Source organism: Hippoglossus hippoglossus, chromosome 5 (assembly GCF_009819705.1).
Source record: "Hippoglossus hippoglossus isolate fHipHip1 chromosome 5, fHipHip1.pri, whole genome shotgun sequence".
NCBI lineage: Eukaryota > Metazoa > Chordata > Actinopteri > Pleuronectiformes > Pleuronectidae > Hippoglossus > Hippoglossus hippoglossus.
The window spans coordinates 24,686,515-24,758,603 of record NC_047155.1 but is presented as its reverse complement, the minus strand read 5'-3'; the positions used below and the strand labels follow the sequence as shown (position 1 = coordinate 24,758,603).

The 72,089-nt window shown below is 42.1% G+C and overlaps 2 protein-coding genes and 1 non-coding gene across 3 annotated transcripts in view; 1 reads left to right on the top strand and 2 right to left on the bottom strand.

Moving 5' to 3' along the window:
* Positions 1-12,216, bottom strand: part of gxylt2 (glucoside xylosyltransferase 2) — an 18,293-nt gene extending 6,077 nt beyond the window's left edge. The window contains exons 1-3 of the mRNA XM_034585346.1: positions 11,756-12,216; positions 3,826-4,024; positions 2,201-2,332 (exon numbers count right to left, since the gene is read on the bottom strand). Of these exons, the coding sequence (XP_034441237.1) occupies positions 2,201-2,332; positions 3,826-4,024; positions 11,756-12,042 (618 nt within the window). The 5' untranslated portion in view covers positions 12,043-12,216. The remainder of the gene's footprint in view (positions 1-2,200; positions 2,333-3,825; positions 4,025-11,755) is intronic.
* A 2,159-nt stretch (positions 12,217-14,375) lies between these two features.
* Positions 14,376-14,447, bottom strand: trnae-cuc. Its single transcript has one exon. It is a non-coding gene; the product is annotated as a tRNA-Glu (tRNA).
* Positions 14,448-15,771: 1,324 nt separating this feature from the next.
* Positions 15,772-55,754, top strand: shq1 (SHQ1, H/ACA ribonucleoprotein assembly factor). The gene is made up of 12 exons (XM_034585345.1): positions 15,772-15,844; positions 16,801-16,967; positions 17,165-17,229; positions 22,192-22,320; positions 22,457-22,626; positions 22,714-22,826; positions 22,923-23,020; positions 29,496-29,653; positions 30,198-30,251; positions 36,929-37,052; positions 42,521-42,641; positions 52,901-55,754. Exons 2-12 carry the CDS (start codon positions 16,825-16,827, stop codon positions 53,565-53,567), a joined length of 1,842 nt encoding a protein of 613 aa, XP_034441236.1. The 5' UTR covers positions 15,772-15,844; positions 16,801-16,824; the 3' UTR covers positions 53,568-55,754.
* The last annotated feature ends 16,335 nt before the right edge of the window (positions 55,755-72,089 follow it).

Here is a 72,089-nt window from a genome sequence, read left to right as displayed (position 1 = left end):
AGTGTACCACTCACAATGCACCATTTAGAATACACAGCACAGACAGAGCTTCAGGCAGCCTCTGTGGCCGAGTTGGTGCAATTGTAACTCGGTCGATAAAGTCTGATGTGCACAGTTCATACAGACAGAACCACTGGGAGCACTGGACTCAGAGATAGTATTTGTGCTCTAGCTGCTCACTAATGCCAAAAGACACCATGTGGCTATGCTGCAGGCGGCTTGACCTTGTATTATGTTGCTGAAAGCAGCTATGAGCTGCTACTACTAATCCCAACAAGTCCAAACAGAGCAGCAGACCAGTGTTTCAACAACCTTAATGTATGTGTGCATGTCCACAGCTGTGTAATAACAGGTAATGAGGACTCTCTGTGTAAAGGAACACAGATTTCTCTGTCAGTAGAAATGGTGCTTGGCAAATGGTGTGGTTACACTAATGGATTGTAAACCACAAAACAGACCGGACGTCCACATAATTAGCATCAAAGTTCCCTCTTAAAGCTCTTAACCTTTACACTAACTGTGGTGAAACGGACCACAGATAGAGCTTGATCTTTATGAATCGATCCCCACGGTTCAGAACACGTGTGTACTGCGGATTAATTGCAAAGTTTACATATTATTGTCACCGTTTTTGTGTCGCTGTCTTAAAAGTAAAAATTAGCATATATTTCAATCCAGATATGCAGTTGAATCAAGCTGTTCTGTGTCCACGTGAACTGCACATGTTAAAATCAGTTAACGACATGGCTACTGGAGGAGCAGAAGAATTGGAGAAGATTCCGGCATCATTTAAATCATATATGGGGACATTTTGGCTTCTTTGTAAAAATATACAGATTATGAAATGAGGGTTATGGACAAAACTGTGGCAGTATGTAGTCACTGTGCCACAAGAAAGCTATGTGACAATGGCGGTACATCTAGCAGGGCCACACATTTGAAGCAACACCACCTTAATTTGTTTGTGGCGTGACACATAGGACCAGTGATTCTCACAGAATTTTTAACCTTGAAAACCTGGAATGTTGCAAAAGTTCCTTGTTATAAAAGAGATGAAGATGAAGACACAAGGCCATTGAGAAATATAATTAGACAAGGAATGTGCAACCCATCACAAACGATCTACAGTTTACACTGATGGATAAATAATAAATCAGCAAAAAAAGAAGTTTGTAATCAGAATATCAGATGTGTTGACTTAACATTTCATTGCAGTAGCAGGTTTAACACGTCCTCGTCTTGTATTATTGATTATCATGTTTCCCACTGTTGCATTACTTCCGAACAGAAGAGTATCTTCCACTTGAAGATATTTACATTTAAAGATATAATATGTAACAAAAACGACTATGCTATGTTTTGTTGAGTTGTGTACTTACATTATCCAAAAGGTTTCCAACAAGGTTCAAACCCTTTGTTCAAGGTAACGGGACATTTAATTTTGGTCGCCTATTAATTGCGTCATATCCGTTTTACCGGTGGCTTTGCCCGTCTCTGATATAACTTCAGGGAGAAACGATGTATTACGAAGAAAAAACACACTGCTAGCCAGTTAGCCACTTAGCCAGTCGGTCACGATTATTTATCGCCGTTTGCTGCGTAACGTGAATAAAACTTTAATACATTAACTCATTCTTAAACATGATTTGAGTCACATTAGATTTTTGTTGGCAATGATGGTAAAAACAACGACTTCCATGATCCCACACTGCTTCACCATATCATATCCAGTCCACTCTTTACAGAATTTAATATAGAGATAAAAAGACTAGGTGTTTCTAATTAAGTGAATGGAGAATGTCCATTGATTGCCTTGCAGCAAGGGAAAAAAAACTATGGATCTATTTGACCTGCAATATGTTCATTAAATGCAAAGTAAGCTAAGTGCTATTTCAATGAACCCATAAAAGAAAAAGAAAATCAATAGCCAGGCACAACCTGCACTTGATGAAATTACTGGATTACGTCCCTGGAGACGGCTTATTTGTTAAGTAAATGCTGCAGAAAAGGTGTGAAATTATCACTCAACACGCCTTAACACGGTACTTAATTAGAACCATACGCCAGTAAAATAAAGGGTAGGAAAATGCTGTTTGAGTAGAAATTAAATAGATTAATGACATTTTTTTTCTGAACCCAAGCTAATCACGTTATGCATGGTGACAGAGGATGTGAGAGGAGATAAAAGCTGCAGCCTTACGGGGAGGAAGAGTCTCTGAGCAGCGCAGGGCTTAAAGAGCTTCTTCCACTCGTCGGCGTTCCCCACGGAGAAGGTGATGGGGTAGATGGTGTACTGGAACCTGGCTGAGATGGAGCGGGGCCACTGGTTCAGCTGGAAGTAAAGCAGCACATCACACTTTATAAAGAGGCAACGTCTAATGAAATTCTTCCAATGTAAACAATCATTATTCTGAAAGCTAATCTCTCTCTCCTTTCACAGAATTATCAACATAAACTAGAGCATAAATCCGGCCATTTAAAAAAATGAAGTCATGTCCTGTGGGGATGTGCGGCTCTGTGTTGAGCCCATGCAGCTGCCAGCTGTTGTTTTATTTAAAAAACAACAGTCTAAACAGGGGGAGACACCCTCTTAGGCTACATCCACACTAAACTACATTTTCCTTTGAAAATTCATCATCTCTGCTACGGATATGTCTGGTGTACAAACTTCTTAGAGTTTGAAAAAGCTGCTGGCTGCATTTTAGTTTGAAACTCCAAAGCTGCGTTTTTGGTCTGGATGGGCAGGAAATGAGACGCAGACGCTCACAACCACTTGCTTATTGGCTCTTTAAGGTCATGACGTAGCTTTTGCTGATTCGTCAGGCTCCTATCACATGAGCCCCTTCCAGAAGACAACAACCAGCATTAGTTAAGTGTTGAAAGCATCGATAATCAATTACAAGCATTGCTGACCCTGTTGTCTCTACTAACAGCTGTTGTGCAGTAAAATTCTACATTTGAAAATGATAAAACTGTCTTTTATTCAAGCAATCTTTGTAGACGGTGTAAGGGCGGAGATTAAAACTGATTCGGAGCCAAATCACTTGTGTGGACAGAGATCATTTTAGTTTGAAAATGCGGTCTGCAGAGTATCACTAATAGATGCTGAATCCCTGCGAAATCAACAGTTCACCCGTTTGGTCCTGAAAAGAGTGAGAGTGCTGCGAGCGCTTGGTGAGGTTACTGCTGACAAGGACGAGAGATCAAAAGAGATTGCGACCAACCTTTTCTAAAACACACATCACGTCTCTTCACACTGCCTCTCTACATTAGCTCCTTGCTGCACGTGCTCTGTGTTATCTGGGCCTTGACTACCACAAGTCCCCCGTCTTCCACGGGGGGGGGGGGGATTTTTCCACACATGGAAATAATTCACGTGCGCTTGACAGTAAGTTCACAGGTTCAGGGTTTGGATTCAAAGCAATTTAAGGTGCCGTTTGAGGTCCATTAATTGGAGTCATTTTAACACACTGTTAGTTACCGTATCAGTGGAACTAATCAAAAACATGCCCGGCACCTCGGTAAAGGTGACTTTGAAGTGCACGGAGAAATTGCGGGGTGTCTTGGTGATATATTACGCCCCAGCCTTGAGCTAAAAACATTATGTGGCTGTACTGGGAAGAGTCGTGGAGGCAAAGTTAAAAGTGCTCTGATCCTGATGTCATGTATTGCAATGAGAGAGGAAGCGTTTTACATGTGCTGCATTAAATCACAAATCAGAGCGTCCTCTAAAGAAGGGTACACTGAAAGTCGGTGCTGCATTTAATCAAGGACTCTCATTGATTTGAAATTAATTCAGGCTTTAGTCTACTGAAGTCTTCTCACCCTTTCTTCAAACTGTGGGGCCAAGGGGTCCTCTGCAAAAATGTGAAACTTGATCTTCTTGAGGCTGAACAGGAGGGCTGATTTGACCATGGTCATGGTCTCATCCAGACGACTCCCACAAGCCACCACAGCCAAGTGCATGAACTCCTCAGCCCGAGTGCGCCTCATCACAGGTCGGGCCACGGCACTCTGTTGTTTACTAGAAGAGACATAAGCAAATAGAGATGTAAAGTGCAGTTAAGCACAAAGGAAAGAAGGAAATGTACAGTAAAGTAATAAACTGTACACTTTTACATTGGTATGTCTTCTTTTCAATTCTTTGTAACAACAAGGGCATAGGGATACAAAATTTGCTCCATTTATCGGACAAATCATGTGCAGGATGTGCAGTTTTCTCCACCCAAAAGTGCTGTCAGTTCTAAATGGGCCAAGGCCATGTGTGGGGGGGTATGGAGGGGGGTCGGATCTGCTGACAATCACTTATTCCACAAACCTTGTTTCCATCACTCATCGCTTGTAAATTGGCTGCGCAGCTTGTGAAGAGCAATTTGTACTTGGCACAACAGATGTACTGGACTTTACTAGAGTCAAAACATACAGAATGAAAGTACTGAAGGATGAATGTAATCTGAAACCTACATGGACAACAAATTCTGATATTTTATGGCAATATAAAACGCATTTACTCGTACTTTTTTATACAATATACCTAAAACTACACAGCAAGTCAGCAAGTTCAATCCTAAGCCGTACTGACACAGTGGTGAAAAAGCCTATAAAACAGCACTTGAACACGATGGGATACTAAAACCCTCCACTGAAACTGCAGAAGGTTATTAACGTCTTGCATGTGTTCGCTTTGAATCTTACAAACTTACAAAAGCCTTTCATTTATCCGCCTCATTGCAGAGATGTGTCATGCTTGTACTTAAGATCACATTCAAACCCAAGACACCATTTGTTCTGGTTGCATGATTCAAGTGGAAAATAATTTGTTGTGCACCACTCGTACTTAAATGACAATAATAATAATGATAAACTCTATTTGTATAGCCCCTTTCATACAAGAAATGCAGGTCAAAGTGCTTAACATACAATACAGATATAAATACAAAGTTAGCATCCTAACAAGGTGACTACTGACGACTGACAATTTCAATAAAGTGTTTCAACAAAGATCAGCTGCTCCCCAACATGCATTTCCGTGGTAGAATTAGGAGTAGGTCTGAGCTATCCGGGCAATAATAACAATTTATCAGTCCCTATTTATATTGATTTTAGATTTTTCTTTTAAATACTTCAAATTATACAGTTGCTTTTTTCCTCCATAACAATTTAAAGTAATTTTATATAGACATTCTATAGAAAAAAAGAATCAGTTTAGTTCACATTTATTGTAGTAAGGTATTACATTTATAGGCCTATTTATTGGTAATTGGATTAGCTTGAGCTAACGTCCCAAATCAGAGATATTACAAGGTTAAGCTTTAAATAGTGATATTATGTGCCTTAACTGGAGAGTTTAATACCAACTACTGTTCACTAGGGTAAATGGTCTGTTTTTATATATCCACTAGCTGGCACATATTAATGAGTGTTAATATGTAGTAAAAGTCGCAAAAGTACGTATGTAATATTCAATGAATGTAGGTAATAATGAAATGTTTTTAATACTGTAAGATAGCTTCTGCCGCATTTACAATATATTCATACCAGTCGTAATAAATGCTAAAACAACAACAATGTAGCACTGATATGATGCCTGCTAAAGTTGGCTAATATTGGTCACCATAAAATGCTGTTCATACCAGAATAAATAAGGCTTTAACAGCAATAGTTCTAGAGTGTATTGATGTGAACAAGGGTGTGTTTTGTTACTTGTGAATTCCACGTTTCATTGGTAAGAGAAGAGATGATTTTCCCACTTAAATGTCTGTGCCTTTTAGTTCAGAATTTGACCAGAATCCTAATGAATCCAGGTTGAGGGCTCTCCATAGACGCATCGTTGAATGAATAAATAGAAACCCTGTATTTATCCAATCAGAACACAGATTGGGTGATATAGCAAAAATATACTTCTATCCAAAGGCATCGAGTATCAGAGCATAGCAGCACACCTGCCACCATGTCACTGTTGTAGAGTAATGGCATGTCACTTCATGAGCATGTCAGCAGTGAAGACATTCATTTTGGACTTTATGAGACAAGGGACACATTCAAGAACATAGCCCATTCCCCACATTCATCCTGCTGTTAGATAGATCAGGTGCAAAGTCAAGGACGTCTCAGAAAGACCTGACAGCCTTCGCACATTGTTCAACACTATACATCTACACTACCACACACACAAAACCAATTCTTCTTCTATTCTACGTCACTGTGCAAGTTCCCACCAGACTTTGTTCTTCCGTGCTCAAAGGCAGAGCGGCCATTAATGTGATGTAAAAACGTGCTCTCTGTGCAGCGATAGTGCTGCTGTTGAGTTAAAATACAGTCAGTGGTGCAGAATATCTCCCACTACGATAACACACATACAATAGCAGAGCCTCGAACTTGGGACAATATTATCTTCTTGTCCTCCACACACGTACACACACTACATGAAGCTGGCTGTAATAACAACATGTTCAACATAAATATTTTCATAGCCTTAGGGAGAGAAGACAAAAAAGAACAGAGAGCCTTTTGTTTCAGCGTGTAGCGTTTACTGGGAGAACAGTGGGAAGGCAAATGGTTTTACGTCTAAAGACCGCGCCATTCCTAAAGAAAATGGATTTCCTCTGAGCCTGGAGGAAGCGAAGAGTCAACCATAAAATGGATGGGAAGAGAGAAAAGTGAAATTTGACAGGTGGGTTGCAGGGCAGTCTCCAAGCGTGACACTTCGTTTTCTGCATGGCTAGGGGACAATGATGAACCGCAGATTAGGATGAATGAGAAGGTGCTGAGAAATCTGTCCGCCATGCTTCAAAGGCCGATGCGCTGTCAAGGTTGTTGAACGCACATTCCTATTTTCCCCTCCACAGAAAATGCAATCCATATCTCCCACACAAATGTAATTATATTGCATTTAGTCATGCAAAATAAATGCCCTGGAAATGATTTCGCCATAAAATTGGATGACAAAACAAAAAAAAAAGAAGGAGAAATTCCTTTGTTGCATGAAGCATGGGCGGCACACATGATGTTCTGTGTCATGGCAGTGCTCCCCACATCTGGAAGCAGTCAGAAAAAGCACAGAAGAGGTACAAAAGGATTGAATCCATTACTGGCTGCAGAGTAAGCAAAAGAGAGGCCCACAAAGCAGCAAGGCCGAGCCTTTCACATGATAGCAGGAAAGAAAAAAGACAAATGTACATGTACATGAGAAAAGAGCAAAAGAGAACATTGGAGGTATCATATAACAGGTAACATATACAAGTCTGTCATTTGGTGGACTTGTATCAAACTTGTACTGGTTTGAAAGAATGGATATCAAAGCTGAGAATTGAATAAGCTGCCGTCGTACCCTTCCTCTTTGGGTAAAGATTCTCTATTTCGTAACAAGCTGACAAACCTTCAGATATTTCTCCAGACTGACCCCAGATCTCACGTGACTGGTCATGAACATTTGATGACGTGGCCACAACCAGATGACTAAGACTGCAGACAATCTGTTTTTCATTTGCGTTACCCTGCTCAGTGATTTGCAATCATCAGGATGTCCAGCTGAATCACCTCAACCAAAAATGCCATATGAGTCCAATTCATAATTCAGCCAAGATGGGCTTTTTGGTTGAAAATTTGTAGGCACGTTTTAAAAGAGAGTTACTTTCATTTGACTGAATTGTGTACCAAACAAATCTGATCTACGGTTCAATATCCAATTTTCTTTGGCTGATTACGCCCCGTGAACAAAATAATTACTGTTGAATTACGAAAATAAACTCTAAGGGCCGATGCTGCATGGTTCTCGGCTTGCACTATGCAAACACGTGCAAACCTGCAAGCCTTTGCAGCTGTGTAGCATGTGGAAACAGCACATGCCTCCCAAATTCAAATCATGCGATCTGCCAACACTGGCCGATCATTGTAAAAGATTGATTCATTGGTCAATTATCAATTACTGAGCAATTACTTCCTCTTCTTTGTCCTTCTAAAACACAGATTATTAGACAACCAACATATTTATACTTACAAGAAGAACAAGGACACAAGCAGAAAAAGTAAAAGTCTGAACCAAAATGGTCACGTTCTGCTTTTCCTGCTTTCTTCTTGTACAGCAGCCTTCCCACGTTGCAGTAAATCTATAAGTCAAAACCACAAGGGAAAGCTTTTGCAGTGGCACAGTTGTTTTCTGTTAGCTACACTCTGCTAGACGGCCCCTAGACGTATGGCTTATAAAATGAGTACTGTCAGTGTGGCAGATGCAAAAATGAAATCGTATATAGTTTTTAATGGACAAAACACACTGGTGTTGTCTCGACACCATCAAAGTGTAAATATACACCACCGTCTCGTTTACTCGGGTCCACAGAAGTCACCAGGACACCAATGATTTTTCAAATTTGCTCAGACTGGAAAATCCCAGCTACTGTAGCATAAGTGATTCATTGTCTCCAGGGCAACTAAGGTGTATGCTATGGTTGTCAAAACATACACTGAATGCTATGTGAAATAAATGTGTTACACTTTAGATCTATCCTTAATAGACTTTGTTTCTTTCCCAAGTAGGATACCCATCACTGAACAAGCAGTGGAGTATCAGATGAACACTGTGTCTCAACACCGTAAAACCGAAGTTGGATATATCCCAAGAAACATGACCAATCGAGTGTGCTAGACCATTTTGCAAGGTCGTCAACGAAACACATCCTCTACAAGGCCTGAGCCTCCCTTTAGTGTTCTCTCATCTTTGCATCCGTGAGTCAGTTCAGGATAAACAAGAATAAGCTCCAAATGTCCAAACACTGACATCAGACTAAACTGTGAACTACAAAGCAACAGCACCACCAGGTCTATGGTCTGTGACTTTTTAAATAGCAATTAATCACCTACTATGTTTCCATTCAATGAATTTCTTTAATCTATACATGTCAGAGATTAGTTGCAAATCATCATCACTATCAATTGTCTTCTCCTTGTTTTGTTCCAAACCCCAAAATATGAAGTTTCCAAAAATATCTTAATAGAGAAACCCAAATACAAAGGCTAATGTTGGGCATTTTGCTAGATAAATGACTTTAAGTGATCATACAAGTTGTAACTGAATTAGTTTCAGTTGATCAGCTCATCAAGCGTTTGCTGGATCACTTACTGTTAACAGGAACTGTTATTTTCGTCCTTCCAGGGAAACATTTTGGCATGGTTGGTCACTTTCTAAGCTTTGAGCTTCAAATCCTGCTTTTCAGCCATGTTGGCTTTTACCCAAAAGCAGACTCTCGGTCTTTCTAGACTCTCCTTCCACATTATCCATGACTCATCCACCACTAACTTAAAAATGAGTTAGCCAAGATAAGACATAGACGTGCCGCTGATGAGGCTCACACGAGCAGCCTCTCTGGCCAGGTTACACAGGCGAGCAAGGAGATTTCATGCAGCGCGCCGAGAGAGTGTTCAGTCATGTACGATGGCATTTTTACAGGTATGCATAATGCCACTGTGAGAGAGAGAGAGACTCTTTTACTGAGAGGAATAACTATATACGAAGTGACAGGGCAGGGGATTTGTTTCAACACAAAGTATCAACAGTCATCTAATCCTGCAGATGCAGACGGTAATTCCAAGTAACAAAGCAGACAGAGGGCTTACGTCTGTATTACTCTGCATCGGATACATGCTGACAGTAATGAAGGGATCACAGTGAAGGAATGTGTATCCTGCACGTACAGACTGCCGGATTGTAAATCACGGTTTTATATCATTTTCCAATGTATTTATCAGCAGTCAATATTACATACATTTGACCAACATTGTCAATTAATATGTTGATATTTTTGATCAACTGATGATTCGTTCAGCACATGAGCCTGGATTTATCTGTTGGCAGATAGAAAAAAATCGGCTGATAAGAGCCTTTCCTGTTTATGTTTGCTGATTTGACAACAATGATAACAATGCAGAAAGGATGCGATTATATTTTATATTTAAAATTTTGTTTACTTTCTTAATTCACGTTCTTTCAGGATTCGTAATTCCAAATCATGGTTTTAAAACATTTAAATTCTATACCTTAGGTTCTATTTATAATCTGCAAAAGCTCACATTTTAGATTCTGAAACCTGAAAAGGTTTTGGCATAGTACTTGATAAATGACAATTAATTAATACTTTAAATTGTTTCAGATGGCTTGTGTTTGATTTGTTATTGATTAGAAGACTAATCATTTGTCTGGTAGCCGGAGCTCTTCCTTCTATTTTTGGACACAGGAAGTAGTGTGAAGTGTCAAGAGGAAATGATATGATTAGGAAAGGGAGGGATGTTTGGCCATTAAGCACGCCGCACAGGAAATCTGTCCGGTGCTCTGATTTGCAGATGTCCATAGTGTGTGTCCACAGATATGAGAGACAAAATTAAAATGCTTTCCCCAAAGTCACAGTTTAGCTCCCTATTTATATCCATCCCCGTGATGAATATTAGTATCACCCAATTTGCCAAGGCTTGTACGTCTCCAACCTGAAAACTACATCCTATTGTTCAGATTCCTCTGGTTTTTATTATAGGAAACTAGAAAAAATTCTCAGATTATCTCGGGCAGAATGTTCTTGGAGGCTCTAGCCACATGCGTGTTTCCACTAATTGCAGCAGTCAGTCTTGAGCGTTTCCCAAAGCGGTTAAGTGTTTTCTTTCTTTTCTTTTCTTTTATAGCTACAGCCACTGGTGACCCCTTCCACTCCATTTCTCTTATCAGCGCTTAGCACACACGGGGGATTGTGGTTTCTGAGAGGACGTAAAGGTCCTTCCTCAATGTAACGCCTTGATGGCCGTTATCTACCCAACAGTGTCCCCATCCTCCCCAGCCGGGCTCTGGAGCAGAATACATATTACCGGCTGCCAGTGGAGAAGGTATCTCCGGCAACCACACTGTGGCTGCTGTGGCATGGCTGGCATTCGACCCAGGAGGAAACGCAGAAGGGATGTGTGAGGCTGAAATTAGAAAAGCGGCGAGACACAACAGAATGCTTCTATCCTTGGACAGAAATAGCACCTGACATTTGAGGAGACTGAGACAAAACGGTGTCTTCATCAGATCATCTGTCACAGAGCAGCTTCACTTTTAAACTAAAAAAGGAGAATCACACCTGACAAGCTTCTCACTCCACCACAGACATGTTTTGGCAGACTTTGACGAGAGAACAGGATGGGTTTCCTGTTTGTGTCACTTCCAATACCTCACAGATGCTACAGTGAAACTATTCAGTGCATATTGGCATCTATATTAAACATCCATTTATGTCTTTCAAGGTGACCTTTGCCCCTTTAGAAGACAAAGTGGGGGTCAGAAAATAGAGGCCTGAAACACCAGGGGTCAAATGATCCAGATTTAGAGGTCAGGTGATGATTTATCATTCTGCTGTGCTGCTGTGAGAATGGTGCCAACATTTCCACCTAATCACATTAGTCATGCTCCCTACTCACATCTCTGCCACGTATTTAAGCAGCCCCCTGATTATAATGATTCACGGGGCAATAAACCAGAGGAAAGCCAGTGGGTATAAAACGCAGCTGAGCAGATGCACGTATGCAGGAGGTGAAGTCTATCTGTTGACAGACGAGGCTTTTGTGAGGCCAGTGCCCAGATGTGTGCAGTTTGGTGGAGGGAGCACGAGACACTGACACTAACACTAACTAGAGGAAAGAAGCAAAGAGGAGTAGTAGATGTGTTGTGTAATTTGGCAGAGGCGTGTAGGAAAAGACCACGACAGACAGAGAGAGAGAAACTAACTCCGCTCACCTCTTCACATGCACGCTGCCGCCTCCGACCAGCGCCTTCGCCTCCTTCCGTCCCCCGGGTGGATCCTCCGAGCGCACGGCGACTCGCGCGGAAGCTTTCCCGGCAAACTTCGCCGAGACATCGCGTCCGGGCCGGGCGGGCGACGGGGAAGTCCTGCGGTCCTCCTCCTTCTCCTGCACAACTTCTTTCAGCAGCGGATCGACCGCGGCGTTGCCCCCCAAAAAGTACAAAAGTAGGAAAACTCCGAAGCACACGGCGATCACAACTACTTTGCAGTGGATCCGCATGGTGAGAGCGACTTGTTGCGGGCCGAGGAGGCAGACGGGGGCCCGCTCATGTCTGCGGGAGAGGGGGAGCAGCCCGGGTTGACATTTTCTTCCCGACCATCGCTCGCATTTTCCCGCAGATGATGATGGAGAGGAGCTGCTCACCGTCCATGGAGGATTACACAGGGGAGGCGTGGCCTCTGCTGCTTCACCGTAATGACGGGACTGTTAACGCACGACTATATTGTTATAACTACAGGGAGATTGTCTGCTTAATTACATTTTTCTTATATTTTTGTACCTACTTAATTTTTGTCTATGGTATACCTATAAAATTACAAGGGCTGCCGTGATGTCTTCATTAAAATGATATCTTATATAATACTTTACTCATCAATTTCTCACAAAGAGTCGTATTTCCTCTGTCCACAAGGTCATCATAAGTATATTACAATCTGCTTTCAGACATGCACTGAACTCTGGAGATTCTCTGGAGATTCTGTAAGTGAGAACACAAATGTCTGAGTGAGAGGCTCCGCACTTTCTATGGAGTTTCTCCTGCCAGCTCCCTAGTAAGAACTCCTGCTGCATTGTTCATGTGGGAAAAGCAACCTCCGCAGAAAGTCCGGAGGGAATTATGCTGACATCCTCCGCAGGTCACGTCTTAAAAGCAAACAAATGGCATAGTGAATAGGAATGTTGGATGCAGCCAGTAGCTGGGTGTCAGCAGATATTATTAAGAGTTCAAAGTAGTGAACAACAACCTCCAACTAGCAAGATACTTACCTGAACTAATTCCCTGAAGATGGTGATAAGTTGTAAATACTTCAATTAATGATTTTGTCTATGGAGGGCTAAATGTGTTCACTGTTAGCAGGTATTCTAGCGTCGCTGCGGTATTTCTCTGTACTGACTTTTGAGAAGGTTATTAAAACAGTGACTTCTTACAGGTGACCATTCTCTCCCCATTCAGCTCACACACCATCTCAGGGACATATTCCTTGTTTTGGAAGGCCCCTGGTCAGGAATTTCTGGCATTTAAAGGGAACAGGAGTTGAAGTACCACCAACTACTTCTAGTGGTGGTGGTAGTGCACAGAAACAAAGTTTGTGTTCCTGTGAAATTATGAATGGAAGAACATAGTTGTAATTAGATGACACTCATCTCAATTTTAAGTTGATCTGATGAAAGCCTTGGGACAAGTTCGTCAAAGTAAAAATGTGAAAAATGTGAAAAATGGCCACTAAATGCAAAATGGCGGGCTTCCTGTTGCGTTTTTCAAATTGCACCTATAGACTTTTTTGTTTGTCTGGTCATGATACACCTGTGTATCGATTTTTGTGAAGATCGGTCAATGTGAACTCAGGGGCTGCGTTCCAGGGGGCGCTGTTGAGCCTTTGAACTTTGGTAACGATTTGAGCATGTTAAAGCCCTCAAAAAGCCAATTCATTTGCCTGAAAAAAAAAGAAAAAAATTATTATAATAATAATAATAATAATAATAATAATAATAATAATAATAATAATCCTTACAATTTCAATAGGGCCTCCCACTGTTCAGAGCTCGGGCCCTAATTATGAGCTTTCTAATAGGTTTCCACCACTGGCAGACATTTTTCCTCCATCTGAGTCTATTACTCAAACTTTTCACTTTGTACTACGAGTTGTACAAAAGAACTGTGCAAACATTCATGTTTCTGCACACGTTGTAACTTCTGCAGGGTTTGATCTGTGGAAGCTGTCAAATGACCCCATGGACACTCTGTAATTCACTTACTACTTGTTTCAATGCTGAGACATCACACATACTAAAAGGTCTTACATAGTCTTTTAGCTAAGAAAATGGCATGGTGAATAGGAACTTTGGATGCAGCCAGTGGCTGGGTGACAGATGATATCAGTAAAAGTTAAAAGCAGTGAAAAAGGCAACAATCCCAAATAGAAAGATACTGACCTGATCTAATGACTTCAAGAAGTACTTACAAGAAGACAGAGGGTTTGAAGCAGGGAGTGAAAGAGGCCATCTTTGTCGACCTGATATAACCATCATGTAAAAGAGGAGGCTGTTTAAGACATCGACTTTCAGCAAGCTACAATGCACTGTCTAGTTCTCTCCCCATTCAGCTCACAAACCATCTACACCCCAACTTCCGTGGATTTAATATCTCAGACAATAGCAGGATGGGTCTATGACTTACAGGAATCATGAGTCATTCACACCTTGACTCAGTTGACCCCAATGACCTGCCTACTTAACATTACTGATATGGACTGTGCAATATTCTCCATCTGATTCATTCTCAACATGATGCTCTTCTATGGAGGCAATTGTACTCAAAGTATTCAATAGAGTAGTTCCCTGACCGGGAATCGAACCCGGGCCACGGCGGTGAGAGCGCCGGATCCTAACCACTAGACCATCAGGGACAGCTGTCATGCTCTTGAAGGCAGCTGGTCAGGAATTTCTGGCCTTTAAAAGGAGCAGGAGTTGAAGTGCAACCAACTACTTCTAGCGGTGGTGGCAGTGTGCAGAAACACTGCTCGTGTTCCTGTGAAACTATGAATGGAAGACCGGATGGGCTGTGTGTGAGAACACAAATATTCGAGGGAGAGGCTCAGGACTTTCTCTGGAGTTTCTCCTGCCAGCCCCAAGTAAAAACGTATGATATTGTCAGAATGAGCCAATGTGAGAAAAAAGCAGGAAATCCTACACACAATTCATCACAAGCAAGAGGGCATGTTGATGATGTTTCTAACATGCGACAGACGCAAAATAGAAAAAAACTAAAAGAATACAAATATCTCAGGAGGGGTCACAAGTGCAGAAGACAGTGACAAAGATGTCAAGAGAGCTCTTAGTGATAAGGACGGACACTGGAGTTGATGTGAAAAACACGTAATCTCTGCAGAAGAACTTATACATTATGTCCTGACTCCTGTTTGCTGCGCCAGCCATCACCTGATGGTGATCTTACCAAGATTTATGTGTGGGTGTGTATGCATCTGAGTGGAGAATCTCCTGCTGCGTTGTTCATACGTGAGGGGCAAACTCTGGAAAAAAATACGGACCCAATAGTCCAGACATCCTCCGGAGTTCAAGTCTAAAAGCGGCTTTAGAGGATAAATTGGCTTAAAAAGCACCATAATGGCCTCTCTATTATACTTCCTATGTGACTTTTAGGCCTCTGTTTTTAAATTTTTATTACGGTTTACTCATACACTTTTTGCACCTAGAAATTATAACGCGTGCGTCTCTCTTTGTGGATCTTGCTTTATTACCTTATATTGCACTTCTCTCTTTAATGTATTCCTTTTTTAGTGCTCACAGGATGGATACTCTTTGTTGGGGTCAATATGGCTGAGAATGGGTTAATTTTCCCATATTTGTTCCATATAAGCTTACAAGTCGCATTTTTTTTAAATTAAATTTATTTGGAGTTGAAATCAGATCTTCAATTAATTCTTCTTCTCAGTGGAGAAAAAAGAAACTGTAATTATTTTATTACTTGATTGATCAGTTAAGTCATTAGACAATTGGAGACATCATATCAAATAATGTCATGTCATATGTCATGTCATATATCACATCATAGAATTTCATATATCACAAATCATGTCATGTGATATAATATATCACACCATATCATCACATATGATATCATGTCATGTTGTACATCTCAAATCATGTCATGTCATATATCATATCATATATCACAAATCAGAACATTAAACTGCCTGTTTTCACAGTGTAGTCCGGTAAAACATGGCCGCCGCCCCACTGTGGAGCTGACTGTGGTTAGTGAGAAGAACTGAGTGTTTCTGAGGTGAGCGACTGTTTATTCCTGTGAACTGTGTTTACTCGTATTGTGCTGAGTTGTGTTGACCTCCGCCGATGTGATTCAGACAGACGGGTGCTTCTGCCTGCGGAGAAAAGAGGCTTGTTTCAGTAGCGCTATGTTAGGATCACTTAGCTAACACTGCTGCTGTGCTGCTAGCTGACACACACGAGGAGACCTGTCATGTGTTAGCTTAGCAGGCTAGGAGCGAGCTAGCCCTGAAACTTTATTGCTCCGTTAAGTTTGTGTGTGTTTTATCCTCAAATGTGTTCGACTCACAGATCCCCGCATCATGTCGTGTGATTGTGAGGCTGTGGTTTAACTCTGGATCATTGTAAGACAACACACAAACCTGATTTCCACTAAATGTATCATTTGAGAGGTTATATATTCGCTCAGTCCATACATTCATGGAAATAATCACACAAGCTTGCAGTAGATTGATGCTGCTTGAAGGAATTAATTTCCTCTTAAGATACTGATTATGCCGGAGATAATCACAGGCCTTTAGAATTAATAAAACGGGCTCCGTGAGGGTTTGAGGCTTACACACTTTTGTCAATGTGCGATAACTATATTATATTATAAATACCTCAGATTCCCACTTAAGTCTGGTATGAAACAATACAGAACGGCGGGACTGTTCCCAGCTGATTGAAACCTAAAACAAATACACAGTTAGTAACTTGCTGCAGTGGGAAACCTGTCGTTACGTGTGACACAGGGTTTGTTTACAGTTGTCACCATCTGTGTGGCACATGTGGGCTGCTGCTGCTTCTGGACACGTGATCACCTACAACAACATGTAATAGAGTCAGCCACCAGGTGGCGTGCTGTAGCCAGGTGGGTCATGATTCATGATCCAGCCTGGCTAACTGCTGTGAAATGTGATTCCCATTCAGACTAAGTGGATTTTAACATTATCCCCCTCATTGACTCCACAGGTCTGTTTTACACCCGCATTCACAATGATAACTCCTGCGTTTGACCTGAGCCAAGACCCTGAGTACTTGATCCTCAGCATCCGTGTGCCCTACACTAGAACATCGGAGTTTGACCTTTACGTCGACGGATCAGACTTCAAGTTCTATGCCAAGCCTTACTTTCTAAGGTGAGTTACCCATAAGCATACACTGATGTAGCTTTATATCTGTGTTTAAGCTTAGGTTGGATGAAAGGGGAGCAGCACCAGCTGACTTTAATATACAGGCATTTACTCTATCTGTAGTAAAATGACAAGTGAATAGGACGTTTGTCTTTGGTTTTATTAGTTATCACCATTTATGTATATATATATGTTCTTTCCAGATTAACTCTTCCTGGAAGAATTGTGGAGGATGGGAGAGAAAAGGCCAAGTTTGACATTGATAAAGGTAGGTTCACATTATTATATCATGACAATATGCACAATGGCTATAAAACCGCATGACTCATCACAGTAGTTTCATGAGGATATTACAAAGCAAAATGTCAGTTGACATATTTCACTAAAGGTACTAAAAGCTGCGGGAGTAAAGGGAGACAGATACTTGCAGTCTTGCAGCTCCCGTTTAACAATCTGAGCATGTTCACAGTTTGAAATGGCCAAAGTTTACTTTTTACCCACAAATAAACAACATGATTTACCAGAGATTCTGTGAGGAGGAAAGTAAGCAACTTAAGAGTTCTGTTGGAGGATGAAATACCTTCCAGCAGTTTGCTTATTTTGTATTAAACTACATACTGACACAGTGGTTTCCTGGTTAGATCTGTTCCTTCCCAAATCCTTTGTCAGAATGTGCTGTGATGTCCTTCAACAGGGAAAAAAATTCAGATTTTGAAGTTCTTTAGAAATGCAGTGTCAGTTTGAAAAGATGGTCACTCGGTGTGGATGGGGGAACCAGATATACCATATGTTACCAGTGTGTAATGTTGAAGGTTAATTAAGGTTCAGATTTGTAAATCTGCTCCATATAGTTTAGACCAAGAACTGGACTTTTACTGAGGCTGTTGACTCAAATAGCAGTCTTAACGTTGGCCCTATTATAAGACACTTCATTCAGGTAGTGACTACTTAGCCTAATACTAGCTGCACTTTACAAAATATAATTGAAATCTGGCAACACTGACATGATTATACCCTCGCAGCATTGTTGCTGTGTGAAGCTCTGCTGTTGTTTTTTGAAATCTGCTATCAAATTTGTTTTCAGCAAGACAACACATCTACTAATGCTGAGTCTACCCAGTCGACAGGCTACTCATAAATAATTGATCACAGGTTCCAGTGTGTTTTTGCTCAACACTGATTTTCATAGCTGGAGGCATAATGTTTTCGGGTTGTCTGTCTGTCCCATTCCAGTGAACACGATATCTCAAGAACGCCTTGAGAGAATTGTACCAATTTTTGTACAAACATTCACTTGGATTCAAGGATGACCTGAATATAATTTTGTGGTCAAAGGTCATGGTCACAGTGGCCTCACAAAGCACATTTTTGCCTTGTAAGGCTGATATCTCCGGAACGCCTTGAGGGAATTCTTTGACATTTGACACAAACATTCACTTGAACTTGGATTTCATTTTGGTAACCCAATGTCAAAGGTCAAGGTCACGTTGGCCTCATGAAGTATCTTTATGTATTTCTTGAACATGATATCTTAAGATCAGCTTGAGGAAATGTCTTCAAATTTGGTAGAAACGTTCACTTTGACTCAAAGACGAAGTGATACATTTTTGGTGCCTGAAGGTCAAAGGTCAAGGCCACAGTGACCTCACGTTTGTCCGTAGGGAATTTAATTACATCTGGTACAATAAACTTTGAATTATGGATGAACTGATTAGACCTGATTGGTGATCAAAGGTCAAAGGTCCCTCTGACCTCTCGAACACATATTTTGCCTTGTGAATGTGATATCTCAGGAACATCTCAAGGGATTTTTTTTTCAAATTCGGCACACATGTTCACTTGGACTCACTGATGAACTGATAAGATTTCAGTGTTTAAAGGTTGAGGTCACGTTGGCCTCAAAAACATGTTTTTGGCCTCTTGAATGTGATATATAACACAGACTTAAGGGAATTTCTTCAGATTTTGATCAGTTGTCACTTGGACTCAAAGATGAAGGGATTACATTTCAGTGGTCAAAGGTCACAGTGACCTTATATGAATCAAGAAAAAAAGAAATATGCACATGGAAACTGCACTGTTTGGCAGAGGCATAAAACTGCAGTGCGGTAATTGTAGTTCTGTTTCAGTTACTCTAACTGGTTTGGCACTGCTTGCTACCGTCAACTTTGACTGTAGCTGATTACTGTGTAATATCGAGTGCTGTAGGCACAATCTCAATAAAAGACTAAATAAGTCATAATGTTTCATAGTGTAAAGTTTTATTCAAACAGCACAGACAGCAGTTGGTACTGGCGACGTTTCATTGGCTGTGACTTCATCAAATAATTGAGCTGTTCGATTCATCCTCAACACACAGTGTTTGGATGTGTTGGATCTATTGTTCCCAGCTTTGCCAAATTAGGGAAAAGCTTCACTATTCAAGATGTCATTTGCATCAGGAAAGGATGGATAATAACAATGAGAACAACTTCAACAATTATATGATAATGATGATAACATAATGACATCCCTAAAATCCACTGTATGCTTCTCTTTTATTATGTACAATATAAAAATGATCATTTGAAAAATTATTATGAAAATATACAAGGGGCCGGTAAAACTCTAATCTACTTGTCAAGTAGGCCAGTGCGGAAAAAAGTTACGCTGGACAGGACTCTGCGGCTTAGTCACAAGACCACTCAGGTTTCCCAAACTGGTGTCACCTGGCTGGGTTTCCTGCATTATTCTATCAACGTTCAAAAGATGTATAGACATTTTCAGTATACATTTTTTAAATGATGAACACTGGTGAACAGCATCATAGACATGAAATTTCTTCTTGAGAGCTTGCAGAAGTGACGTGATGAGGAGGTGCAGTGTTTCCCATTAACAGACTGTGGCATCACCCAGGCCGCCTGAACAGCTCTCCTGCTCAGGGGAAGCTTACACAGCCGGGGAAGGGACCCAGGGACCCTGGACAGCTCCACTGGCCCAGCTAGAGTGTGCACGGCCTGGCCACAGCACCACCCAGACTGCCGGAAAGCACCCAGCTCTCCAGGCTCACAGCGCAAGATGCCATGGGCAGTGTTGGTTGCTTAGCAACATCCAAGCAACATTCTGATGCCCAGGCCTCACCGCAGTGTCTCTGAGGCTTCTCAATAACTCACCAATTCATCGTTATGAATGATTATGATGATAATCGTAATTGTGGGCCCCCTCAGGCACTTGGTGCCCCACACACAGTGCATGATGCACGTGGTGGGAGTGGCAGCCCTGGGTATGTGTGAATGTGACCTGCCACTGGTATGTGTCAGACAGAGACCAGGTGTGTGGGTTGCATGTGATATGTTACAAGTTGGTTAAAAAGAAATGTCAGTTTTAAAGTATTTAAAAACCAACCAACAGATTTTAAGTAGCCTGTATATATTTGATGAAAATTGGAATCCATACACATTCACGCAGCACAGCCTATTTTAAAACCAGGGCTGCTTTTGCTTTGCATGTTAATAGTGACCAGTCAGACAGTTCTGCAGGACCCAGAAGTATGGCTGTAATCAGTCAGTGATTGATCCCCGGGGAGTCTTTAGTTTGTACTTGAGTCAATCAGCCCCAGTAAATGAACCCACTGATCATGTTATTTCATCCCATTTAAGGAGCTGCTGGAACCATCTGTAATGTCATAATGATTACAGCCTGCAGGCTGTCGCTACTATCTCTCTTCACTGTGACAATGACGGGCAGCTCACACAGAATTTTCTTCTAATATATAACAAGCAAATAAAACATGATAATGGCTATTGGCACGAGGTTCGCTATTGTCTTTACATCACTCTCTGTCACTTTGATCTGCCTTCGCCTTAATCAGTTGTAATGAAGTTGTCTTTATGGAGACGTCTGCCTTATGGACTCTGACACCTCGTCGCCCGTCTGTCAGCATGGCCCCAGTTAACACACTGTGTCTAAATAAGCCTTTAACATCTGCTAATAAAGCTCCGCTAATGAGTGTCCTTGTTTAGACTTATAATGAGCCATCATTAAGATCTGTCTTCCAGGCGCTCCATTCTGCAAGACCTGCAACTCAAGCACTTATTCAGCTTCTATCGTAAAGTGCTTGTAAGCTTTAACACTTGGGTGCATTGAAATTTTATGAGGTCTTTAGGCGACCATCAGATTATCGCTGTGGCGCAGGCAAATCATTTTTATTCATCTCTTCAGTTTTAATAGCAAGGGCTTAATTTTTGTAGTATTGCACGTGCAGGTGGCTGATTTATCTGCTGCTGCTTGTAATAAAGATAGATTTATTTTCAAATTCAAATATGGGATTTGTCAGAAAGTCATCAATCAAATGTTTTCTTTAGAGTTTAAATAAGTAGTTTAGTAAAGTTGGTGATCAGTCAATGGCTTAATAGTCGGGTACGTATTTCTCATGTTCACTTGTCTCACGTGAAAATCTTTGACACACATCAGTTTAGGAGTATTTAGTCATTTTCTTTTGATTCAAACAATCTCAGTTTTGTGAAAATGAAAGTCAGAAAGATTTGCTGGGTTAAAACCGGTGCCTTTTTTGGCACACATTTATCTTTTTAATACAAATGGTATAAAACTAAATATAAAATCTTATCTTTGTTTATCTCTGATTAAAAATTACCTATTTTCTCATAGCCACAAAAAAGTACTTATCATTTCACTTAAAAAACTCATTTGAGAAAGTGCAAAGCACCTCTAAAATTATGAATCGATTATCAAACAGACTGACAGTCTAACATGTATTTGTTCCAACGCAATAAATGTACTATGTACATTGTATCTGCAGGTCTAAGGTCAAAGTTTAAAAAATCAAGTTAGTTTCCCTTACAAAACAGGCTTTAACATTTATTAAAAAGTATTTATTTTACTTAAAGTCTAAATTATTTTCTCATCTCTGCAATATTTGTAGTCCTAAAATGTTGGATCATTGTATGTGGAGTTTCAGTCAGCACCATCAGACCTGTAGCAAACACTGTCACCACTACAAGCTACAGTAACTTCACAGATCATTGTCTCTTACTGGTCAAATTTAAATTTTAGCAAAAGCCTTGTTTCATTCATCATTTGAATATGTTAATGTTCAAAAAGACCTTTTAAGATTTATTTAGGTTGGTGAACATGAACCATGTGTGTATTAAATAACAGAAACCTGAGTTGTACAGTAAACAGGAGCTTTGTAATGGTAAAACCTTTTCCTTCACGTCCCATCTCGCTGCAGGTCTTTTCACTCTTCGGGTCCCGAAGGAGACATCTGGGGAAAACTTTGAAGGACTTCAGATGCTGACGAGTCTCCTCGCACCAAAGGGCTCCCGTTCAGCAAAACCGTTGGTGGAAGATTTAAGCTCAGGTAAGTCAATTTTATACACTGATTTAACTTGTTCATTTACTGAAAATCATTCATTGGAAAACATACACAAGGAAAAATATTAAGAATGAAGCAGTATTAATCTAGAACCAACAATACCTTCTGAACATTTTTAAAGGATGCAGTGAAAGTGTCGGAGATGTTGAAGAAGAGGAGGAGGATGATGAAGAAGAATTTGACTGGCAGGTTGAGCAGGAGGCGTACACAGAGAGCTCCGAGGAGGAACTGAGAGCCCAGCAGAAATATGGCTTCGCCAACCAGAGGTCTGGAGTGTTTGCCAGATTACAGGTAACATCTATTTCTGAATGAGATTAGACAAACTAATAATGTTAACATGACACCACAAGGCCATTAATGCTGTGAACGTTCTGACAGGAGGAACTCAGCGATTTGATCGATATCAAGAACCCAGAGGGAACAACAGCAGCAGAGAGGAGGCAGGCGAGGCTGGAGGCAGAAGCATCTGCCTTTTCACCTGACCATTACCTGTGAGTTTATCCAAGAAAAAAACCCCTCTGACTCTGCTGAAGATATGGAGCTGTGTTTTCTAAGCTATTTTTACCGTCATCCATGTGTCATTGCAGTGCTGATTTATTTGAGGACGATGAAATAAAGGGCCTGCTGAAGTTCAAACCATGGTGGACAAAGCTGAGTCCTTCTACAGTGCAGGATGGAGAAGCTGGTGAGTTCAATTTATCTCATTATAATCTTTAAAAATGTAGTTAATCCATTGTTTCATCAGAATTGTGCTGCTAGAATCAATCTCAGGGTTGGCTCCTTAACAAAGGTTACACAACTATGTATTTTTTTATTAAATGTTTCCAGTGCACAGATATATATCTAATATATCAAAAACTGATTTAAGCATTAAGTACCAATACAATAATAACTAAAAGTAAAAGTCCTGCTTTAGAATATGTGCAGAAGTTTTGTCGGCAAAATGTGCTCAAGGAGTGAGTCCCTGTGACAATTATAATTAATTGTATACAATATAATTAGGTTGTTATTACTGATGCATTAATTTAAAAGTGGCAGAATAATGTTGTAGCTGGTAGAGTAGATGTGACTTCAACAACTTCATACGAACCTTAATAGTTTTACTTCTGGTCCTCAAAGCCCCTCCAAAGAGTCACAGGAGTAATCTGAGCAGTCACGACATAATTTATTTGATAGAATTATAATTGAATTAATTATAATTGTATAATTTGGTCTTTATGAGCAAAAGGGGAAAACCATTCTCCATTGGATCTGCTAACAACTCAGACATCTGTGACAAAGTGGCTCAACTGAACACTAACTTCTGTAATTTATCACAGAAACCACTTGTTTAATCTTAACATTATATTTTCATTGTATTTTATGAATGAACATTATCCTTTGATGTAAAATCGTGTGAAAAGCAGCTACTTAGTATGGCTATCAGATAAATGTAGTAGAGTGAAAAGTACAATATATCCGTCTGAGATGTATTGGAGCAGAATTTTAAAGTAGCATTGAATAGAAATATTCTAGTGAAGTAAAATTGTTAGTTATACTGAAGTCCACAGATCTAGAAAGACTCGAGCAATGGAATCATTGGAGCACAGTAAACATGGGTACAACACATGGGAATATTCACTTTTACCCTTATGCCCAATGATTTAAAAAACATCACACATCACGTTTATTCTTGTGGATCATTTGATTTTTCAAGCAATTAAGTAAGCAGTGACTGAAGGCAGCCAGAAGGGGGCAGGAAGTTGCAAAAAATTAGAGTGCAGTCATGCATTGCTTGTTTTTGATCAAATTGAAATACTGCTTGTTAAACATTTTATTATCTACTTGTATACCACTTAAAAATTCCAAAACTCGTATGAATAGCAATAAAACTGTATAATGAGAGATCTAAATGGTAACGTGTTGGCTAAGCTTGATGTGTGTCAGGCCCTGACATTGTTCTCTGACGATATATTAATCCCCAAAGGACACATGAGTCTTTTTACTGCCCCGTAGCAGAGGAAGGTCAGAGCTCAGCTCGTCGGCTAAAGCTGCACGCCCCGACAAACAGCCTCAGGGCTCTTCCACCAGCAAAGACACTCGCATTATGAGAGATTGAACTTCGACCTTCCCTAATCACCGCCTTTCTCTGGTGCTGTTTGACCAATTTAAAAAACCACAAGTGATGAGTTGGAGGCAAATTTCTACCTTCTTGCACTTACTATAATTTTCTCCAAAATGCTTGTTTTCTTTTAGCAAGTCATTTCCTGTCTATTTCAAACCAGTGGCTCATTTACTCCGACTGAAATACGTTGCTTGTTGGCTTGAGCCTCCCAGTTTCATTTCTCCGTACAGCTTCTTGTACAGGAGCGATAGCCTGTGAGGCCTCTGCGCTGCAAGAGTCTATTTAATTGTGCCATCCCACTCCTCTAACAGCCCGCTAATTCCAGCACTTCCACTGTTTAAGCGAGCACAGGGCTCACAGCCACAGCTTATGTGCAGTGCATGGGTGCCGTACGCTTGAGAGAGGATTTAGATTAAACAGATAGCATTATCGCAGAAGGGAGTGAAACCGGTCGCGTTTCCACCAGCCCGACTGCTGAGGAGCAGCCATCAGTCAGCAAAGCAAAGGCCATTAGCTGCACTCTTGGGTTTAGCCTCCAAAGAACATTGCGCTTCCCAGTAGCCCCGGCGGCTCCCTCGCCTCATTCCGCATTCGAAGACTGAGTGGCTCAGTCGGGAACCCGGGCGTAGATAAATGGGCCAAATTAAACTTAATGGCTTGATTGACAAGTGGAATAGCATTAGCCACAGCTGAGTGTGAAGAATGGCGTCGGTCAGGAGATTTAAGCGGCTTGCCATCAAATCTTAAAGGCTGGCTTGTGAGTTTAACTGTTTGTCATATATTTAAAATGGAGGACTAAAACTCCCCTCCACCCATGTGGGTTTTTAGGCTTTTTTCCTGCCGTCCTTCGCTTCTGCTAAGTCTGATATATATGTCACCTGACAGATGGATGTGGTCACAAGTGCTAATGAAGTAGAAAGTGGCCCCTTTGTGCTCTCCAGTGTTGGGGGCCAGCACATTGACAGGCCACAGCTGCCCACTGGAGGCCTGTGTTCACACACTGGTTCAGGCTAAATGGTCCTGACAGCTCCGTCTCTCTATCTGCTCCACTTTGTTTTGGCTGAGTTTTAGAAATCTGACCTTTGACCAATATCGTCTTCTGTGAACATTTTACGCTACTACCACTTTACCCAAGTTTACACTTTGAGCAGATTGTGCCATTAGCTGCTTTCATACATGCACTGGACTGCAGTTCCTCTGTATTTTCACCAGAGGAAGTGCATGTGTGAAAGCAAATGTCAGAGTGAGACACTCCGCAGTTTCTACTGGCTTTCTTCACCTGGCCTCCACGTATTCCAGGAGAAGTAAATGTGTGAACACCGCAGGGGATTCACCATGAGCGAGTGGGGGGGGGGGGTTGAAGACGCTTCCAACACACCACAGGCGTAAAAATATAAAAAAAGAAAAGAAATAACATCCAGTGAAAAAGCAGTGACACAAAAATATATGACACCAACGAAGACGTTAAGAGAGTTTGTGGGGATAAGAGCTGATGACGGTTTCAGGGTGCTGTAAACAAAATCCTGTGATCTATGCAGCGGAGTTAAGCGTCCCTTCCTGCCTCTGTCTGCTGCAGCCGGCTGCTCCACCTCTCACCTGAATAATGCAGAGGATTTGTTGCTGTTGTGAACGCGTCTGTGCAGAAAACCTCCTGCTCTGTGGTGCATGTGCTAAAGGAAAACTCTGGGTAAACTATGTAGCTAATTCTCTGGATTTCACCTGCAGGTCATGTCTGAAAACGGCTATTAAGTTCCCCTCTGATTTATACTTGAAATGATCACAGCGTGTGCGTGCACAAAATGAACCGTATCCGCCATCCAAGGTCATACGTTGCATTTGTGAAATTCTGGGAGCGTTTTCCAACCCTCAGCAGTATTGTGAAGAAGCATATTTACTCCATGCCATCGGGCCATCTGGACCTGTAGAGAGCATTGACAAGCCAGACTGCCGTGACTGAAGGAATTAGGTCAGAAATTAATTTGCAAGCAGGAGAAGTCCACATCCACTGTGCTAATGTCTGCTAGAATTGATTGGCTGCGTAGAGGAAATGAAGGAACGTGGTGTTGGGCACATCTATCAGCTCTGCTCACCTCACCTCACCTCACTGCATTGGCTCCAGAGTTAATAGAAAATATATCAGCATCGTGTGGCTGCTGTGTCCAACTCGCAAGAGGGTGGGTACTCTGTTTCAATTTCGATTTTCCCTGTAGTTGTTGTTTTTAATTACTGAATCTGAGTGTGTTGTGCAACATAATTTCTCCAGCACAGATGGCACTTGTACCGCTGAAATCTCTAGGATCCTTTTTGTGTGAACAAGGAGCCGTTAATACATTTTCTTTGTCAATGTTTGTATTGTACATAAATCTTTTCTCCAACATTTTTAATCTTAAAGCACTTGTGCGTCCATGCATTTCTGTGTGTGATCCTGGTATTACTCATGTTGTGTGGACCTAAATCTGTTTACATAGTCACAAATGGGGACTTGTTTTCCTTTTGGGGACAAAATAACAGAAGTCGTCATAACTTTATCATTAGAATTTAATGTGAAGACATGTTTTAAGGTTTAGGTTACGACAGTTAGGCTTAGTTTGGGGTTAGGTTTAGGGTTATGTAAAGTTTTGGTTTAGGTTAAATTGTGGTTTAAGGTTCAGTTTAAGGGTAGGCTTAGGGTTAGTTCTCTAGGAAATCCATATCAGTCAATGTAATGTCCTCAGATGTAATGCAGCATGTAGTGTGTGTGTTCATGCGTGTGCCTATGCGTGTGCCTGTGTTGAGAGACAATCTGTGCACGTTTTCTTGCTTATCTGATGCTTGTGACTCTGCAAGTTCATGCATTACATCACTGGATTCTATGTTAAATTTTCATCCCCTCTCTCAATCTATGTGTCTTTGCATTGGTTTGAAGAGCAATGCATGCAGATGTGGGTGTGGGGATGTGTGCGTCTGTCTGTGAGTCTTCTCCTCAAACTGTGCTCTCCCGCTGCAGCGTTGAGAGACTTGGGAGGCACATGCAGGGAGCTAGCAACTGACGTAATGCAGCGGGAATCTCCTTCCCAACAGAGCCAAGTTACCGCTGCAGCCAGAGAGAGATCGTTTTAAAGTGCTGTGTGTGTGATTGTGAGCTTGTGTATTTGTGTTCGTGCTCCAGCCAATACACGTGTGTCTTGCTCACCGGGGTTTCAGTGCAGAGTCTCTCCTCTCCTCATGCAGGGAGACAAAATGCTTTCAGCTATTTCATTAGGTGCTGGGTGAAAGGATGAGAACAGCTGAGTTACAGCATGTTCCTGCAGACATTCAGTGCACCTTTCAGCACTGAACGCTGCAGATAGCTTAAATGGGATTGAAGTCTGTTTGTGTCGCTCCATTAGGCTTGCCACAAATCCCCATTAAGCAGATGTCTCTTTCAAAAGGCAACAGTTAGTGACTTTGCAGTGAGCAGGAAAGCAGAGGTTTTGAGATATTTTCATATGATGGATGGAGCTGTGTTTTCTTAACGCAGAGCTGTTCCGCTGTCAAACACATAGATGGGATAGAATTTACTAATTTTGTGAATTTCATGTAGGAGTACTTGGCGTATTTTGCTTCTACTGCTTATCAGGCTCAGTCAGGTGCCCTTTAACAAGGCTCTTTGCCCCCAACTGCTCCAGAATAACAGTTCATCAGCCAACAGTGGAAACAGCTTAACGATAGGAAAATGGCCATGTCTCCTCTTCCTTTTCCTTTTATTCTCTCACAGACGCGCACACACACACACACACACACACACACACACACACACACACACACACACACACACACACAGTCGTGTCTACATGACTTCAGAGGACAATACATTGACTTACATTAGCTGCTTTCAGACATGCTCTGAACTTAAGAGAATCTCTGTAAATTCTCCATAGGGGCTGTATGTGAGAACACACATTTCAGAGTGAGAGGTTCTGCTGCGTTGTTCATGTGTGAAATGCAAACTCTGGATTTCTCTACGAAATGTGGACACAATTGTGTGGACACACACACACACACACACACACACACACACACACACACACACACACACACACACACACACACACACACACACACACACACACACACAACTGTGCATCAGGGGAAACATCTGCTATGGTAAAAAGCTCTATACTGGGACTCATAGATTCCTGCTGTGATTTTAAAATGAGGATGATGCATTTTCACATTCACTCAGTGTGGATGTAATTTTTATGTAGCCCCTTTATTAAGCTTCTTTTATTCTATCAGTGTTATAATGCGACACTGCGCAATTAATCTTCATACATGTTGGTTTCAGTCATTAGTTTGTATTTCTACCTTGTGGCTGAAATGTGTGTGTAAATGATGATGTGTCGTGGTGGAGAAGGTCAGACACTCCCTCTTTGCGTTCTCACATACAGCTCCTCCTGTATGTGAAAACACAAAAGTCCAAGTCAGTTGCAGCGGAAATTCTCAGGCGTTTCACTGCCAGCCCCTTGTGAAATGTCCAAATAATGTCCAAGGGAGCCCTATGAGAATACAGCAAGAGATTATACAGAGAATTCACAGTAAGCGTGTGGGCGCACAACTGAAATAAACAAAAATAATACAAATATCTGAGGCTGAGAAAGCAGAGCCATACAAGTACATGACACTGACGAAAGATGTCAACTTGGAAAGACGACAAGATTCCAGAGTTTTTGGTGATTGAGGGCCGACACCAGTGTTTATGTGCTGAAAACAAAAACGTGATCTCCTCAGCAGAATTTACACATTATGTCCTGCTTCCTGTGCTCTACTCAGGCGCCACCCCTCACCTGAACACTCTCTGTGTTGTTGTGAATGCATCTGATAGGAGAATCTCCTCCTGCTGCGTCATTCAAATGTGATAGATGTGCAGACATTCTCTTTAATTCATGTCTGAAAACGGCTTATGTGTTCAAACGAGTGTATGCATGCATTCCTTTGCAAACCACAGGCCTGTTCTGGGCTCTTTCAGAATATACCAGTAATACTTATGGTGACTTTAAACTCCACATCTAACTGTAAAATCCTTGTCCTCGTGCAGCTGTATCATTCACTGATGACGAGAAGGAGCAGCTGAGAAAGTTCACAAACCGCTCCTTCCTGCTGGACAAGACATCCCGTCACCAAGCGTGGCTCGGCCTCGCGGACGTCCTGCTGGCTTATTGCTATGAAGTGCGCTCTACAGACGGAGAGCACAATGTGAGTGTGTGTGTGTGTGTGTATGTGTGAAGAGGCAGCTCCTCATGAGCAGCACTTAGCCTTGGTTGACAAAGCCCTCTATCCTCAAATCCTTTAGACCCCCTTCCATTTCATTCAGAGCCTTAAGAGATTACCAGCGGATCCGAGTGCTCAGTTCAGACCTCATTGTGTCATTCCTCTGAGGTAGCTGACTCGGTAGGTGCAGAAAGACAAGGTGAGAGAGGCTGACTCCTTTGATAAAGATGCCTCGTAGCATGTGTGATTCAAATTGTAGAGATATTTGACACAACATTGTCGAATTAAAGCCCAGCTGTGAAAACAAAATCTATCAAATGTGATCTTTTAAATTTCCATTTGGGATATTATAATCTGGACAGAGGCCAAAACAAGTCCCTCTTTTTATTTCCACTTGCAGCCTGTTTTATGTTTTTGAACAGGCATCTGAGCAGCTGCTCTTCACGCAGAATTTATTGTGCTGTATTTTCCATCTCTTATTTCCTGTATGTTATTGTTGTAAAGACGAGTGGTTACCTCCTCCCTGCAGGTGGAGTCACCGTGGACAATCAGAAAACTCAGCGGAACTCTCTGCTGGCTGGAGGTGAGTTAGTTATTGCATGAGGAAATAAGATGTGCTGCAGTGAATGATTCACTCTGCGTGTCAGGTTTGTTGTCATCTTTAGTTCCGGGTTGGTGAGATTGTTTTTTAAAACCTCTCACACATTACCATCAAGAGCAGAAAGTCCTCTCTGAGTGTTTAGATTGAAACTGCAGATATAAACAAACTCGGCTGCAGTTTATCTGAACTGTATAAATTTGATCTGATGCAGAGCTGTTTTGAGAATTGTCCGGTGAGTAATGGACTGTCAAAGAAAGAGTGAACTGATCCAAGAGAAGATACTTCTGAAACCACATGTGTCAATTCATCTCATGAGAACAAGACTTCATCTGAGGAAATATGTATTAGCCTGATGTTGTCAGCTCAATAAAAAGACCTTTTAAAAATAACATAAACATAAACTTAGTCAGTCTGTTCCCCCCAATCAATAGTGATGATTATATTTTGATTATTTTGATGCTCATCATATGAATGCACTAAGGCTTATATGGTGAAAAACAAGTATGTTCTTTGCTGCTTTTTGTTCCGATAAAGTTATTTCACAATGCATCTTTTGATTTGTGTCCTCTCTCACTGTCTCTCCTGGTGATACTCCCACTGCTGCAGATTTTAAACCTCCTTTACACAGATGGAAAAGTTTTGTTGGAATATCAGCAGTAGTCAGTAGTCAGTAGTAGCGATAAATCAGGTGCTCAGGGTGTGCGTATTAAATTTCCATTTCCTCCACCCATATTTTGGAATGCCTTTAAAATACATATTGCATCAGACCAAACTGTAGTTTCACCAGTGCTGGTTTTGTTCCAGTTTTAGAGTCCAAACCTTGGTGCAGTAAAAATAATGACAAACTCAGTTTTACCATTAAGTACCTGAACAATATCTTCAGTAAAAATCCCCCCTGGTGTTAATCTGCTTCTCTTTGCCTCAGTTCTTAACATTCATTCATGCCTCCTTCTGGTTTTGTAATGCAAGTGAATAGCAGACTTCAGTACTCCTGCTTTTCAGGACAGCCGCTCATTACCGGATGGGACTGGTTTCCATCAAGTTACAGAATTTAGAAAAGGCGCAGGTCTTCACACCACCCCGCTGAGAAACGTTTGATGCTCTGTTATTCCTGAGTACATATTTAACCGCAATCGTCAATCATTATGTGGTGGTCAGTTTATATTGTAGTGGTGGCAACAGACAAATCAACGACGATGGACACTGAAGTGTAAAAATATGTTTAAACTGTAGAAGGGTCAGAAGACGTCAGCTGAGTAGGTGGTCCTTCATACTGTATGTGGCCCAGGACACAATTGGATTCAAAGCAAAAAGAATGTGGCGTTACAGACCACCTCCAAATGTGGTTTGAGTGATCAGCTCTCAGGATGCATTTGAGTGTGTTCAGACCAGAACGTGGTGCTGACCACTTGTGATCGGATCCCTCAGGACGATGTCATAGAGACAGTTCATTAGAAATACACTAGGATTACAGTATCTTGTGTGTTATCTCCAATATGCCCTTTTGTAGTAGCAGCTATAAGATGTTCAATGTCGTCTTCCAGTATAGTTTATACTAAAAGTCTTGCTGGAGCTTTAACTCTGAAGACTTTCCTCTTGACACCTTGACATTGTCACTGAGTCTTTTTGTTCTTCGACTAAGGTTTGTGTTGGCAAAGAAACGCTTGAGAAAAAATTGATATTGAATAATGTAACTATAGCTTTTGTTCTTTAACTAGAACTACAGGTTTCATGTTGACAAACTTAGTAATAAATCAGAGTGCATTGAGGTGTGAGCCTTTTAAAATGCCTGCAATGTGAACATGACAAAGAATCTCGTAAGATATAGTAGCTCAGCTCCTCTTTTATTATCCTCTTGTAAGTATATGACTTGTGAATGAGCAGCCGCCACTGAACCCACTTGCTTTGACTGGCTCCGGTGATTGATGTGTTATAGTTTGGATGTGTTCTGAGGTGATTAGAGAGGCTCTTGAAGAGACTGTCAGTTTCACACATATAAACTCTGTGTAAATATGTTGACAGTTGCCGTAATGTTTGAAGACACATTAGAGACCGCTCTGAAATAAACAGCCCAGGTCTGTGCGCTGACACGAGCCTGTAATGTGACCTGCAGGGAGTTGTCAGTTGTTGGACTTGGCACGTAACCTGTATAATAGCACGAACAGGTGTTCCCAATTCAAAGAGTAAATGAGAGGTGCTGTGTGTAGCCTGTCTGCTCACAAACTGCCATAACACAATCCCGTGATTTTGTGCGTGTCCGCATGTACATGTGTGTTTGTGGGGATAAGCCACACGCTAACCTTTACACTTAAGATTAGATAATTGGGGGAGTAGCTAATGCCTCTTTTTTACATCAAAATGAGCCGGTATATGCCTTTTTTTTAAATGCTAAAAAACACAATTGACTCTTTTCCCTGTGCCAGTAGTTTGCCTTTCTGTTTTTACACGCCAATGCCTGGAACCTCATATTGTTGTGCAGAAAAACTGCAGCCTCAGCATCTAGATTGCTTAATAAAGAAGAAGAAGAAATGAGCATGTTCACCCAGGTGTCATGTTTCCATCACTGCTGGTCAGAGGCAGAGCCGCTAAAAACCTGTGTCATTTGACCTGGGAGTGATTCATTCCCATTGCAGATAAAAGCCAGATGTTAACAGGTGTTAGTGGAAAAGGGGCTTAAGTCTCCACTAAATTAATGCAAGTCTCTGTAATATCTTCAAAACTGACTAATGTGTGATGGTACTAGAAATATTCCTACATCTTACCCCCCATCCAACATGAGGTGGAAATTAAATAAATGTGGGAAGTAATGGATAATTTTCTCTCTCTCACACTGACGAGCCAAAACAGCAGGAAGTAGTTCAGTCACCATGACAGTTACTCTCTTTGCTCTCGGCTCATTACATCTTTGTCCTGCTGCTTCCTGCTCTCTATGATCCCCTCTTTTAGTTTTTCTGTAAAATCAAACAGACTTCCGGACTCCGCAGTGTTTCACTATTTGATTTTGACTGACCAAATATCAAACAATGGTTCAATTGATAACCATTTCCAGTCTAATATCATGAACATGAGTACAGATCAACTATGACTCTTGGTGTCTATTCACAGAAGACAGTTTACTGAGTACTTTGGATAATGTCACTGAGTAAAACCTCACTTTGATGAGGTCTTTTTACATCGGACCTGAGGAGGTTTTGTGGTTTACTGGGTAAACTTATCCAGATTGCTCTTTAAAATTGGTTCTTGAAATACCTTTTAGAACAATATGGAATTTGGCTTCTTAACATTTCAATGATATCGTACTTTTTGCAGTTTTAGTTTTGTAAAATCAGTGTAGGTTTTATGTCTCACTTGTAGATCTTGTTGCTACAAATTGCATTTTACGCCTGGCATCTGAATGAATGTTGTAAAGTCGGATATATTTTAATCCTAATCCTAATGCAACAAGTTAAATGGGGACCCACCTCCCCTTTAGGTTTTGATTTATTGTTCAACGTGATGATTTCAAGGTGGATAACACAACCACAGTACTAGGTGGAGAGTTGGAGTAAGTGGGAGAGGTTGTTGGTTGAATGTTGGTTTTCCCCATTCTTTATTTCCATTTTCAGTATGTGATGTTACTTAACATTAAAACCCAAGATTCTCCTGAATAATTTAACAATCCTCTGTCAACTTTCTGAGAAATAATCTTTTGTTCGTCATTTAGACATGGTGGATGCATCCAAATACATTAACTACCCCTACCAGGGAAAAGCGAGACCAGAAGCATTGAGAAACAATGTTTTGTTGTTGCAGCGTAACAAAACACGGTACCAAAGTTGCTGAATTCATCTACAATTGACCCATTAATTAAAAGCGAGTCGATGCACGCTGCAGATTGTGTTTTCAGTTTCCTCAGCACAATATTCTTTGGCTTCCACCAACTCCATCTAAGTAGCGGCACATGCAATAGACCTTTAAGCTTGATGATTGGTTCCCTGTTGAACTGCACCTTTGGAGTCATAGTTATCATTTACCTCAAAATGCACACAAGCTTGTATCTCTGGGGAAAAAAGGACCCAAAATGGTTCCTTCCACTTTTTCTCTATAGCCAAGGTCTGTCCAAAGTATGGTGTGTGTATAATCACATCACTAACACATAAGCCCTTATGTACAACCATAAATAATGGTGAAATCTCAACTGACACTTGGAACAGTTAATAGAGGCTACACCACATCTTGTTCAATTGACCATGCATGGTGTTCATTACATCCATCCATCCATCCATCCATCCACCCATCCATCCATCCATCCATCCACTCATTCATTCATTCTCTATAACGCTTATTCTATAATGGTCTCGGGGGCCTAGAGCCAATCCCAGCTGACATTGGGCGAGTATTGATGTACATCCTTGACAGGTCATCAGACTGACCTCCATCATAATTAATTATATTATTTGGTTGCTGTTGCCAGTTGTTTAATGCTTTAGGCAACAACAGGGCACCTCTAAATATTTTCTGACTGATTGTGTCCCAGAGCGTCCTCGTTATGTGCTGGGCGTGCACACAAGATCGTCACCTGAAGTCAAATCATCTACGACACATTTTGTTGCTAATTACAACCAAGCCAGTGAAGCAGTGAAGAGTCTGCTTCATCATTTCTATGAGTTTGTTCTCCGAGACCTTGACCCCAATTTGAGAGCTAGTCGTTGTCTTGCTGTGGTGACAGCAGAGTAAAGAATAGTCTCCACCTGCCTGGCAGCCTTTTACTGCTCGTCACTCAGTCAGCAGTGCTGTCAGCTCCTATTGACACACCACCTCGCTCAATCCTCTGCTCCCCGCCTCCCCCTACTCCTCCTCCTCCTCCTCTCTTATCCTTTACTTTCTGCTCTACAATGGCTTCCTCTCTGTCTTTGACTGCCTGTCTGTCTGTGTGTCACCGCCGATATCAGCTCTGCTTCCTCTCTCCATTCTCCCTCTGTGCTATCTCTTCCTTACTCTCCCACTGTCTGTCTCTCTTGCATCGCTTATGCCCAACATTCTCCCTCCCCCCACCACCTACCACCCCCCTCTCTTTTCCATCTGCTGTATGTTTACTTGTCCTCAGTTGACTGCACTGGTGTGACTGCGATCCCCCCTCCCCCCACCCCCACCCAGAAGCAGCAGACCTTATTTACACTCATACTAAACAAGCCCAAGGGAGAGCGTGATCCCCAATGACACACACACACACACACACACACACACACTCACTATCTCCCAGCACATCCCTAACAAGCCACAAAGAAAAGAAGAAACAAGGGATGAAAAATCTCTGTTTCTGTCTGCAGGCTGTGTGTCCATTAGTGCAGAGAAAATCTGAGAGTGAAGGCAGTGATTAAAGAGAAGCAGCAATTAATTGGCCAGGGCTGCAGAGGTGTTTAAGAGTTGTGAGCCCCTGTTTTGCCAGCTCTATAATTGAGGAGTTGTTAGGAGTAATTAGAGCACCAACCACTGTAATGCACTCCAATGGGAGCCAGACTTTAAACTCAGTAAAAGAGGAGGGTAAACTCCTGGGCTGTGAAATATGATCGAACTAAACCATGACTGCCAGTTTTTTCCAGAGGTCAACAGATGGTGGATTTTCAATATCTGATGTAATAACTACAGTTTTTCTTATTTTTATATTTTGTATTCTTATTAAGATGAGGTGAGGGGTATTCAGCTGCCACATGCAACTTCACCACTCTATGTCACTAAATTCTACACACTGCAACTTTAAGTATCCATTAAAATACGCAGGAATGACTTTGAATCTGCTGGAAAAGGATTGAATGATTGATATCCTGCACTGTTTCTCTGATTTAGTTGCGTTGTGTTTGAATTATGTTTGGTTTAGTTGAAAATGTCTGTCATGGGCGTTTAACCTACCTTCACCCATTGAAAATCGGTAGTGCATGTCCATATTGATAAAACTTTATTTCGTGTTTGTTAATTCATCGTGCCTCGTCAGTGGGTTTAATGTTCCTGTGTTGATACTGGTGTGTCTGATGGTTTTGTGAGGTTTTAACCATTCATCTTTGTGTATATTCCCAGTGTGAGGACAATTAATTATTTAATTAATGCAAAGTTAAGTGGTCGAATTATCTGCAATTTTTCTTCCTAGTCTGCCTGTATTGTATCACGATCAAAGAACTGATGGTAGAAATAAAAGCATGTCAACGTGAAAACTGAGAACAGGTGGGTTATGACATGATCACCACTGGTCAGTCTTTCTATAAAATCAGCTGTTCCAATGTGCACCCTGAGCCTGCAGAGGTTTATTGCACATTTTCTAACCTAAATGCCAAAATCACATGTTGAAGGCTTTTTCATGGAGTGGATATTTGCTTTCAGCAGATACTATCTCTAAAGTAGTCTACATATAAAAACGCAATTTATATTGTATTACTGATTTATGGCAGCTCGCTGAGTGAGTGGAGCTAATCAATGATGTACATCAAAGCATGACTATGGAAGCAGCACAGCCTTCCTCTAATACCGATTAATCAGCCAAATCCATTAATTGCTCAAACCTCGAGTTTAGTTTTCATGTGTTTCTTCATCCATTTTGTTTCTTCATTACTTTGTCACCTTGAACAAAAACACGGTGTGATTTTATGCTGGATAGTTGTCTGACTGTCATGTTTTCTCCTGTACAGACGTACGGCTCCTTCCAAGAGGTCCTGGTGTCGTTTGGACGGAGGGCTTTGAGCTACCCGCTCCACAGACACTTTGCATTGGTCTCTGCAGCACTGCGTGACACAACTAAGATTTTTCAGTCAGGTGAGTGTTTGCTCCAGCAACACACATTACCACAGTGACCTTTGACTTCTGCAGACTGGTTGTAACCCTGCAGCTTTTGCCACATGTCCGTTAGTTTGTAGAATCTGTGATCTTTGTGGTTTTTGCACTAAAACTATCAGCTTCAGCTAAATCAAACCACTTAATGTGGAATAATTTCACTCCACTGTGAACACATGATCTTTGCTAATTAGTGTGAATTGATTTTGTCCACCCTGTGGTTTCTTCTGAGCAGTGTTTATACATGTAAATAAGGCTCAGAGTCTGCCGCCTGACTGGAAGCAGTGGGATGCAGGTCGATTGTGGGACAGCCTGAAAGTCAGCATGCTTTTGTGGTACATTGCCTAGTAGAAAAACAGCCTTCTGAACTGACACACGGTTTTGGAGTTAAACATAATTAATGAGCATAAAATTTATATTGCTCCATCTAAGTGAGAGTGTGGCCTGTTTCGCACCTCCTCGAGGGAGCAAAATGTGGATTAGTTGAGAACGGCCTGTTGACTTTGATATCTTGAAGCCAAAGAGTAATCTTTAAATCAAGAGTCCCCACGGACAGATGAAACTCTGCAGTGTAAACACACTCAGGATGTGTGAGGGCTGAGATTATCCAGCTTGTGATGAATTTAATGCTGGTAAATGACAGCAAATTAAAGGCCTTTTAAGCTCCAGATTAGCATTTCCTCGCATGATTAAGTAGGAAGATGAGTTGATCAGGAGAGGCAGTGAAACAGCAGTCTGAGTCGCTCTCTCCCTCACCTTCTATCTTGTGCATAGGAAACACTGAGACATGTTTGTCTGATTGTTCCAGTTTCCCGACAGGTCAAACAACATCATACTCAGGCTCTTCATTGTCCAACTGATAAGATATGACTGTTTATATATGTCAGTGCATTAAGGGAGAATATTATTTCTCTATTATTTTTCTTAATTTCAATACCAGACTCATTAACATTATTACTTGCAAGTGTATGAGTAATAAGGCTTTCCCTTAATGAACTGAAACACCAAACAGACTCGGCCTGGCAAGGGCGGGGGTTTCCTCACAGCATTATTTCATGCACTAATTAATTTGTCAGGATAAGGCAAATGGAAATGCACGCTCCATTTTTGAGACACTTCGTTTAAGTGGCTGTGAAAGCAAACATTCATAGGAATTAGTAAAACAAATCCATTAATGGCAGCGTGAAGGTTAAGACCTCGGAGGAAATGTTTTCCGTGGGTAAATATTTGAACAAGCCTCTGGCTGCGTGGCGAGGATTCTCCAGGAGCTCCTCCACCTGCCTCCTAAGTGTCTGTAACTAAAGAACCAGCGGGCAGGTGCAGAGGGGCTGGCAGGGAGGACCTCAGGGTCATGCTGCTATCATCATCACACTGACATGACGAGATGAGAAATGTCAGCAGAGATGCATGGTGGATGGATCTGTAACAGAGGACCACATCTGTCAGTCATTCAGAGAATTTATGCACCGGTAATGGAATTTCTTCTGGGAGAGCAGGGAATGTTTAGTGCAGTTAAATGAGTGGAATTCAAATTTTAGGTCAAATAAGCTCTGTGACCCAGATATGGAAAATCAAGGGAGAGTGATGGCGATCTTTAATTGGATGAGATGCATGGATTGTGTGTGTGTGTGTGTGTGTGTGTGTGTGACAGAGGAAAAATGACAGAATGAGATGAATAATATATAAGAAAGTGCTGATATTGAATACAGTTATTTGAACTAGATGTACTGAAGTAGACAATTGAATTGCAGTGAGCGAGACAGTGATGTCAGTTGGCAGAGCTGCAATGGCTGAACTTCCCCGGCACATTAGATCTGACACTGGATGAAGATGTTTCTCTCTTACCTTTCAAGCATACTATCATTAGTGGCAAAATCAGATGAATGCAGAACTCCTCCTGCTGCTATTTCTGTTCTCTCAAAGACGCCTCTGCTCTCGCTCTCAGAAACTGGAAAGTGAGCAGTCAGAATACGCCTTCAAATTCAGAAAAGTATATTTTTTATCCCTTAGGTTATTTATTTTATCAATAGAACCAACAGTCAAGACACTAGGGCTGTGTTCAGTCATTAAACCAATGAGCGTATAATATTTTTTGCAGATTATGTGCTTTTATTCATGTACAAATTGCTGCAGCCCCCCCCCCCCCCCTGGTATTCTCATAATTTCAAAAGGTTTAGCTCCTGTTTAAATCACAAAGTGATGTGGTGACTATTAGAAATCATTAGATTAAAATATTAAGCACTAGAAGGTATGATACATCCAGTTAGCCAGGATTTCAGAAATTAAAATGAATGGTCTACCCAGAAGAAAATTCAAATTTCCATGTTATTTTTGTCCCCTCCACCGAAGTGCTTCAACTAATACAATCTTTCAGTTCACATTTCCGAGTGGACTAAGAGAAACAAACCTATTCACATTATTCAAAGTATTTGTTAATTAATAAAAACTCAAGTGTGGTCCAATTACACTATGGATATTTTACGTAAGATTGAAAAAATATGTCATTTGGTATCCAAGTGGCAGATGAGACATTTATTTATTTTTGTTTACAGGCTATGATACAGATGCCAAGCTGGTTACACTTTAACATTAATAGCCTCTACTCATATTTTATGTGTTGGTCCCGCTCACTATGCGTTCCATATATTAATATAAATAGAATATATCAATATATTAAACATATAATCTTAAACCACATAATCCTTTACAGATGTTTTGGAAATAAAGCTCGGAATAAGAAAAAATGAAAAATTTCAGTAAAAGCAATTTTCACTTTGCTGCGTCTGTAGTTTTTGGAATCGCTACATTTTTGTCCAGAAGACACAGCAACCTTTGTTTTCGGTCCACCCCACACTGTGTCTGTTCCAGCCTGCTCTTTCAGCACTTGTGGACTGCACGTGCTCCTCCCCCCCCCCCCCCCGCTCATTGGATAATCTGCTTTTGCCTAATTAACACACCTTTCCCACTTGTCATGGGCATTTCACCAAGAACCACAATGGTGAACTGGTGCAGAGAGCAACCTTTCCTCTAATTTTCTACCAACAACTTCAGTGTTAAAAATAAGTCATATCTTGGAAGCGAGTGTGTTTTTTTTCCCACATGATCCAAGTCCTGAAGTTGAGAGCAGATCTCCCTGCATATGATCCCACACTTAAATGAGAACCAAATGTTTGCTTAAGGTTGTCCTCGCTGCAAGTGTGCTGTTTATTTTGATTGGACTGGAATGTCTCTGGACAATGCCAACCAGCTCTGCGGAGGTGGAGAGGGGCATTTTCTCTTGCCCTCAGTAGATTGTTGGCCACATCATAATACTATTTATATGCCTGATTGGAGGGAGAAGTACTCTGGGAGTTTGTTTTGTTGTATACTTTAGGAAAAAAGTCATTTGTCAGTCAGAGTTACAAATGGAGATTTTTGTGCAGTTCTGCATGTGTGATGCATTTGTGGTGTTGAATGCTTGCTAAAACAATTTCTAAACACATTGCCGAAGTGCAGGTGACAGCAATAAATCCTGTCATGTGAATCGTAGCTAAAAGCCCATTGAAGACATAAACATATTTGATAGTTACATTGGCTGGCAGATGATTTATTTCAATCAAGCCTTTATGTAATAATTTAATTTAATTAATTGCATAGTAAATCCCATGGAATATGGTATCACATGGAATATCCATTAACGAAAGACACAGCTTTTAACAAGATTTTAACAAACAACTAAATAGTTTATTACATGTATATATGTGTTTATTATTGTAAATTAGCTCTTCTTTCCAGTGTCCATACTCACTGTTAAATCCCCAAAAGTGCATGTATATCCAGAAGAAAGCAGGATTAATGTGTTAAGTTTGTTTAACACATGTTCCCAATGTTCCCAACAGCTTTTGTGCAAATCTTAAGCCGCAATCAAACATGAACTCCGGAGAATGTCTGCACAAAGAGTCTTTCTCTGGAGTTTGTCTTTCATGTATGAATAATGGAGCGGGAGATTCTCGGCTCAGACGTATTCCCAACAACACAGAAATCTCAGGGGTGTTCATGTGAGGGTTCACGTTTTTATTTACAGCACGTTGACACAGGTGTCGGCCCGTATCACCAGAGGGTCTGACAGCAGCTTTAATGTAAGGTATATATTTATTAACATATGATTTGATGATATGATTTCCCTATTTTTGTTAGCTGCAAACCAACCACAAAGTTGTATTTCCTTTCTCATCTAACTCTACATAGTCGCGGTTTATGTGCAGAGGTTTTTGAGATATTCATCACAATTTCCGTTGCCTCCACCCAAAATTTCACGGAGGTGAATGGAATTTTGTTTATGGTGCTCAAGCATCGTGAAACACACAAACACATGCTCTTTGGCATAAGACATTTGCATTCAACCAGAGGGTGTGGCAACAAAGTAATCCGTTTAATCTGTTTGTTTTCTGGACAATGTTTCTTGGCGTCATGGCATCTTGGGTCATTGGTGCAGCCATAGCCTTATTTTGTCTCCTAAATTTTAGAAATCAAAATAAAGCATAAGCTGAATATCACATTTCCAAAATATTTCAAAAGCTGACTCAGAGAGCAGACTTTTAGGCAGTGGCTGTGTCCATATTTCACACTACATACTAATGCTGTGCAGCTGTAATGTCTTCACACTAGGAAAGTGGCAAAACACTCAAGTAATTAAAAGGCTTAAGCTGTAAAACAGATGTGGCAAATCCACAATAAACGTTCAAGCTGGAGCGCTTGTGACAGAGAGAAACACATAAGATTCACAAACTGCTCATGAATATTAAAACAATACTCATTTAAGGCCACACAGTAGTTTTGATTTGATTTTCTTGAGTGCCAGACAAAAATCCAGATGATTTTTAAAGATGAAAACTGTGTGGATAAGTGACCTGGTGCCATTCACAGTTGAAATATCCTTCATCACCCTGCTGGATTGAATTATTGACGTCTTTGAAATGTGTGAATCGGGCTCTCGTGATTGTCAGATCACAGGAAAAGTGGATTCGGATTAGGACGATTATGATGCTGCACAATGGCTGAATTGATGGACGAGAATAGATGTCAAGTGGAAAATCATCAAAAACATTCAGTGCTATTTTTGACAGATGAAAGCAAACGTGCGTTTGAAAGAAAGTCTGAACAGAACCATCATTAAATTGACAGAACGGATGCCAAAAATATAGTTGTCTCTTCTTCAGCTCCTTTGTCTCAGATGAACCATTTCTTAACCAGGAACTCGTCTTAAAGCGTATGGATCAAATTACTGTGCAGCGCACTGGGGTTTTCCTCTGATCCTGTATCTTTTTATGTATGGAACAATGACTGAAAGCTTTTAGATTCATGCTGTGTCTGCCAGCAGCTGGAGTACATTGTCATCCTTAATACTGAGCGGGAATAACACTGTTACACTGTTTTTCCATTTGCCTGCCACGGTGTGTTCCTGTGCCCAGGGAGAGCTTGTGTCCTCAAATGCCTGCTGGATATTCACAAAGTCTTCAGAGAGAACGAGCCGGCCTACATACTGAACGATCTGTACATCACAGACTACTGCATCTGGATCCAGAGGGTCAAGTAAGTTCACCAGCGCACACTTGAATCAATGCGCACACACACACACACCTCAGAGACCTTCACCTAGAAAATAACTGCAGAGTCAGAGTCAAGGGAAGTGCCACTCAGCCCCCATGATGCATCAGTGCCTTAGAGGAGAGGATTAGACAAGTCATTCGTCATAGCAGGGACAATTGAGCGACCAAGCCAGGGATAGATGCAATCGCCATCGTCTCCATTATCTTGTGTCAAAAGTACTATCAGTGAATCTCAAAGAGCCAGCTGCACTCTGCAGATTCTCTTTGTGCGGAACTTTTAAAGAGAGTGTGTATCTGTGTGTCTGTGTGTACTGGGGCCTCTCAAATTCTCCCTTCTTGTAATCCTCCACTTGCATTTCAAGCCAATCTTGCAAAATCTGCACTTTTTCTTCCGATGATATAGGTTTGATGGCTCTCTCCTCCTCCCTGCACATATTTTACAATTACTTACACATTTCAAATCTGAGCCTTCGAGCGCATTACTCAGTAATGAGCTCTGTTTTACTCTTGGCAAGGGTTCAGCCAAGTGGTGTGCTCGTCTGGAAAAAGCCCAGTTGAAAAATGTGTGCCTGATGTTGTAGGCCCGGCGCCCAGATGCAGACACGATAAAAGGTCCACTGGGAGTTAGTACCGTTTTTCTCTCTCTCTCTCTCTCTCTCTCTCTCTCTCCTCAAATTCTCATTTCTACATTCTTCCAGCAGAAGTCTAGAATTCTGCTCTTAATGGATGGATGGATAGAAACTATGGATGCCAGTGGTCATAATGTGTGGGAGAAATCAGCAGCTCAGTTTAGGGTCGTGTGATCTCTTTTCTCTTTAGGACAGGGACCATGGAGAAGACACACCCTTAGTCTTCCTCCGTAGCTACACAGAGCTGCTGAGGCTCACTCGCTCACTGAAATTCTCAATCAGTCTCTTCCGAGCTGAAGGGCATTGGAGCACTGCCTGTCCTCCCTGCGTCTCTTCTCTTTTCCATTGCAGTGCATTGGAACTAAATGTCAGCTTGACCTAATGTGCTGACATCCTACTACACCCCCGCATCGATCATTAAATGGATTAGTCCGCGCTCTGGTAGCGCTGACCTGTGATTGAATTGTTACATTTCCATCTTTCATGTGTTGTTTCTTCCTTTCAATAATGAAAGCGAAGTAACGTTTCTTTGTAGGCCCTCATGTTAACTGTCGTTTGGGGAATTGAGATCAGTAAAACCACTTCTATCACCTCCCACAACTCGAGAGAGCCACCAAAGCTTGTATTGATTTCTCTTGTATGAGTGTTCTGGTTCCATAGACATTCCACACAGTCTCCAGTTGTGGTTTGTGAAAGTATGTTCCCATGTTTGTTATAGCAGTGGCCATTGTAAACCTGCCTGTTTGGAATTGACTGATCTCTCATCCTGTGTTGATGCTCTGGAGCTACTTCAGAATAATTCCTTGTCATTAGTGAGTCCTCCTCTTACACTTCTACAATATACTGTCACGTTTTTGTAGTTTGTCTGCTTTGGTGCAGACTGAAGTTTCAGTCAAACTTTCATCCTACCTGGTTTTTCTGCAATGAAGATCTTATAGTCAATGTTTTTTATAAAATGAAACTGAATTTGCTTTATTTCTGTTCATGTGTGGTTTATATATAAGTTTGAATGATTTACTGAACGGAACAAATTTTTGCATACATTGCATATTGGCAATTACAAAGGTCTGTTAAGCAATGGAAACAATCTTCAGACCCACGTTCACAACTTTTAAAATAAAAGCTCTTCTTAATTCAGCTCAATATATAAAGTGTTGCAGCAAAAAAAATAATGTTATGCTTTTACTTAGAAGACAATTTGCTAAAGAGGAAGTGATTCTATGAATGTTGTCGCCATAATGGAGATCAGCACCATCAACTCCTGTGAATGTCTGTCAGTCCCATATAGACAAATAAAAATTATGAAATCATTAAAATTATCTGGCGGTGATTTGACCAAGTTGCCGACCGCTTCTGTAGATTATCTGAGTTCACAGAAGAAAAGTTCAAATGTATCGGCAGACTGAAGGCACGTTGCCCCACCCCCACTGCTGCTACAGAGCTGTTTGTTCAAATCGTATTAATACTGAAAGTATCACATGTTCAAATCTCACCAAATTCAACACTTTCCTTCCTCGGGCCATTAAGAGTACAAGTGCCAATGAAGTTGATAAGAATGGTTCACGTAATATGCGTTCCACTGACAGACAGTCATTTGTGGAATTGGTAAGTTGATAATATAAAAAACAAGAGAACCAGGGCCGTTCTCTGATGTTTGGAACGACAGGTTTACTCGGACTATCTTCGCCTATCATACATGCGGTTTGTTGTGGCAGCTCTTTTGTGTCATCTGACAGGTGTGATGACAGATTGTGTAGCCATTGTTTCCTTCAGTGTGACATACTCCCCTGTGCAGTATTTGTCATATTCGTCTAAGTGATTCGTATCTGTGAGAGGGGCGGTAAAATGAGACGTAATCTATACCCCCCCCGGATGCAATCCCTGTATCTTGTCACTCCCTGCCACCAGTGAGACAGACGTGATCAGCTGTGCATGATGGACACAGCGATTAATCGGTGTTTGTTGGTTCAGGGGTTGATTTATTTAGTCTCCTCGCTGTCCCACATGCATTTCAACTCCTAAAGTTCCTCTGACTGCCGAGACATCGGTCTCAAATTTACAACCTCATAAAGGCTTCAGCGTGATTTAAGCCCCGAGGCAGGCGCTCTGCTTTACTCTCCCACACAGTCAGACCCTGCGCACAGAAATCAGAGTGCAAACTCAAACCAATTTGCTCTTGCATTGTCTCAGTCATGTGGAACTCGAGTTTTGTTTTTTTCACTGTGGTGGTGATCGTTCCAGATTTTAACACGCTCTTCCTCTGTGGAAACAGTTTTAACTTGGCCCTCGCACACCCATCCAATCCTAATTATCTCTGAATTGTTAGCAGAGAGCATAATTCCAAATGGAGCAGCAGCGTCTCCAGTCCATTAGCCTCGGTGTATCCTTTTGAAGGTCCTCAGATGCCAAAGCCCCTGCAGAGCTGCTGGACTGCAGACAAAAAAAAAAGCGAGTCGCCTCACTTTCTCTCTCTTTGTCTTCGCTCCCTTTATCAAAAAGCTTGGAGGGAGGCCAACGTAGATTCATGGCAGCCAGCACAGACAAAGCTTATAAGCCTGGTGTTGTGTTACAGTACCTCGGTTAAATCAGAAGGGCTACAACTTCCTTTTTCAGTGCAGGTTCGCTTAAAAACCACCCACCCACCCTTATTAAATGGGTCAATTAGATTCTAACTGAAAAAAAACATGGTTACAAGTGATGTGCTCCAGGGTGAATCTGAGAGGAGGAACGTGAGGTGAGTTTCCATATGATGTCATCGTTGTATGGGGAAAACTGACTCTCTGGGTTTTTCTTTTCTCTTTTATGGAGTGAATTTGTGACTTTTTGAAACCGTGTGAATTTGACATTCATACTTTGTTCCTGAGGCTGGAAAAAACTTTACGGATGGATTGAAAATTAAGTCCTTAAGTAGTTGTGAATGGTAGGTGTGTGAACAGTCGTCAGAAACAATGGGTGTTGTCTCCACTGAAGAGATGGAGTACAATGAAAAAATTAAAGAAAAAGAATGTGTGTTGTACCACATGAAAACAACAAAAGAGGCTGCCAACACTAAAGTTGTAGACATTCATTCTTTCCCTTTTTTTTGGAGTATGAAGCAGCCCTCAGGCTTCTACACGCGCTCTCTCTTCCTCCCTCATCTCATTCATCCTCTGCATTGTGTGCACGACAATGCCTTTGGTGAGAGTTGTCGGCAGCTCCCCCGCAGGGAAAAGCATCTGGAGCTGTAATAACTGGGAACGTCTCGGGGCAACAAGGTCAAACTCAGGGTCAGCGTGTCAGCTAAGACCGGTGGTCAAATGCCTTGAAAGTGCACTGGTGCGTGTTGGCGTGGTGTAACACCCACCCACCCCCCACTGAGCGAGGCTGTTCAGTTCACCTCAGTACACCTCTTTGTGTGATTGTAAAACACAAGTCACTTATTACCGCAGATTTTCCCTTTAGCTACATAGGTGTTTTCACTTGTGCCCAAAGGGCTTTTTACTGGAGAATTAAAATTAGCCGTTTGAGGCTATTTCTGTGGTGTAATGCTCCCTGTGTGGAAGGAAGTGGGGGATTTGTGCTCTAGCCAAGCCTGGCAGCTTTTCTGATCCCCCTCCCAACCGCACAGCTGATGTGACACCCAGATGTTCCCTGGAACCAGGCATCCTCACACAGCTGTCAAATGCCCGTCCTGGAGGCTTTGAAACAGATAATGGAGCTGCTCTATCTGATGTTAGCCTCAGTACTGAAGGAGAGCCTAGAGGCCCCACTGGGGAGAACAAAGACACAAATGTCTCCCAGCTAACGGGGATAAGTAGTACAGATTTCCTCCCAGCATGATGCCACTCCAGCTTTTTGTCTTGAGTACACAGGCTCATCTTAAACACAGACTTACACACCATGTTTGCATAATTTCCCCTATCCACATTCCGAGGGCCCACTCCACTTATTACTGTCAATTATATTGTCTGGATTTTTTCTGTCTTTGCAGCCTCACAAGGCCTATGCATTTAGATGAAGCTCAATTAAACACCCACCTATAACCTTCATAGAGATATAAACAGACTGAATAACTACTAATACAACTCTAAAGACCTTATTGTCCAAGGAACTTCATGAATCAAAAGATGAGAGTAATCCCACGATCCCAACAGTAGAGCAACTCCGACCTGAAGATTTTAACTTTTCAAGCTGAAGTGTTTGTTAAAAAAACAAGAACTTTCAGATCCAAGCCTGGGGGCTTTAGCTTTTTTGTGCACAGACCAGTCCAGTGCCTGCGATAAGTGGAAATACTGTGTGTTGATGAAAGTTTCAGGCCGACTTTTAAACTTAAATGATGAAGTGGTAAATGCAACAAAACCTTGTCTGTTGAGGCACATTAAAATTCTACTACATTCTGACTTTTGTTTCAACACACAGCAAATGCCTGGAAGGAAAATGTCGACAAACTGGGTTTCATCTTAGTAGTTTTGCCCTTTCTCTCTACTGTCTATGATAATATAATAATAATGTATTCACCAATGTAATAGCCAAGATCTGAGAACATGGTAACATCTCTACAACAGTGGTCAGACAGTCAGATGATTTGTTTAGATTATTTGTCTAAACCAGAAGTAAAACTAAACGAGTGCACCCTAATAGTTGGTCATGATGCGTCATTGTATAAAATAAAATGAGGGCCAATTAATACTATCAAAGAAGTCTTTTGTTGTTCTGAATGGTCACATTCAAATGATTGAAAAAGCAGCTGTTCTAGTGAGAGGAGAGACACATTGCTGCGTCAGCATGCAAATCTTTGCAGTATTGCTGAGGCTGATGGGAATGTTGTTAACTTTGCAGGATTTTTCAGAATTTGATTTTTCAGTATTTCGACAAAAATAATAGGAAAACATGAATTTTCTGAACCGAATTTCCTGGAAATCAATTTGATAGCTGTTGAGATAACTCAATAAAAAACTAAAATTTTAGCTGTATAGAAAATCTTGAGAATCATCAAACTCTGTATGGGATTCATCCTCTGGGCACCATGAATGCTAATGGCCTGACCAGCTGACATTACCATTCAAAGAGCCACGATGCAAGCATGGCAAAATAATTGTGTGCATGTACAACAACTGCAATACAGTATATGAACCTGTAAGTGTCAGATGCCCTGTCTGACATTTTGAATGATTGAGTTTATTTTCCAGATAAGCAGCGTAAAACTGAGGCCTGTCAGAATGTTCTTTATGGTCTGTTGTGAAATCACAGTGCCCTCAGATCTAAGGGTGCTTCTCATACCTGCAGAGTGACAGCCAAAGCTACAAAAATAAGATTTTGTTTGTAAAAAAAACATTTTCTTTCAACATACAGTATGTCAGCAGATATTTTTGTCACAAGTATAACAAACTGTGTGTCAGTATTTCTACAGTACAGTAACTCTTTTCTCATGCAGCACTAAGTATAATCTCCAGCTCTGGCTCGCTGAATAAATACATCTGTGTTTCTCATTTCTGGAATTGGAGTTGCATCCAGTGCCTCGGACTGTTCCAGTGTTCAGTCTCACTGACGGATCACGTCTCCCAGTGTCCGCTTTTATCCCCCTCAGCTGGTGAATGATGCATTTTGCGAGTTACACAGAGGAAATCTGGTGCTCGTATTACACAGATTTATTCATCAGAAGACAAGCTTTATCTGAAATGTCTTCAAGAGCGCAGACACGCTAAATGAGTCGCCTTTTTCAATGAACACGAATCCGATGAAAGAAATCTGAGATTGTAATTTAGCTTGGCTCTTTGACACACATGCACACAGAACCTACACATACACTCGCACTTCCCATTTTTATCTAAAGACTCTGGCAGATGGAGGTGCCTTTGTCTCGCCAGAAGTTTTCCAACCTTGAAAAAGCCACCCCTCCTCAGTTTAATGAAGGCAAGCCACAACAGCGGTGTAGTAATGACTGGATTGTGTACAACATTATCCCTCCCCCTCCTGGACAGAGCCTTTGTATTCACCGCAGGCTGAGCTTCTCCCACCACAGAGCAAGGGAGGGGAGAGAAAACAAGCGCGCCTTTCCAATGCTAACTCAATAATGACTTCCCACGGGGGAAAGAGAATACAGGGCAGTCTTTGAAGTGGCTGTGCTGCAGGAGGCTCTTCTGCCCCAGTCTTGCTACAGCGAGTTCTCACATGGATTTTATAGAGCCTGGGACCGAAACAGTCTCCATACAGCCTGTAGACACTCATCCTGATCAGTCGAGGTTACATTAATGTCGTCATATCCTGTAGTCAGTGTTTAAAAACACTGTTTGTCGTAGTTTAAGTTGTGCAGAACTTGTGAATCTTCGCTTTATCGACTTAACACACTGAAGCCACAAATTACTTGATCTGATTGCCTAAAGAATGCAGTGGTTTCGGTGGTAAGTCACCTCTTCAGGCAACCTCTGTTGACACATGAGCTGAGTGCGTGAAGATTAAACAATTCTCATGAGACAAGGAGCTCAGATTGATTTGGAAAGTATGTTTAATCTGACAATTCAGTTTCTCATCAGTTCACCTCTGTGGGTTAGAAATGCTTCAACAACCACTGACATCAAATTTGGTGCAGATATTCATGGTGCTCTCTGACTTTTCATTTAGTGCCTCCACGAGGTTGGCATTGAAACTTTGCATTCATGTCCCATTAGGATAAATAGTTTTAACAGCTGTTGATCAATTAATGTTTCCTACCAAGCCCATCATCAGATTAAAATCTTTATTTGTCCAGATCGAATGACATCTCCATCAGCCTCAGCTACACTTTGTGTTTAGTAATAACTATGTTAGTGAATTTCACATTCTTATCTTATTCTTGCTTGCTGACAGTTGTGTTTAGCTCAAAGAGCCGGGCATTCAGACCTTAATCCACCCTGGATCACAGACCTGTTGCTTCAGGGACCAGTGAGACGTGGGATACAATCCAGGAAGTCCAGTCTGAGTAACATCTGTGAATGTGAAGACGTGTCAGGCGCCAAATCAATGCACAGCACTTTATAATACTATTGACCAGACTTTACAACTGAAACCGTGAAGCTCATTGGTTCCTACATTATATGTACATCTTTAAAAATATATATATATATATATATAATATATACTTGAAGATATATCAGACAACATTCATGTTGTGAACTGTAATTTGCCGTCTGTGAATTCTTCAATAAAATTTTATTTATATAGCGTTAAATCATAATATACATGATCTCAAGGCACTTTACATAGAAGGTCGATAAGTGGACATGTCTTATTAATTTTTTGTCCTATTGGTTTTATTTGAAAGAGTTTACAGATTTCTTGGCTTTAGTGTTGTGCATTTCACTCACAGCTCCATGATTGATACCACAGGACAGAAAAATCCCCTTCTTGGTTCTGTTTGAGCTGGCAAGTTGCCCAAGCGTCTAAGCATGATGGACTTCAGTGGATTTCAGCTACTGTTTTCAAATTCTGCCGCAATGTGACGGAGAAAAACTGCCAGAACATTTTTGGATGAAGGTGAACGTCAGAAAGGAGAGTCTCCCCCTCCCCTCCCTCCTCCCATTCACTCCTCATTCTTTTCTGTTTCTCAGTGCACGGAGACAAACGTGTAAGATGATACATCACAACTATGAGATGTGTTTACACAGTCCCTCCTGAGGTCTTAAATGAATACACAGCCTCTCCATGCTGCTTCCATAAACACTTATGGCTCCGGAATAGGGATCTCATTAGGACTGCACGGTAATGAGGAGCCATCCTGGTGCTCAGCAGTGGGTTAATTGGGCCAGAGAGGGCAACAGGAGCCGAGTGTGAAAATGTGAATGGCAGCGGAAGAGTAGCCTCTCCACACGTACACACACCCCCCTCTTCTCTCACACACACACACACACACACACACACACACACACACACCAGTTTCGCTCACACATTTCATCCCACCCTGAATGGACGTAGTCTGAATCGCAGTGACCCACAGAGGTCAGCTCGTAATCACCATGGCAATGGGGGCGGCACACAAGCCCGGACCGCGCTGAGGGACGAATAGCAACCACTTAAGTTTTTGGCAGCATGGCGGGCATTCCCAGCGTGAATAATGTGCAGACAGGGGCCTCCCAACAATCTGATGGCTTTACACAAATGGGGCCTTGTGGGAGGACATTCATCAGCAATAAAACACCTCTCTCTTCAAGGAGTCTGTTGTGTCGTCTGCGGTGACACAGCTACAAACCTGAGGCTGGCCGACAGGAACATTGTTTAATGTACTGCTTTATGAGGGCTTTCTCTTAATCTTAATCTTTCGAGACGTTTAGCTGCGAGACTGCAGTTTGGAGCCTTTCTCTCTCCAGACTTTTATTGACTGTACTGCAGTCAGACATTGTGCACAGCTGCAGACTCTTTGGCCTTTCAGGGTTACCCTGCTTCTTTTCACTGTGTTCGTTCAGTTAGTTCCCAGTGCTGCCTGATTGTTAAGTAAAAACTGTTCTGTTTTTCTTCTCTCAGGCTCAACATATTCTCAGGCTTCGTTGGCTGCTCTTGAAATAATTTAAAAAGTTTTAAAAGCATCTGAGCTGTTTTCACACATGCACTTTGGAGAAGTGTACAATGGGGAGTTTGCCTTTCACACATGAACAACGTAGCTGGAGATTCTCGGCTCAGACATGTTCACAACAACACAGAAATGTCTGGAGCATTCAGGTGAGGGGTGGCGCCGCGTGTAGAGGCGAGATGCAATGTATTCACGTGGTGTTTTTTCTTTACGGCACAACACCGTCGGCACCCCTTATCTTCGTCAGCGTCCTCTACGTGTGTGGCTCCTCCTTTTCATCCTGAAACATTCGTATTCTTTTAGGTTTTTTTTCAGTTGTGCGTCTGTCACGTGTTAGAAACGTCATGACATTTGACATTATCTGGAGTTTTTACTAGGGGGCTGGCCTGAGAAACTCCAGAGAAAGTCTGGAGCTTGGTCACTTGGTCATTTGCATGTAGCCCCTCCGGAGAATGTCAAGAGATTATCTGGACTTCCGTGCATGTCTGAAAGCTCTTGCCTAGTATAAAATCTGTCTCTGCTCAGTTTTATCCTCCTCAAGTAAAATCTGGTTGTTACATCTCCTCTTGCACTGTGCTGCAGCCTCTAACTGTTGCCATACACTCTCAGAATGTGGCGGCGAAAGTATGTATGTGTGTGTGTGGTGCGTGTGTGTGTGTGTTTGCATGTGTGGAGCGTGGTGGAGGAGGAGGGGTGCGCCTCTCTCTGTAATCCCCCTCAGTCTCTTATCACCTCTCGCAGGGAGAGCAGCAGTGGGGGGAGGAGAAGAGCCCTGTGTATCAGCAGCGCTTCTCTCCTCTACATTATTAAACATCCATATTTCATTGAGCCCCCCGCGCCTCGGCAAAACGCGGTCTACTTAGCATTCAGATGAGAATGGGATTTGTTTAATGGGTATTAGATTTGTAGATGGTTATCCTGTGGCTATGTCTTCACCACGCAGATCCAGTCGATCAGTCGTAGTGCCACTAATGAAGTTGTACTTAGATGGTTCTTTTGTTTCACTCTGCGTACTCGCTTATCAGATTAATTAAGAAAACTGACGCAACTTTTTCATTTCCTAACCCCTTTTCTCCCTCCTTATCCTCACAGGTCCAAGAAGGTGACATCGTTTGCTGCAATGTTACAAAAAGCCTCTCTGCGGAAAAAAGACTTGGAGCTGGAGCTGGAGGAGCTGGAGGAGGCAGCAACAATGGTGGCAGAGGAAGACGAAGACGAACAAGAAGCCGAAGAGCAGGGAGCTCCCAAGGGCGCTTCGACATCCCGCGGTGACAGCAGCAGCGCTTCCAGTGACAGCAGCTGCAGCAGCAGTGGCTCATCTGATGAGAGCGAGGAATCTGAGGCTGAAGGGCAGGGATGCACCGACTCCAGCAGGAGGGGAGGAGGAGGAGGAGAGACGTCTAAGGACAACCCTCCCCTGCCCCAACCCACCTCCGCTGCCTCTCCCATCCCCCAGGAGCCGACAAGCACGCTCCTCTCGGCGGAGAGAAAAGTGGACGCCCTCCCCGCAGCTTCAGAAAGCACCCGACAGCTGATCGAGGAGCTGGGGGAGCGGGTGGCAGAGGACCTGAACGTCTCTGAAGGCTCCAGCTGCAAAGTGGAGAGAAGCCGTTCACAGCTGAGCAGCACTGAAGCAAAGACTGAAGGAACATCTGTGAGGAGCAGCGGTGGGACTGTGTTAGAGCTGAGTCCTCGCAGAAACCCTCTGCTCATTGTCCAAACAGAGGACCATCCTGATGACAGCGGCTTCATCAGCTAAGAGGAACTGATGTGGAACTTGAAAGACTCTTATTAAACTCAAATGAACTGTTAACTCCATTCAAGTGTGAGAAAATCTGTTGGACCATTTCTCTTCTAATATTTTTCTTTCTACTTCTGGAATTTTTTCAAACTTCTGCTTTGTGCAGCTGGGATTTTGTTCCTTAACCTTTTTCTAAAGGACTTTATTTCCCATCTCGAATTACATTTTCTTAAAAGATGAACTCTAAACCTCATTAAATTCCTTATTACCTATTTATATGGTTGTCTAACGAGCATGTGTGGGTTTTATTTCTCCTTATTTCATTGACACCCCGCCTCCTTCTTCTGTGTCTTGTCTGGTCTTATCTTTTTTAGTTTTTGCTGCTCTCTCTCTCTCTCTCTCTCTCTCTCTCTCTCTCTCTCTCTCTCTCTCTCTCTCTCTCTCTCTATATATATAATCCTACTTTATGACTTTTAATCTCTCTGCTATGTTTGATTTTGTATGAATTATTAGAGCTCCTTTTTTGATTATTCCATGTAATTTAACAGCATCTGCAAACATCTGACAAGAGTGTCAAACTTCTCAACTCCCCAGGTATTTTCCCATGCTCATATTAACATATTTAGCCTGTTTATTCATGTTTGGCTCTCATAAACACAACAGGAATGTCATTCCAGGAAGCTGACAACCATTTGTCATTGTTTGTCGCTGTATATCACTCAGCAGAGATGCCTGGCAGAGCTACTTTGAGGGAGCTATGCTTTTCCTAATAAATAGTAGGAAAAGCGCTAACCCCTTTTCTAAAGCCCCGGCATTGATTGAAGTGGAAAAGACTCTGTCGGCACTAAACGGGGCCGTGGAGCACGCAGGAGTGATTGATTCGTCTGGCATGAATGGAGGAGCGCAGTCAACGCAGCTCAATATCATCAGGCGCGTCTAGCAGGCGAGAGAAAACAAACAAGGAAGCACATGTCAGGCAGATAGATGAGGGCTGCAAGCGAGGCTGCGGCACGGCAGCCGTTTGTGTGAGAGATAAGTGCACCATGGGGCCCGAGGCAGCGGCGAGATAGAGGAGCACAAGTGCAGCAGAGGGAAGAAAACAGACACTCAGGCCGGCTCAGTCGTGTCCATAGAGTGTCAGCAGCACCTCAGGGCAAAGAGGGAAATTTGAACTTCTCCTGAGTCGACGTGTGATGATTACCATAAGTGAATGGAAGAGAAGAAATACAGAAATGACCCAAATTAGCAGAGTTTGTGTGATCTTCCGGGTCATAACTAGTTGAGGGAGTGACTGATCAAGCACAGCCTCAGTTTTGCCTCAGGCTCTTCCATCCTCCGCTGAATGAAGGCAGCCGAGGAGACGGCGGTGATGATGGCTCCTTAGATAGGCAGTGTCGGCAGTATTGTGTTACCGAGATGGATGGTGTTGTTGGGCACCTCCCAAGAAGAGACAACCTCCTTGCAACAACCCCCTCTTGGGAGCGAGCGTCACCATCGCAGTGACGGAGATGAGTTACGCCGTGAGACTCAGCCCATTTAACCCCCCCTCACTCCGGGACACACGTGTGGGGACTCTGCATCCCCCAGCAGGCGGTTGTTCCCTCTCCCCACTGGGGTTTCACATTGATTAAGTGACACTGGGCTCCGTTGCCGTTTTTCATCTTAAAGTGGCCTCCATATTCCGCCATTAGCACAGCCGTCTTGGAGTCTGACCGAAAGCTCAGCACTTCTCCTGAATCTTCCGCAATTAATACTCCTCACCAACGGACATTTTTCAAGGGACTGGGCCACATTTTAATGAACGTAGCTGATGAATTATACAGGGCAGTAATTAATGGGTCTGTGCTCTATTTTGACTTGGATTTGATAAATCAGCCCCTTATCCATGTACAGAGTGTGCCCTCTGACCCCCAAGGGTCTAAGAAACAGGAGTAATGGGATCAGGTGCTCCTGTATGCCACCTTGGAAATTAGCCCATTAGCAACAGTACATGTGCAATAATGAAGGTAGGTTCTACCAGGCATGATATCTATCATGATAGATTGGCTTTTCACCAACCCATCGGCAGTGTTTCCCATTTAATTCCTGGACAGCAGCAGAGCGTCATAATGAACCAATGGTTTGTAGATGTCTAATGATATTGTCATCACTGGACTGACCAGTGGGAGGACCTCACTGGGAAAGAAACATCCACATCGCTGGGCCGTCAAAAGATCCATAATTGGAAATCGTTTTCCGACCTAATAGTTCAACATTTTGCTCTGTATTTGCTTCTTGTCAAAGGTTAGATGAGAAGATTGAGAACACCCTCAGTACAAAGCTACAGCCAGTAGCAAGTGCAAAGAAGGGAAAATGGACAGCTTGATTGCTGCCAAACGTAAAACCTCAAAAACTCATTTGACTCCCTGCACCTGGCTGAGAATATATAATGTTTTAAGTGATGAGCTTTTGTGGTCGTGGAAAATAGATTTGTTTTTAACTGTTGGACAGTCAGGCTTACTGTTCCCCCAGCTTCCAGGCTTCATATTCAATGGACAGATCAGAGTGGTATTGATCTTCCCATTCTCAGAAAGATCAAGCATTCTGAAGTTCTTTTCAGACATGAACTCTGGAAAATTGGGTCCAGACCTTTAGAAGAACGCAGCAGGACCTTGAATCCGTCGACACTCTCTCGCTCACATGGGCTCACTCATGGACATTATCCAGACGGGCTGGCAGGAAAAGTTCTCGAAAAATGTCTGGAGTAACTGCCTCAGGCATTTGGGTTATCACTTACAGACCTTCTGAAAATGTTCAGGAAAATGTCCAGACTTCAGTGCATGTCTGAAGGCAGTTTATCTTCCTTTCAATCAGGACCCACTGACAAGTGGACGTTTACATACAAAACTGTAAAAACCAAAGTTGGAGTTCAGTTATTCCCTTGTTGTTACTAGTGCAGTGCTCGTTCCAAACCTGCCTGTATATAATGTTCTGTTCTCTTGTCCTGTGTTGAAGCTCTGGAGCTACTTCAGAATAATTTCTTGTTAGTGAGTCCTCCTAAAACTGGTTCTGCCTTCTCCAGCCGCTCGACCTGTCTCCTCCACTTCCTCTCAACAATATCCAGCTTGTTCAGGTAGGCGAGGTAGGATTTAGTGGAAGGTTGTCTTTTCTTGGTTTCTCTCTTTAGCATGTCCTCATGTCGGACCTCCCTCTCAAGTTTTATCTGTCCACTTTTCAGATTGTGAACTTGCTCCTTTAGAGACACTTTTTCGTTTTTGATGGCATGCACCTGAATAAACTTTTTAATTAATTATTTTGTTTGGAGAAACCCTGACTCTTCTCTCTTACTGTAGGTACATCTGTAACAGAGAAGACATATTTATAAAACCAGGCAGATGAAACTACATGTTTGTAGAGCAGGTGTTTTTATTGATAAACAATAACAATTTAAGTCCACATTTTTTGAATGAAAGGAGAGCCCTTTTTATTTAGTCTATAAACTTTTCTGCTTCAGCTCCATACACCACTCACAAGTCAGATGAAACCACAGACAAAGTAACACACAAAGCATTAAGAGCAAAAAGAACAAACGGATAAAGAAAATGTGATCGTCAGATTGAGACCAACTTCAGCAACAGGACGTTCACATACAGTTCCATTATATATCCATTCAGACTTTAATTCAGTTTTTGTTTATTAAATGTCGAACATGTTTTCTGTTACTTTGTACAGTTTTTCTATAAACTGACAAATTTCACTGATATTTTCTGGTTCTCACTAATTGTTTTTTAAATAAATTGCTTCCCCTCTGCTCATGTTGATTTTCTCATCTTAAACAACTTTTGGAAACTGTTAAAGTAATTATTAATGTAGCAGTTTTGACCTCGACCAGATCTTTGAATTATAGTGCTCTTAATTTGACTAAGAGTTGGTTCTTTGTTTCCCTATAAGCATTTATTCATTTATAATTCATAATTATCTCATTTGAATGATGGAAGAGTAATTTTGTGTTTGTTTTCTAAGTATTTCCCCAGAAGTCCACACAGTCGGTTATATATGGATAAGAATAAAGGAGTGGTACAAGTTGTAAAATGATGCTCATCATCTTTTATGAAGTGAAAATGATGTAATGAGCTCCCTGCAGTCATTTATATATATTCAATATGTTTTTCCACATACATTTTATCCAGGTTTAGATCTTGTCCTTTTCTCTTTATATTCAGCTCGATATAAAGCATTGCAGCAAGAAAATGAACATTGTGTTCTTACTTTGAAGGCAAACTGCCAAACAAGAAGTTATTCTATGAATGTTGTTGCCATCACAGAGATCAGCACCAGCTGCACCCATGACTGTTCGTGTCAGTGTCACTATCACTTCAATATGTTGAAATAAAAACAAGACTATCAAAATTATCTGGTGGCGATTTGACCCAGTTGCTGACCACTGCTGTAGTTTATCTGGGCTAAGGACGTAAAAGAAGATTCAACTGGTTCTGCCAACTAACAATTAGCACGCTGCACACACACACACACACACACACACACACACACACACACACACACACACACACACACACACACACACACACACACACACAGTTACAGTGAGCTGGTCGCCTGTTTATTGACTTTTAAATTAACATATATTGAACGTATTGTGTGTCCAAATCACACTGCAGTTCTAATGAGCACTAAGAATTCACATGCCACGTGTGAAGTCGATTAGATGCACAGCTTGCAGGATATGTGTTTCACATTCAGAGCAACAGACAGACAGACGTTTGTGGAATTAGTAGGTCGATTTTGTCCACAATCTGCTGCTGACCTTCACATCCTGAGCGCTCACCTTCACTTTCACCTTGCAGACATTCATTCCTGAGCACAAGTGCATGAAATACTCAGAGGAAGCACAGGATACTCCAAGTATCTCTTCTGCACAACCAACATAAGTACTAAAGTAAGAACAGTGAGAGGCTTTCGACTTAAAATACTATCCGTTATATGTATAGAGAAGGAGTTTGACCGTATGAACTAATACGTGGACTCATTTGAAATCATTCAGGTTGGTGTCTGTGAAGATTAAGTGAACCACTTGGCTCTTTCATATGAACTATCACCTTGCTCGTCTCACTGTGAATAGAAATTTCAGAATTATCTCACTAATGTGATAATGTCCCCTCCTTTGTTTTTGTTTTGAATGAGAAAGGCCGCAGCAAGGACAGAGTCTTCAACGCCCTCCTCTCCCAGCAGCACGCTGCCTCTGCTTGATTGTGAAAGAAAACTCAATCTCCTCTCCCGTTCCTGAGAGGCAAAGTGATTCTGGTGCTTGAAAAGATTAATAGCCCTCAAGAAGAAATGAATCAGGTGCTCTCCAAGGCCTGACTCGTCCAATGGGTGCGGAAATAGAAATCCCTTTGTGCACCCTCTTCCTCACGCAGCTGTGTCGCGGATCGGCTCTCTCTCCCTTTTTGTGGCCTTCGTACTGTGTCATGTCGCTCCAGGCTTGGCCGGCACACAGACGAGGAGCGGCGCTCTGCCGCTCACGACAGGGAAGCAGGTGGCCGTTCCCTTCAGCTCATTCTTCGGGGCTTTGTAGTCGGCCCTCTTGAAATGACTGTCGTATGATAATGAGGGAACGAGTGCATGGGATGTGTCAGTGTCTCTCAAGCTGACAGTGCTGACGGGGGGGGGGGGATTATCTAAATGGGCTATTTTCATGCTCTTAATCACAAAAGAAACAGTGAAATACCCCTTTTCCGCAGTGTGGGTGGCTGTGTTGACAGCGGCGGCATCCACTTGTCGTCAGTAGCGTTGCCTGGCTGATTCACTCTAATTGGTGTGAGCAATGTCCGTTAAATCACTCCTTAACTCTCAGTGGACATGTGCTATCAGGCAGCTTAATGCTGCAAATTGCCTCCGCCATGGTAGAGCTTTGCGTGTGTGTGTGTGTGTGTGTGTGTGTGTGTGTGTGTGTGTGTGTGTGTGTGTGTGTGTGAGAGAGATAGAGAGTGCCGAGCATCGTTATACCACCTTGTAAAGAGCGTTGGGGTTACAGGGATGTAATGATAGAATAATCATCTGAAAGAGCAGTCACACACGAGACTTGACCCTTTCAGACTCTGACCTGCTGATATCTGAATGAACATTACAAACTACAATATACACTTTTCCATTTAGGGCTACAACCACACTACTACGTTTTCGTTTGAAAACACATCAACTCTGCTACAAATACTGATATGGTCTTTTCAGAGCAACGCTATGGAATGGAACTAGACTTTGTGCAATCCCATGCTGCTCTCGGGAACATGACAGCTGAGATGCAGTACGCCTTGTCATAATTTCACACTGCTTAACAACAGCACATTTCTAATGAGCTGTTGTTAAGCAGTGTGAAACAACAGCCAATTCCTAATGAGGCTGCTGTTGGTGTCTTGAGCCGGTTCTAATTTCGCACACACAACAGTTGTTCCTTATCTGAGCCAGTCCGCGTTGGAGCGTATGTCTCCACACTTTCCCAAAAAGCGCCAGTCTCATGTTTGTTTTCGTAGCTAAAACAGCTGTCAAACACGATTAATATTTCAGTGCAGACTGTGCCGGAGGGAACCTCTAAGTGCTAGGGGAGTTGGAAACAACAAACCAACACTGTTGCTTTCTGCCGTTCTCCCTCCTCGGCTGCTGTATATATATATATATATATATATATATATATATATATATATATATATATATATATATATATATATATATATATATATATATATATGTGTCTCTCTCGTGCTCGGCTTTCATGGAGTTTAGCAGCTCTTTTATGACTCCTGAAACGGCAGCGCAGGATGGAAATCTAAATAAACTGGGTAATGCTCTTTACTGGTTGGTGTCAAAGAGCCGTCGGTGTATCGCTTCATTTTCAGGCAGCTTTAGATTGGGCAATCAACACACATGCTTTGTATTTTTTTTTTTCAGAGGCAGGCAGAAAAGAACTTTGAGAGGAGAAAAACAATGGTGGAACCTGGAGCAGTGGCTGTGTTTGCTCAGCCTTATGTCCATGGGACAGTGCCCTTTAGCCTCCGTGTGAAGTCCAAGTTTCTGCCCCTGTTTGTCTCAGAGCGAGCCGACTGAGCCTCAGACTAATGATGCCTCACGGATGTTAGTCTGTTGCAACCAGGCAGTGAACAAAGGTTTCTCCGGCTTGTTCTCCCCGAGCACTTTGCAGACAAGCTCCCCTGACATTACTGACATCAGATCTTGACACAGAAAAAAGCTTGTGCTTTTCACGTGAACACAGAAACACACTCGGTTCCTTGTCTGAATTTGCTCAGCGGCCTCTGTTCCGCTGCTTCCGTTGACACGTGCTGAGCAAACAAATGGACTTTCCACCCTGATCACAGCTGCCAAAGCAAAACACAACTCCATCCTGCCATGTTTCATCCTCAACCCTCCGCGGCTCTGTTCCCAGTTAGCCCGCCGTACTTCCTCGAACCGGCTCTTTCTATTTCACGCTCTGTCTCTCCCCCACCCACCCTCGCTTGTGGCCTTCCGTCTTATCTCCACCCAGCTTCAATTCTCTCTCTCTCTCTCTCTCCAGATCTCTTTAACGTGGTGTCAGCCAACTCGTGCGCCGTCCCACCCAGTCGTGCAGCGTTCTCAGCACCTCACTGTTTCACCCCTACGCACATCGCAAGAGTTGGCCTCCTACCACATTCCTGTTCCCCGGGAGGTGTTGCGTGAAAGCAGATACCCACACATGTGTCGCTATGCCGATCCTGTCAGCATGTCACAGATCGGCTGCCTGCCGCGATTCAATCGCTGTTCTCTGGCACGGAGAGGTGTAGATTACATCTGCATGGCACTGCGCCGTGCCTCCCAGCTGACACGCTGAGTCAACAGGGAGAAAGAGGGGGGGGCTTGGAGGGGGGGAATAGGAAGGTATAGGAGGAGGAGGAGGGAGAAATCAGCATAGCACGCTTTTCAAAAAAGAGGGCCGGCTGTCTGGGCTCTCTGTTCACACTGTTGTTTCCAGCTTCTTGGAAAGACTTGTGCTGCTTCTCATTGAAGAGCCAGACTCCAGACGAATGAAACGAGGAGTAAAGAAAATGACTAAAAGTGTCATTACCCTTGCGGGGCCTCGGCTCTGCCACTGACATCTGCCGCAACGTGACTGGCAGCTCGCTGGATTTTCCTGACATCAGAGCAACCTAATAAGCATGTTGTGCGTTAGCGTTGTGTCAAGCCGCGGAAACAGCGTCAGATCAGATAAACTGATATGGTGGAATGAAGCAGCGTGCGAGCCAGCAGCGAGCTGGAGTGACTCTGCACTCTGAAGAAAAGGAAGCTATCGGCTTGCACTTGGATACCAGTTGATAGGGTTGCTGGATCCATTTACCAGGACAGAAGAGGCTGTTGACCTCTGAACCTGAGCAGAGTGGCTGCTGTAACTGACCTTTAGCTGGTGCAACTGGCACAGGATGATTATGGAGTGTGTGTGTGTGTGCGCTGAGTGAGGACTGATCACACTGAAGCTGGGCTGCAGGATTTAAAATCGATCACGTTTTACAGGTTGTTTCAGTTTGATACTTACAGAGGACATATGAGGAGGATACATGACGGAATATAGTTGCCCTCTCCATTAGTTTTTTTAACATTAGACTTGTGTTTAATTGTTTTATAAACTTTTCCAAAACTGACAATCTAACAAGCAGATAAAGCATTTCCCTTTTCCTGTATTGTGTCATAGCTTTTATGTGCATGTGAAAGTTACAAAGGCTGAAGTCCACAGTCCTTGTCTCCCACAGTAAACTCTGCTCCTGAAGAGCATCAAACACCTTTGCATCCCTGGTTTACTTTCTGTAATGTGTGCACATCACCAGGTAACACGGCTGCCAACATACAGGTTTTAGACGATTAAGAGAATGACAAAATAAAAGCCAGTCTGAAAAGTCCTGTTTCTGTCTTGTTTATGAAGGTGGTTCAGTTCTATCGGCTGATTCATCCTGAATTTCAAGACCCGACTGGGGCTCGTATTGATACGGCAGAACCGACACCAGTGTTACCGTAGCGACAGGTGTGTTTGCAGCTGATCAAGAAGCCTCCGGATAAGGGCTCGGACATTTCCAACACTGCTCTAAGCAGTTTATCAATCACAAAAGAGTTGACCAGCTTACCAATCAGAGCCAACTGGGCTTTTGGAAGTTGGAGATGTGTATTTAGAAAACTATTATTTTAGACCCCCAAATTAAAATTAGGACCCTGTAAAATATTATATTTTTCATTCCTCATGACTTCTGTCACCTTTTGTATGTATTGTATGTACAATATATTGTAACACCATAAATGCCCATGAGGAAAGACTAAGTGTTCATCAGTATCCCTTATTGTACTCTCAAATTAAGTTTCAACATCTTGAACCAAAGCTTAATGAAGAACATAATTTATCTGAGAAGTTTATGCTTGAGTCAAGAAATGATGTGCAACAACAACGGTGAACACTGCATAAGTATGAATGCAGGAACCCCGGTTAAAAGACTGAATGACAAAACAGGCAACATGAACCGTCAGTGAGCATCAGACCAAAACTGGTCCCAGCATTGAATAGGAAGAGGTCAATATCACTGACCAGAAGAAAGATCAAGACATTTGGGGGAGGGGGACTCCAAAGTTTCTCACTTGGATCATGTGGTGCTAACTGAACCGGCTCCACTTGCTGAATAAAGGCGCCCAGATGAAAGCCCCATGTGAGCTTAGAGTATTTTGTTACATATGCTGTTCCCAAAGGTCAAGAATGAACCTCCATCCTCAAATAAATCTCTGGATTTAAATTAGAAACACATGCATTTCTTTCATCCCAGATTTTCTCACTCAAATTACATTATTGTTCACTTTTGCATCAAAAGACTTGCCATGTGTATTTTTGGTAATACATCTGTTTGCCGCCTGGTGATCTGATCTCAATGAAAAGAGAGGGAGGACGTTGGGAGCGCAGGCTAAAAGTGTGCGTTCCCCTCTTTAACATATTCCAGCCCTAATGTGCACTAATCTCTGCAACACAAAAATCAATGCCCTACCGCACAACATTCATCATTGTGGTTGAGTCAGGAGACTCCAGTCTTCACACGTCTGTGAGACGTTAGCATCACTCGTGGATTTACTAGTGCGTCGATAAACCATTCACACACCTCCCCTCAGTCCAGGGGTAGCGTCAGGACACACTGCATGTCCTGTTAGGAATCTTATCAGGAGACAACAGGACTTACACACAAACATGAGATAATGTGCCTCTTTCTCTCATAGCATTATGTAGAACTACATTGGCATTATTGTATTATACAAAGTAAACCACACTTTTTATGTGGGTTTTATTTAGGCAGTGGAATAATTTCTGCTGATGACGAGATGTAACAAAACACAAGGGTACAAAAATCCAACCATTATCACCACAAAACAACCAGTTAACCAATTAATTCATTATCTACAGTCCTGGTCAATACCCAGAATTTCCAGTTCAAAATTCTAAATATCTTGACAAATAAATGCAGATAGCATCTAACAGCTGTTAGTGAAGGCAACTGGGTCAGCCACACTTGTAATTAATTATTTGTGTTGCGTTCTACACTGGTAGCCGAGGCTTAGCCGGTAGTTATGGCGTTATTTTTGTGCCACATTAGTGAGTGTGCAGTGGGACTTTTCCAAGCGTGCAGTGGGACTCTCACAACCCATTTATAAACAGCCATTCAGAATTGCTTCCTCCCAGTCTTTGACTGGCTGGTTTTGTGGTACATTTTAATTACGCAGTGCCAACTCGAGCGAGTGCTCAGGCTGAGTTATGAGCGCACATGAGATGTTAAGAGAGCAGAGACGCTGTGAGCGAGAGCGCGGGTCCCTGTCAGCGCACAGAGCAGAGACTGAGCGAGCGTCTAGGCAGAGTTGAGCATGCAGATTTTAGTTTGCTCAGATTCATATTTTCAGTTCAAAATATCAAGTATGTGCTTGCAAGAGTTCGAATGCATGTTCAGAAAAGTCCCACTGTGCGCTCACTAATGTGGCACAAAAATAACACCATAGGTAGTTTTCTTCCAGCAGAAGGTTGTGTGATAGGAGCCTGAGGAATAAGCGAAGGCTACACCGTGACCGAAAAGACACAATAAGCGGTTGTGAGTGTACATCCTCGTTTTCAAACACACCAATGTCAGTTTCTGACCGTCCAGACTAAAGCACAGCCACAGAGTTTTCAAACTAAAACAGGGTCAGGAGCGTTTCCAAACGTCTCAGTTTTAACAGCTCTAAAACTCTGGAGTAGTGTGGACGTTAGCCATATCCAAAGCAGGATTGCTGCGTGTTCAAACGAAAATGTAATAATGTGGATGTATCCTTACTCGTACTCTTACATTTTCTTTGTCTCAATTCACACTTGCTATTTACATATCTGCATTTACGCCGACACGTATGGCTGCATACGTTGTAATATTAAGTACGTGGATGGTGCACTCAAATCAATCAAAAGTTAAATGTAAAATGATGGACACTTCTCGGCCTCAGCAGTCGCCATTATGGCTAGCAGAGGCAGAAGGGTTGGGAACACCAGCCAAAATTAGCACCCGAAGAAAGGAGGAAACATTGTCGTCACAAATATTTCCATGTTACACGATAGAGGGGACACGCAAGAAAGTAAAAATGTCACATGAGCAAAGCAGTCAGGCAGCCATCACATGTTCAGACATTTCCTGTGAGTTCACAACTGCCGTGTTTGGATTGGCTCAACACTACCGCTGCTGGAATTCATACTCTACACCAGTGAGAATACAGTGTACACAGTGAACTACATGTAAGTGCACTGACTTAAGTCTTCGATTTGAGCCTCAGCAATTGTGTTCATGTCAAGCAGCTCGACAAGTGCTCAGCATTTAACTTTGGCAGAAACATTCCCCCTCTCATGGGGGGGTGGGGTTAGAAAGGCAGAGAGGCAGCAGTGAATCAATCCAAGAGTGGATCAATGTGGATCATTCTCAGTGTTCGTCTCAGAGAGGGGGGCAGAGAGAGAGTGATGCAAAACAACATATAGAAGAGTCAAGTGCCAAAAGTCTCATTCCTGGAAATGTACAGCCTGGCAGTCTCAGCCATGCGTCTTGTTGGAGGATGCAAGAATGTGATAGAATGTGACAGAAGGCATTTTGACAGGCTCTAATCGAGAACAGACCTCGATTCTGGACACCAGTTTCCCAGAGAAAACAAGCATCTTGTCATCCTCCAAACTGATGTCTATTAGGAGAAGTATGATGTCAACTTGTTAATAATTGTTTTGTCTGTTTGGCATCAGTGGCATCAGTGTTTCTTAGTATTTTGTGGCCTTACAAAAGGTTGTGCGATGTGTGTCCAATGTGTACTTTCTCTTGTTTCCTTTGTCCTCTGCCCAACCAAATCCCATTCACTTTATTCATAAGAACAAAATATTCCAGTTTCTGTCCTTATTCCCCAAAACACAATTCCTACTAAGCTGTTTACATTGGTAATGAAAATGATTATTCCACTAATATTCCCATGCAGCCGTTATACTCAGAAGAAAAGACACATATTATGCTCATATTCAGATTCATCATTTTACTTTGGGTCATTACTTGAAACGTTTTACATGCTCTAATGTTCAGTAAAAACATAACTTTCCTCATACTGTCCATTGCTGCAGCTCCTCTTTTCAGCCTCTGTCTGACACACTTGGTTTTAGCTCCTGTCTCTTTAAGGTCCCTTCCCAATAACACCCAGTCTGCTCTTATTGACCCACTCTATTGTCATTGGTCAACTGCTTCCAGCGTTTGAAGGAAATGTTGGCCTTCGCTTTCACTTTACCTGGTTTTGTTTGAAGGCGAGCCACACTAGTCGTTGGTGTGCATTATGCAAAGTGTTATGCAAAATTGTGTGACATCTCCATTATGTGGAAGTATCGGTCGGACTCCTGATGAGGTGTCAGCAGTTTCAGGAGCAGGGTTTTCTGTGGGGTAGAGGAGCTGCCTTTATCTCAGACCTTGGACTTTTTAACTTTGAAGAGGTTTTAGGTTCTCAAAAAATATATATATAACACACTGGAGGAAAGAAAAACAGAAAAAGCATCTCCTTTAAGATAAAAGCCCCCATGTCACTGCTCGCTCTCGAACTTAATTGCCCTCTGGAGGATTTTCCCCTCTTGTCAAACTGCTGGCATGCTGCTCCCGCGGTGAACCCTTGTTGCAAGTCAGCACTGTGTTCTTCAACTTAGTTGGTTTGTTTACAACATACACATTTACAGTTGAGTGTAAACAGACAGGAGGTTGTGTGAGGCAAAATGCTGTAATAACCCCAATACATATTCAGAATGGGACATATAGATCTGGGGGGACTGGTGCAGTGGTAGCAGTGTGCATTGAGGCCAACCAGAGGAGTGTGTGTGGCTGCAGAGTCTGATCCCCCTCAGGGACATCAGAGAGGTGGGAGACTGGACAGCTGGGACGAGCATGGAATATGGCAAGTGGATTACCAGGGCAAGGAGAAGGAGCAGTTAACCTTTCTGTCACCACCAGACAGGATGTATTTTTGAATGGGATTGATTGAGATGGCAGTGATGTTGACATGTATGGGACCAGCGGTGGTGTGACATAAGCTTATGGGGAATTTACGGCAGAAATATGCTTTGCCTGCGTCGCAGCTGCAGAGACAAACCCATGAAGCAGCTTATCTTTCTGAGCTCCAACTCCAGGCAGTGGATGTCATCCCTTAACTTCCTTTTCCTTAAGCAAATTTGCTGCAGCTGGTTTTTAGCCCAACTGTAATTCAAGAAACAATACGATTGATGAAATAGAAAAAAAAATAAAAGTGATCCAACAATGCGTAGAAGAGCAGGACTAAAAGGATTAAAAGCTGAAACCAACCGAGTCTGTAATGGAGATTAAATAACAATATGGGGGATGTCAGGTAAACACTTGCAGAAACCAAATCCTTCAAGATTGGATGGTGGAAAGCATGGTTATGGTAATTTCAGGAGAATGTTTGAAATGCAGTTCGGTCTGAAAGTAGTTTTTGTGACATCAAAAGTTCCAGAAGTCCTTCCAGCCCGTTTTAAGCCACGGTTTCTAAAGAAAACAGGCTGTGTGCCTTTCTCTGTGGCTTGAAAGCTTTGGTTATTTCATACTATTTACTGAACACCCATTTCTGCTTTCTAACCAAAATGAAATTGAAAACTGACTTTCTATAATATGGGACCTTTCATCAGAAATGTCTAAATTTATTATAAAGCTAAATTCTGAATATTGAAATGGAATAAGCTGTTATCTTAACTGGTTGAGTCAGAAACACAACAACACAGCAACAAGGTTGGCCAAGTGGCTGGTTCTTCATACAAATCTATATCTACCTCTAAAGGAATTTAAAGTGATGTAACACAATTCTTACAATGTCCGAGGTCCATTGCTCCTGACAGCAACGATTAGCATCAATACCAAGTAAAGCTCTTAATTGATCATTTCAATCAGAATGCATTGATGACATTCAGTTTGTTAAGTCATTATTCAACAATCCATGTTCCAATGAGAATCCCTTGTATTTTTCTGTAATTAATTTAGTTATCCTAAATCTTTCAGGGAAAGTGGAAATATATCTCAAATCAATCTGAGAAAGATGAAAGATGAGAAAACAGGATTGTTTCTGAAAGATATTAGACTTTCCAACCCTCACAATTATATTATGTATGATACAGATGAGAAAGGGCAGTAACAGACCATGAAGAGAAAACTATTGCTAATGAATAAAGAAAGTATCTAGTTTTTACATATATAGTTTTATATGGTTCTTATTTTAATTAGACCTACAGATGCACAATTTTTTTTATTTGATAATGAACAGGAGAAACGTATAAACCTTCCGAGTCGACTCGAAAATACTGTATTAGTGAAGCTCTTTGCTTCACCTGCTCTCAGATGATCCCCCATATTTACCTTGTTATGATTATGACATGTTCTAATTAGGCAGTTTGTTCCTCCCTTGCGACAGTTTCCTCTCTTGTCTTCTGCAGGTCGTCATGTTTCCTGCACCCGAAAAAAAGCTCTGTCAGAGTGACACGCAGCACTATTGCGTCTGTCCTGGTTCCACTGCGTTACCGTGATTACATCTCAGCCACATGAGCCCCGAACTTGTAACGTTTAACTCACAAGGCAGAAAAGTAGGAGCACTGTGTAGTATTTTATATGTTGCAGTTACATGGATGAGTGCAGCATGGATAACCTGCCTTGGGCCTGTTTCCACTGTGCAAACACTCGCTTCAGTGGACAAGGACAAGCTGCAACCTTCTCTGACATGACAAAGCAGCGGGCTGTGTAAAAGTCTGATCTGACACAGCTGCTTGACTCTTAATGGTGTGTTTCTCCTCACATGACAGCGCTCCTCACAATGTTATGACCGCAAATTGTTCATGCTATGTGGCACCATTAGAGAGATGCACATATAAGATTCATATCTGGAAGTGCTTCTTTGGCATGTCTGGTGATATGCTGTATGTGGGTGATATGAATGCATGGTGGCTTATTGGGGTGTTGCATTAAATCAGCAGAAGCAGCAGCTCACTGCAGATAACTTAGGGATTTAGATGTGGATAACAGAGTTAGCTTGATTTGATGCACTTTAAACAAAAGCACTTGATCTCTGCAGCGGAATTAAATACACCATATCCTGCCTCCTGAATTCTCTACCCCGGCGCCACCCCTCGACTGAATGTTCCGGACGTTTTCCTGTCGTCGTGAACATGTCTGACTCGGGCAATCTCCTGCTGCATCCTTCATATGTGAAAGGCAAACTCCAGGAAATATCCAGACCCAATTTTCAGGACATTTTCTAGAATGCACGTTTGAAAACTCAAGTTTGGCAGGATATGTCTGTCGATTAACCACTGGTGTCCAGATTAAAATAAATATCAATGGATTTAGGATTATTCCCTAATGACTTCGGTAATCCAATGATTTTCCTCTATGGTCATTATGAGGTTGTCATGTTTTTGTGTTTTCCTAAAAGGGTTTAACAACTATCAGTACAATAACCAATGAAATTTGTGACAGATACTCATGGTGCACAGGGAATAAATCGTAATGTGTTTGACATTTATGTTTTTAGTTAAATGTGTTGACAGCAATTGAATTCGTACAAACGTTAGTATTTCCTGGGTAGCATGGTGGTGCAGATACTGTCACCTCACAGCGAAAGGGTCCTGGGTCTGAACCTGCTTGTCTGTTTGCATGTTCTCTCTGTGTGGATGGACATTCAAATTCCCCTCATCTTTCTTGAAACGGGAAACATCTTTAAAAAACACAAGTCCAGTTGACAATTCCCATCAGTTCCTATTGTGCCAACGTGCATAGTCTCATAAAGTGCTGCTGTGACTTTATACCTTTAGCTCTTTCTAGTAAGACTTGATAGTAAAAGCACTGCACAACAGCAGCTTTAGCCCTGTTTGTGCCTACAGAGGAAGCATTCAGGCACAATATTTAGTATAGGTCACCTGCATTTGGTCAATGGCCAGTGCATAATCCCTGTAGCATTGCACGCTACAGGTCAGATATACAATGCAAGCAGTTTTCCAGTCTGAACAGGAACTGAAAATGCAGTGAAATGCTCCCCTGAGTAGACAAGTCTCGACAGTCCTGTCCAGTTCTCTGAGGCTGGCTCAAAGTTTTTGTGGATCTGTTATCAGAGCAACAAGCTGTTAAGATCAAACCCGTCGGCTTATTCCCAGTTTGCTGGATCATTGCTTTTCAGGGTGAAACCACATGAAGCCTGAAAAGAACAAGATATGAATAAGCCATTGAATGATGGTCACTGTCAAGTGTGAGATCTCACAAACAGTTGTTTGTCTTTCAATTGAACACACTACAGATGAACTCTAATCAAGGCACAGAAATATCTAAATGATGATCAAGAGAGGTGGGTGGCACCTGAGCCACAATGGCTCTGAATATTTAAATCAATGTGATTTATCAGTGTTTCTTTTTGAACAAATTTGCACTATGTTTATTTACACTATAAACTAAGGTTTTTTTCTATTTCAACATAACAAAATGAGAGGAAAACAAAAGTGACTGAATGTTTTCTGATTGAACTATAAAAAGTCCAAATTATTTAGCTTCACTTGATCTTTTGGTTTAGAACACAAAATTAACATTAACCACAGAGCAAATATTATCTCATCTCCAAAGCATATCCACTTGATTCCTGAAAGAAACATGTGAACACGCAGCCTCAGACGAGGATTAAAGCTCCACAGTCCAGAGTACACACTGGATAACACATATTGATTTGTTTTGCCACTTGGTTCGTTAATGATGTTGATTTCATTTGCATGCTCGTGTAACTCAAGTGTAAAGTGTTATCAGCAGCCTCTCAGTTAAATCAAATGCACGGCGCCCACGTGGTGCACTCCCATCTTACTCTGCCCCTGGCAGACAGCAAAGGGCAAACTGTCGCCCAGGGCAAGGAAATCAGGTGTATTAACAAGTCATTGAGAAATTCATGTGTGTATAATTTCACAGTGAGCACATCTGACCTTTGTTAATGATGCCACTCAAACCTGCAGGTGGTGTTTCTCAAATAAACTCCCGTGGGAGCTGCGTGCGTTCCTGCTGCTGCTGCTGCCTCTGCGTGAGCAGCTCTTTCCTCCAGACGAGAGGAAGGAAGAACACACACTCAATTAAAGGGAAAAAAGTGAAACTGAATAGGAATCCATTGTCCAAACCACTTTACATCAAAACTCAACGGGCGCTCACTGTCTTTTGTTTTTTTCTTCTTCATTCTGAGTCACTTTTTTGTGGCACTGTCTTGGCAAGATATGTCTTGGCATCAAAGTGTTGTTGGTATGCAAACATGTTTCCATTTGAGAGTGCTCATCTGTGCTCTTTCTTTTTTTTTCTCCCACCAGAGATGAGATGAGGGGGGAGGGGGAGGATAAGTACTTGCTGGTTCCTAAACCGTTCTTTTCCAGCAGCTTTAGTGCAGTGAAGAAGGCCGAGAGTAGAAGTGGTGGTTAGAAAGTCCTTGAAAAGCAATTTATCCTCTCCCATCTACAGCCACCTTCTAACTGCTGGCTCTTCCAACTGTTGTCCACCATCTCCTCCTCTCATCTCCCGGAGCCCTCTTACTCCATCTTAATTTTGCGCTGCGCTTTCATCACCTGCTGACTCACGCTCTCCATCAGCTGTGTCCCCCCCCCACCCCCCTTACCCTTAGCTGTACCTTCCGCATTACTCTCTTTCTCTGAGCCGGATCACACACTTATCACATCTAGTATCGTCAGAATCAAATGTGAAGGCCGGCCACTGTCTCGATGCTTAAATCTCCCCATAATGGAGCCCAAGGGTATCTGAAATTGAGTGTGAAGACGGCATCAAGGTCATTTACTCCACCCCACAGGATAGTGATGGATGTGTTGTCTGATTGCTCAATTTGGCTGCCCTACTTGAGGGAGGGGGGGGCATATCTCATTGCACTTTGCGAGCAAGGGAGTGTTCCTTTTTGCACGGACGGCCAGAGAGTCCTTCCAGGCAGAGAAGGAAAAAG

Coding starts and splice junctions, on each gene's coding strand:
- shq1 (XM_034585345.1), top strand. CDS start 16,825: ATGATAACTCCTGCGTTTGACCTGAGCCAAGACCCTGAGTACTTGATC. Junction 22,627..22,713: donor GAGTGTTTGCCAGATTACAG/GTAACATCTATT, acceptor ACGTTCTGACAG/GAGGAACTCAGCGATTTGAT. Junction 30,252..36,928: donor GAACTCTCTGCTGGCTGGAG/GTGAGTTAGTTA, acceptor TCTCCTGTACAG/ACGTACGGCTCCTTCCAAGA.